Below are 58679 nucleotides of genomic sequence, written 5' to 3'. Positions count from 1 at the left end.
TGCGCGGTCTTGCTCCAGAGAGTTGGGACAGGATATAACTATAGGAAAATAAAGTGTGGGGAGGTACCTGAAAAATAATAAAAGTATTATAATTTTAACAGTTTTACGCAATTAATTCCCTACATACAAGTGAACTTGCTCTTTAAGTATCTTTGGAATCTTTAACTGGAAAAATACTCTCTAGAATTGCCATGTTGTGCAAATGTGTGTGTGTCTCCAAATTACGTCAGTAACGTCACGCGAAAATTCTCGAATACCAGACAAGCCCAACTTATAATTCCCACCTTGTGTTCGAATTGGTGGCCAAAATCAGAAAATAGGCATGTAAATATGGAAATCTGGCATGGCGAAATAGTATGTAGTGTAATTACAGATGTCAATTTCGCATTGTATTGCTTATGGTTTATGTTGTAAATATTGATACGAACACTTAAGACCAATTACTTGGTATATACGTATTTTTTTTCGAAAAGTTTAAATAACTTTTCCACGTAATTGATCTTGAGGACCTCCGGAGTGTATCAATAATGGCTTAAACGTGTGAATCTGAAATGTAATTTGCACGAAATGTCTATGCTATGAGTTCATCGTCAGGTGTAGATACTGATATTACGGAGGTAAGGTAACATACATAGAGATATTTGCTTTAGATTTGTTATTGCATATATCATTATTGAAAATGTAATTGGGCCTTGTACCGATGAAATTTAAACATAACGAGTTAGAGAGGGAATGCAATTATAGCTATATTTTCTTAAAATGTTGCACCGTTATGACAGAAGTTTTGTAGGATGAATCGTTGTATAATAGCTAAAATGGTAGCATGAACATTCGAATTGGTTGTTGTGAATGATTTCTTGTAGATATAACATAAAACGTGAAACGAGATTATAACTTTTAGTGATATTTTGGCGGCGATAAATCCCCAAATAAAAGTCTCAAATCACCTAACCAGCTCCAGTTTACCAACACCATATATTTGATCTATCAATAATTTGCTTTTAATTTGCAATTTAAATGACATGGGGATAGAGTGTGCACAGTATCTTGAAGATTTTTACATTATAATTCTGAGAATTCTTTAGGTGTATAAATATATGAAACATTTTATTAAGCGCGGGGACTATATTTCTATAATACGAAAAAATAACTGGCAAATTATTGGGAGGGCTCGAGCCCCACAGGCTCGTATAAGTTGGCACCACTGACCGTTTGTGTGGTGAACGTACTTGTTAGCATATCGGCTTACAAAGTCAGGAACCACATGTTCGCATCCCGAATAGGCACGGATAGGTTTGTTCTCTCAATAATTCACAAACCATCTTCATCACCGCGATTCACCTAGAGTGCGCGTCTAATCTCCTGCACATGGCCTTGAACGCCTGAACAGCACCAGCGAATCACAGACGTGCGGCGTTGCCTTGTTCCGTGACAAGGCATTTCGCTCAACCACGCTGTCTCTTTTCCGTGTGAGATTTCGACATGGCACCGCTGCAATGCGCTGCTATTGGCTATCGCCATATACAGGAGATTTGACGCGCACTCTAGACAGGAAAAACAATGTAGGGTAAGTAAAAGCAAATAGAGATACTTGTAGACAACTGTTGATTTTTGCTATGAACGTGAATCGTTACAGGAATTATTCATGAGGCTAAATCTTCAAGAACGAGAAGTTCCACACATAAAAATGTCAATGTCGAAGGAGATCGACGAATATTATGAACTAGGAAAGGTTATAGGAAGAGGAAGCTTTGGAGTCGTGCTCCAGGCTCGCGATAAGATAACTGGTGTGTTGAGGGCGATTAAAATAGTCCCCAAAAACAAGGTAAGCAGATTTCAACTTTCGCTTTGCTGCCCTGAAACTTATTTATTTACTGTTAGAAACTTAAAATGGCAGACAAAATTGTTATGTGATTTGATTATATTTCGCTGGCGGAAAGATATTGTCGTTGTTGAAGTGGAGGGATAAAATAGCCCAGTTTGCAACACTGATACTATTTTCTACCGAGATACATGGCACAGGACAAGCAATGTGGCTTCTCTTCTATTCTCTGTTATGTCACTACGCCTCAAGTTCAAGCCACCGTTCCAGGGGTCCCGGGTTCGAATCCCGGCCTGGGCATGGGTGTTTGTGAGTGTCCATTCATCAATTTCATCATATCATCACTCATCCCCATCTTCGCAAATAGCCAACAGTGGCATAAAAGTAGGGTTGCCAGATTTCTAAAATACGAAAACTGGAGATACAGATTAGTTATATTTTATAACATTTTTAAACATTGCAAAATCAATTGCTGTTTAAGCTATTGTTAACACTAGAACACTATCGTGTTCCAATATTACAGTGTAACTAGCGCTAAGTAAATTGTATGTACATGAAGGAATCTATTATTTTAACACAACCTCTACATCATGAAAACAAATTGATTCCTTGTGAACATTATTTTGTTTAGTTTCCTTATATTGGAGTTTTATTCTTCATTTTAAAATGTATAAACATGGTTTTATTTAACATACGATAGAATAAAATTTGAATTCGTTATTTCTTTAGCTAAATACGGGACAAGTGGGCATTTTCCGGGATACGGGGACAACCCCGTATATACGGGACATCTGGCAACCCTGCGAAGTAAACTAAACTAAATAAAAAATCAAGCCACTGTTCTGCCTGGGATGTTGCCAACCAACATGTTCAATTTTATTGGTAAGAGTTGTAAGGAGTGGCATTTTGAGAAGGCATTCAAAAATGGGACAATGCGTTATGCGTGTTGCCTAATTCTAAAGCGGTGATAGAAGCTGCCATTGAAAATTCCTTATTAAAATTCATTATCGCAGTAATTGAGCAGCACACATAACGGCTTGCAGGAAAGCGAGCATTTCAGGATATATGTGTGTCCTTTTTATTGTCGGTGACTGTACATTATTTAATTCTAAACAACTGCTCATAAAGAATTCCGTCTGGCAACAATACCAATGTTTAATTTTTGAATCGGTTACTCCAATTTACGTCCCTCGTTCTCCCCCTCTTCTCATAGCAACTCTAGTTTAATTAAAAATTATTTTTATATAGGCCACGTGTAATTTTGTCAAATTGTCCTATTCTGTTAAAATGGAAAACAAATCATGAATACTGTATGGGTACAGTATGATTCATAATATCGCAACGTTCCGTAGTATCTTTTAATTATTATGTACAACGAACTCCAACTCCCAGTCATTCAACCATCTTTTTCAAATAAGGAAATATTCAGTAACATCAGAGGAATGCAGTGTCAGACAGCACTTAAGCTCTTCCTGGTCATCATCAGCATAAACATGTAAACAGGCGAAATCCAGGAAGAGGCATTTGTTTAGTAAATTGAATTTGAACAAATGTCTGGGAGGCAGGGAGATCGGGATCAGTTCTAATTCAGTCTTTGAGGAGCAAGTTACGATAGAGAGAGAGAGAGAGAGAGAGAGAGAGGGAGGGAGGGGGGAAGGACGATTCTAGGGAGAGCGTACAGTCACAAGCATAACCTCTCACGGCAGATCTTTAGTTGCAGTACAGAGACAGGTATATCTTTTCATTAACCATGCTGATCCAATCTGTAGGGGTTTAAAACTCAAGAGTTGTGTATTGCCATTCAAGTGTGTAAATTAGTACCTCTTGCTCTTTACCAAGGTTGTTCGCACCTTTATGGTGGTGTTTTGTTCATTTCCTGAACCTTGCATTAAGTACAGGAATGTAAATGAACATAGTGATGGACAATTTGCCTCGTATTTTTTATGAATCATACTCATCAACACAGGCTCGTAGCCAGGACTTCATTTCGGGAGGGGCACATCCTTTATCAGCAGCCACCATTTAATGGCGAAATAGTGGGGGTTGGTAAAAGCCCTGAAGATGAATTTCTCAGTGCATTGCAAATTATTATACAAGATATTAAATTATGCTAAGGAGGTACAATTAATTAGCACTTTATACAATTTAAATTGGAAATTTGTAGGATTTCGGGGGGCTTTAGTCCCCTTAGCCCCCCTCTGGCTACGTGCCTGTCAACATATGTCTAGACATCTTACTCTAATGGAAGTCTGTTCTGTATATTTTATACTCATATTTTCATAAAATCAGAAGGATCAGCCACAAACGTTCAATGAACGCTACAGTTCCAAGCAATGAAATTCAATCAAACGTATGATCAAACCGTTCGTAAGAAAACGGTAGAGTGGCAACATTGGACTGGCAACAACAATGTGGGGCTTTCAACCAGGCTTGGCAATTTTTTTTTACGAAATTAATCAACCCTCATTAACAATAAGAACAATTGGACATCAATGATAAAGGTTTTTTACGTTTTAAACAAGAACAAAAAACAGGTTTTAAACAGATAAAGCGATGTCAAGAATACTTATTGTGCAATAAAATTATAATTGTACGTATATATGTGGGGGAGGGGGTCTTGATGGTGGTCTCGCCTCCCCCAAAACTGAAAGTCTGACGAATGTTACATGCATGTAATTTCATTAAATTATTTCTACTACATAAATAATCTACTTCATTTTTACTTCTCATTGTTGCTATATGAAATTGTTATTATATCTACGAGGCTTCATTTCCTGCATATACTGTTATTTCTTCTTCTCCCTAGGCAGGCAGCCTGCGGTATATGCTTTTAGAAAGGGAAGTGAAGATTCTGAAGCTTGTTGAGCATCCGCATATCATTTATCTTGACAAAGTCATAGACAGTCCTAAGGTAAGTCCATTCTCCTTATTTTTACGTCACTTTTCTGCCTTCTTTAGGCTGAATAAATTATTATTGGATGAAGGGAGACTCAGAAACGAACACTCGAACACAGATCAGGGCTTGAACCTACCGAAAGTCCATGGTTCGAACCCTGGCCTGTGCGTTTGTGTGGATTCATCAGTTTCAGCTAATCATCGACGTCGCGATTAGCCTAAAAAGAAAAGTGACGTTAACTTAAGAAAATATATCAGCAAGGATAAAAAAAACTTTCTAAATTCCTTTTCAATTTAAGGTGAATTTACAGTTAGTCATGTCCCAGACATGGGGCCTAACTTTGAGGGGCAGAATGGACCTTGGGGTTTAATCGGGGGGCGAATCTAAAAATTTTCCTTCTCATGAAAATAGTGCCCAGCACATTTTGCTAAACATCTGTTACATTTATGAAATCATTAAAAAAAAAAAAAAACTTATTACTTTGCTCCTCAGATCCTAGGATTAATAAAAACACATTTGACTTGAAAATGTTAATCAATTGATTTTTTTTGAGAGGTGAGTGCCCTCCCTTGCCCCCGCCAAGTTACGCCTATGGTCCCAGAGGTTTTATATTATCCCATTGCGTATCGTGAAAATTTTGTGTATACATCACTGATATCATGCAACTCATTTTCTTCACCATGCTTTTTTGTGGCAAACAAATTTCGGTTGGAAAAATATAAGAATATTGATAAATTTGGGAATAAAGGTCAGTTGAAGAATGAAAATTGCCAAATGTAGCTTTAACATTCTTTGAAACACCATTATGGCTCAACCACGCCGTAGTTTGAATAAAGTTACTACATAAATACAGAGGCTATTATATATTTTTTCACGGGTGTGTTCAATAGCATATTTCACAATCCATTTCCTCCACACATCAATCTCGATATTCATCGATCCAGTCTTCTTAGCGACCATAGAATACACAGCTGCGCGTTCAAGTAGTTCACTCTGTTCGCAACAGATGGCAGACCAAGGCGTCGTGCGAATCGATGGGAGATTTGGTTGTACAGTCAGCGGCAAAGATAAATACGTAGCAGGCAAAACTGTCCACGGCTCTTTTCATTCTGTCTTTTTTTATTCTACATTCTGTATTGTTTTAAGGAATAGAATCCTGTTGATGCGAAGCATATGTCCTCTGTTTATTGACGTTCTTTTTTTTAAAAAATCATTTCATGACCATTAATCAGATTGTGGTAAACATACGGAATGAAAATGGTGATAGCCAATTTGCCTATAACTGCATAGGGTTAAACTCACGATTCGAAATTTACATCAGTGCTAAGGAATTCAAATAGACTTAGGTGAACTTTGAGAATAAGTGGGAAACCATGAAATTTGTCATTACAACCATATTTGTTTAAACGATTTAAAAAAATGCCAATGCATATGAAAGACAGATTTCGGGAAAATTTTAATCTTATTCTAAATACAGAATCAGAAAGGTTGACTTTCAAAAATTCGTCACGTTTTCAGGTCTCTAGCTCATAGTGTTATAAAAGGGCCAAACGGTGAAAATTAGTAAATGTAAGCTTTATTTCTTATTCAAAGTGGCATTTTTTCCCCCCTTGTTAGCGACGACGACAGAGCGAGCGAATCAGTCGAACAGCCCCTCTCGCAAGAAAACGAGACAAACTCAGCAGATAAATGTTCTTTTTCGTCTAAATAAATATTTTTGTATGCTACTTCGGTGTATACTAAATGTAACTCCCCCACACACCCTCTTTCTTTCTGGCGCCGTTAATGGATATTATCCAAGAATTTCGTATAAAGGGAGAATGACACCATCTTTTTCCTACAGTCAGTTATCTTAAGGAAAGCTAAGTAGGCTAATATAATTCCCATGAACCTTCCTTTGGCATGCCACTATGAAAATGATCAAGTTTCAGCCAGAAGTGTTGAGTTTTTGAAACAATATATGCTTTACTGAACCACGTTTGGTCCAACAAGTTAACTTCCCCGCGCTAACGATCGCTCAACGGTTCCTGTGCCAATGGGAAACGAGGAAAATGTCGTCTGCTGTTCAGAGAGGAGCGAATGGAAAACAGAAGTAGCGTTTACACAGATGCTGTTGCCACTTCTTCACTTGATTGAAAGAATAAATAGTTTCACAGTTTTCAAAATTTCAAAATTTTTAAAAAATATAGTTTCATACGTTTACGACTAAAATTTTTCCTGAATTTTTAAAAGCTTTTTCTTGAACGAGGTGTGTAAAAGTTAATACCAAATAGAATAACTATATATTTCAGCGCACGAACTGTATGAAATATAAAAACATAATGAAAAACAGTTCTGGTGAATCAAGCAGAAAGTCTTCGCAAGAATATAATAATAATAATAATAAATTGGGGGAAAATAGTTAATTCGTATTGTTTATAATAGTTATTATTAAATATTAATCACAACCATGATAACAATAATTATTTATATGGCCTGACCCCCCTTGAAAAATTTCTAGCGACGCCCATCCTTAGGCCAAACGCGGTTCAGAGAAGATCATTGGCTAAAAGACTATTTCATTTATGCTCTCAGAAGATATAAAATACTGTACATATCACACTAACATACGGGAATACAGCCAACAATAAACAATGTACACAAATCTAGCAGCATGTAGGATGTAGCACAACATGGCAGTCACATGAGTATCTAAAAAATGTCACTGTACCATTACCATAGGCAATGGGTGTGAAAACTGTTATTGAACCTGAGGAGGATGGATATTTACACAGCAGTTTCTGTGGAAAGTCAAACGTGGATCGAAACTATATCTGACTCAATCTTTTCTTCAGCAGATAATTGTATATATATCCCTGACTCTCCAATGCAATGGACAGAGGCAACTTTCTCAGTTGAGCAGCGACGCTTCGGCCAAAAGTGTCGAACTCGTCCTCGGCCCTCGTTGAACTTCGGCCTCCAGAACTGGCCAGAAACTTCGAACCGGTGGAGGCCACACAGGTCCGCTTCCCCATAGGCTTGTCTTCCGGGCTCTCCTCTGCGGACCTCTTCCCAATTTTTATGAACGTTGACAGATCCTCTACGATTTCTTCTTCGCCATTCGCATTCTCGGCAATGATCATGGCACCTTCCAGTACGTTCACATGTTCGATGATGCATTCGCCTTCTTCTACATCCGATTCCCTCTCGCAGTCCACATCAGCCGCGGCCTAGAAAAGAAAGAATCAGAAGGAACTAGAAACTAGGGAAAGTGTAATTCTTAACATAAACGCCTACTCTAAAGCATAACTTTTAGTTACTTAACTATCGTGTCCTAATGAACAAGAATAGTGTACTGTACAGCCAGTGGCGTGCCCAAGTGGGGGTTGGTGGGGGTCATAACCCCCCCTTTCGGTCCAGTATTTCCAAAAAAATGTAAGAGAAAGGGAGATTAAAATAAAGAGGGGGAGGAAGAGTGAGAATAAATGTAAAAATGTAAGAGGAAGAGAAGAAAAGTAAAAGGGAGAGGGAGGGGACGAGGAAGAATAAAATTTAACAGGGAGGGATAGAATAAAAAGAGGAAAGGAGAGAGAAAATTGACAAAGATGAAAGAGGGAGTGAAAGAAAGATAAACAGAGAGAGAAAGATGAAAAGAAGGAGAAGAAAGAATGAGAGGAACACAAAAGAAAGAAAGAAGGAAATATAGAAACGCAGGCAAAGAAAGATACTAAAACAGAAAAAGCAACTGACAGAGAAATAGTGGAAGAGAAAGATAGAAATAAAAAAGGAACAGTTTATTTATTTATTTATTTGTCTCTTATTTATTTGTGGCGGAGATTAAGGCTCATGCCTTTTCTTACACTGAACCACATACAAAATTTCATAATATAGAACATATTCATAAATTGATTCATATATAAACATTCCAAATAACGATGACACATACACATTTAATGTCAAACCAACAGCGGTAAAAATATGTAATTCAAAGAAATACATAAAACATATATATACATGTACACACACACTCATACATAGGTTTATATACATAACAGGCCACTACAAATATTTATTAAAAATGTACTAACTTGACAAAAAAAATCACTCCATGTAACTTTCTCTTAACCTTCTTTTGAAGATACCTATGGAAATTGATTTTCTCATTTCATGTGAAAGTGCATTCCAGTCCCTAACCACTGATACAGTAAAAGAGTTACTAAAAAATTCAGTTTTGTGAGTTTTAATTGTCAGAAGATTGGAACTTTGGGATCTTGTGTATGATAACTCTGGGTTTCCTTAGGGAAGCAATCTGTCTGTGAGATATAAAGGACTTCCTGTAAAAAGTAACTTATATAGCAACACTAGTTTTCTGTACCTCCGTCTTTCTTTCATTTTAATCCAGCCTAATTTATTATAATATTCAGTTAAGTGGTCATACTTCTTAAAGGTTAAATATATATCTTATGCATGAGTTCTGGGAGAGACGACAATAAAGAACGCAAAAAAAGAAAGTGTGAAGAGTGCGGGTATCATTAACGCAAAAGCAGAAGCCACTTAAGAATATTCTACCCAATCAAAATTCTCCCCGCCGCGGTCGAAATTCTGGATAAATTCCTGTTTCCACGGTTTGCACGCTTCCCCCTTCATTCATAACGTTCTGCAGAAGTTGCAGACTACAATGTCGTTTCCTATCCCAGCTTCATTAGTTTTTGATCTGCATAGGAGTGTTCGTTTCGCCAAGAATCAAGGAAATCACATAACACTCCCGCAGTGAACGTATATCTGGTGACAAAAGACACCTGCTGGCAACCCTGCTCGTAATGCAATCATCTTGAAAACTCATGCAGGCAGGTTCTTATCGCGTGCACTGCAATGCACACGCCAAGACCCCAGCAGGGGATGGAAATAATTGCACTTGAATTTCTCACATACCTACAATAAACGTGTTCTTTAACTGTAATACTAAATGACTTAAAAGATTTACCTTAAAATGCTATTGATTTTCGTTATTAAAACCGTAAATATACAACTTTGTCATATTTTTTTTGAAGGAAGGTGAAAAATTATACCAAGCAGGCACGAATCTAGAAATATATTTCGGGGGATTCCGAACCAAGTGTCTCATATTATTAATAATAATAACTGTTTAAATTAAAATAATTATATTATAATTGTATTAAATTAATTAAATACATAAATTAATATGTATTTTTATTACATGCTAAGGTAAAAAGACGGTATAAGAATAAAGATATAGCACGTATTCATTATCTAGCTAACAAGGAAATTAATGTAAAATAGGATAAAGAACTGAATATTCTTTTACAAAAAAAAAAAGAATGTTAGATCCAGTTGACGAAAAGTAAGGTTCCTGATTAATAGTTTATGCATATTGTAATTAGTAATAATAATAAAAATCTGTGGCTCTAAAGCCAGTAAAGGCCTTGGCCTATCTCCCGACTGACAGTCTCCTTCCCACAATCCTACCTAGAGGTGTGGAGATCTTCTACCGGTAATGGGGTGACGTGGGGTCAGCACGTCGAACCCCCAGCCGAGATTTTTATGACCGGGGTACGCTACTCACTCGTAGCTCTCCAATTTCCTCACGATGGTGGGTTGCCACCGGTCTTATACACAGGCCGAAAACCCAGACTGAACCCACGCGGACTCAAACCCATGCCGTCCAGCGGTAGGAACCCAAAGAACAGCGCCTCAGACCGCACGGCCACGGAGGAGGACTGTAATAAGTGGTAGTATGCATAAATCCTTGGTACTGTCATTCAAATTCCTATGATCCCAATATAATCCTTGTCTTCCAATAAGTTCGGCGGAAATAGTTAACCCTCGACTTAACAACAAATGTTAAGCAAGTATATTTTCATTACTTAATTTTAGTACTTGGCTAGTCTTTCTTGGAGGGGGGTCCGGAACCCCTGGACCCCCTCCTAAATACAGCCTTGGTGCCAGGGTAGAAAGTTGGTGAGGGGGGTGGAAGAAATGGTGCAAACCACCTTGCTCGGATAAAAATGTTATCTTCTGCGAAGCATTACAACCCAGTGTTTATTTCCTCTTACGGGGTACATAAAGTTCAGTAAAATTAATATATACGCACGGGAAGTACATTACGCCGTGCCATAAGGGAACACACGGCATTTCAATGTAAGGCCCAGTGCAATTTCAATCTTACACCGTGGAGGTGGTGTGATCAGCACCACCTTCGGAGCCCCTTTACCTGTGTATCTATTGACTGGAGGCTACATCAGCCCCAGAGCCTAAAAGGTAGTTTTAAGTTTACTTCATGTACGGATAGGCTAATCGGGACTGAACCTTCAGTTTAACGTGGGGTCTGAACCATAGCGTAATGCCTCCACCCGGGACTGGGATAACAAATAGGCTTCGGGGAGGGACCCCCCCCCCCCCTAGGGGCCATGGTCGGAAGAAAATTCCATCCGTCTTAACCAATACGTTATTGTATTATTAACATAACCTAAAGTCAAACAATTATAAATATTAATTATTAAAATAAGAAACACGTCCTGCCTTACTGGTACTTCCCCGTTATTTTCAACAGTTCCTTCATTTCTTCTGCGTCTAGAAATCGACGAAAGTGTAACCACGCAGTTCGTATTCACAGTTAATTCAATTTAAAACTTTGCTGGTAAGAAACGTTTTATTTTAATTAGCCAACAATTTCTCTTGAGGCTAAAAACTCTTTCTGGAACAGCATTGCAATAAGGCATGGCAAACACGAATCACACAACTTTAAAAAAGATTAAAATTTTGTAATTTTGAAAATTGTGGAACTATTTATTCTTTGACTCAAGTGGTAAAATATGAAAAAAAAAAAACATCTTGTCGAGAATTTTTACGATGTGCCTTGAAAGCTCTGGAGTTCCGACATTTCCGACACCGTCATTTGCGACACTAAGGCAAAAACTAGTTTTTTTTTTCCCGTCATAAGCGACACTGCTTGGATTTTCTCCTACGATTTCTAATTTGTTTACCAGAATTAGCGACATTTGCGTACGTGCAGCATCAATAGCGTCTCTGAAGAAAGTATTTCCCGAGGCTCAGATCAGTGGTTGTAATTATCACTTAACCAATGTTTGTGGCGAAAGGTGCAGGAGTTGGGACTGACAAACGATTACAAAACAGATCCAGACGTGTGGCTGTGTATTAGAATGTGTTCAGCTCTGGCTTACCTCCCTGTGGCTGACGTCGATGATGGATGGCTGTGTGTGATGGAAGATGCGCCAAAGCACGACATATTGAGAAAATTTTGGGATTATTTCGTTGAACAGTGGATGAACAACTCTGTTTTCGACATTTCCATGTGGAACTGATCCCAACAGCGGCACAGGACTAACACAGTGTTGCCACAATCTGAGGGCACAATTTCCCTTTCCAAGGGGCAAAATTTCCCTTTTTGAGCCATGTTTTCCCTTCACCTAAACAAATATAATAATAATAATTGTTAGCAGTGGTGGTAGTAGTAAAATTTCCGTTGGTCCATGTTCGTATGAATAAAAAATGTTACACAAATTTTTCACATACATGTAAGCTTCATCGCTTTCTGGTCAGATGTCCCAGGTTTAAATCATGGTCAGGATTCCATTACATCGTTAATTCTAATCGTTACAATTATCCGAAGATGCAGGAAAGCGACGTACAATAACTTAAGAGAAATATAAATATATACAGGCTTATATTCAAGGGAGCAAAAATAATAAAAATGTGAATATGAAACTGGAACTTGACATAAACTGGAATAATGTAAAGTCAGAAGTCTTAAAATTTCCCTAAAATTGTGATATTTTTCATCGAAATTCCCTTTTCCCTTTTGGCTAAAATTTCGCTCCGAATTTCCCTGCAAAAGGGAAATTTCCCTTCATGTGGCAACAATGGACTAACAATGCAGTCGAGGGATGGAACCATACAGTTAATGTATTGACGGAAAAGTCAGGTCCTAACGTGTACCAATTAGTGAAGACTTTAAGATTAGAAGCTGTGTACAACGACTACTTATGTGAGAGGAAGGCCTTGAATCTTAAAGGGAAACGTAGACGACGTCAGTACATTACATTAGATAAGAGAATACAAAGAGCGTTTGCCGACTATGAAATGCATAGAGATCTTAAGCGCTTTTTGAGGAGAATGGCGTACGTTCAGAAATTAGAATGAAAATAGTAAGACGTTGGTTCACTACAAGAGAAACGACGCATTCTACATTTCTACATTGACAAGGGATTGCAGTCTGCTCCTATACTGACAAGGGATCTAAACAATCCGTCATTGACAAAGGATAAATACATCCAGCTTTTAAACACCCAGCTTCCATGATGCCAGTGTAAAGGAAAACTAATAAAGGTTTTAAAAAACACACAAGCTTCCATGATGCTGCCAGTCCTAAGCCTGGATAAAGTGTGACGGGAAGATATTTACACTTTGTGTCGCAGATGACGGTGTCGCAACTGTCATGGAATATATTTTCCATACAGTGTCGCATGTGACGGCAGAAATGCTAGTGTCGCATACGACGGTGTCGCAAAAGTCGTGGATTCGAAAGCTCTCACCCCCTTCCCCTTCAAATTCAGAAGGTTTGTCAAGGTTGTCCATGTACCCCGCATCCTTCTACAGCTAAAAGTAAACGCACTCCATTTTGCAATTAAATAAAACTCTCATCGGCACAGCCAATGCGGCAAGAACTCGGGATATATACTTATAAGAAAAATCTGGAGAATCTCGCCTAAAACGGGATACCTGGCAACCCTGCCACCCACGCAGATTCTTTCAACTAAATTAATTAAAAATATTTATGTAAAAGACGAGAATTTTAGAAATATCGTGAAAATTTTCTCTATTTTGGATTAAAATGTCTGGGGGGGGGGAGAGCGCACTCACCCCCATGGTCGTTCGCAGGATTTTTTTCCAGGGAGGGGCAAGCAAGGTATTTTTACAGCGGGTCAAACAAGGCACATTTTCCCCCATAATAGTGTTGTCCCCTCAAAAAACATTGCTTCAATTTGAATTTATCATGTTCATACAATAATTAACATATTTTTGTGGCTGAAATGAAATTAAATGTGTGAAATATATAATTTTTGGTTGACTTTCATTCTGCAGGGTTGGCCGTAGCTCGCTTCCGGACGTCCATTCTCACCCCCATTGTTATTAGTTATAGACACAAATGAAATCAATCCATCTTTAGTTCCCTTCATTGTATGTTCTTCGAAGAAAACGGAGTAATTTATGAAATTTAGCAAGCAGTCATTATGAGCAAAATGTTGAAGTCTCATTACGAAAAAAAGGTTGTCAGGAGTGGGATTCGAACCCACGCCCGGAAGACCGGACTGCGACCTGAACGCAGCGCCTTGGACCGCTCGGCCATCCTGACATGTTGCACAAGGATATCTTTTCCTGTAGTTCAAACACAGCTGTCGCATGATATGGCACAATGGGATAGGAAGCCACGCTACCCTCGAACAGGGTCATCTTGAGTTAACATAACGCTTGCCTTCCTCATGTTCTGACTAGCCTCTAACCAGGCATCTCTCTCTTCTGTTGCAGAAAAGATTCCTCGTTTTCGAACTGTGCGATGGCGTTCTCGCAGAAGTATTCAAAGAAAGGAAAGTGTTTACCGAAAATGAAGCGAAACACATTATTCACAGCTTGGCCAGCGCCGTTAGTTACTTGCACAAGCATGGTAAGTTTGATGTTTAGTTGAAATAACCTGTTGGATGTGTTGGTAGAGAGGGTATGGTTTCACCGCGAATGGTTTTGACCTTGATGTTAATGTGGAAGCTTCGCACGTATTTTTTAAAATAAATATTATTATTAAATGTTTGTTTTACATTTTGAGTACGGAATGCATAAAAATGAATTTGTGAATGATAAAATAATTAGATTTTTAAACTTGGGCAATGTTAAGAAATGTTGTTTATGTAGAAAACAAATGCGTAACGAGAATACAATTTTCGTACTATCGGTTTCGTTGCATGTTCCTTCATAGGCCATTTTCACCCTTTTCTGGTGAGAAATACCATTTCGGGACTAAATTAAGCCATTCCCACGGCAGCGCCTTGATCAAGTTATATTTGTTTTTCTCTCTCACTCGTTCTCTGTGTGTTTGTGTATGCGCGCGCGTAAAAAAGTAACTTCCTTTCGGCGTTCTTGCAAGAACGAGTATTTAAAATATTACGACCTAATTTCTATTTCATTTGAACAGAGATAAGTTATGACTATAATTATTAAAATATATTTATCAACAAAGCGGATGATTATCGGGACACCTTTTATTTTAAGACGATACGTGAAAATATATCCTCCATTAAAAAAAAATATTACCACCTGTGTTCAAATTTGTTGACCGGCAGAATCCACTATCTCGCCACGGAATAGCCTGGGTTGGGTCTGACAGGTATTTAATTCTGTTTTGCTTGCATATGTCATTCAATCATCAGCTGTTTTCATCGTCGCGATTAACACAAAGAGGCTCACGCAAAATTTTTAAAAAATACAAAATTGTTTTGCACATGACTGGTACTACAAAAACATAGTAACGGAATGAGACTATCTTTAAATATGAAAACGCCAAAAGACGGGGCCCCCTACAGTCCACCATTCATCTCAATTCCCCATTATTCAACCAGAAAAGCGGGTAAATAAATGCTCTTTTAGCCCCTGTATGCATTTTAATGTGGTATTTAGTGGTATATTAAATTAGACTGCTCCCCTTTTGCCTACACACTTTTTTATTCTGGTGGCTAAGCAACAGTTTTATTTTGTGCAGCTACAACAATAGAAATAAGAACATAATATTTCAAGTTTGTACAAGTCTATTTTATGCACAGATAGGCTGAAGGGGTACATTCAAAAGTGGGATCCGAATCAAAGAATTGCTGCCCCAACAGGAATCGAACCCGGAACCCTTGATCACAAGACAATACGTTACTATGCTCTTGTGAGATATATCGCCCAATTACATATTTGCCTTTCTGACGAATTTTGGGGTGGCATAGAGCGCCTTGGTCCTCCCTCCCACTATTCGCTTTAATTCATATTGTTTTAATTTCATAACCGAAAACGTGAAGATACTACAAATGTATCATACATTACAAAAATAATGCAGTGGCATACACCCGATAGCCCCACAGTCCACTCCCACAATAAACAAAAAAACTACATTATACTATATTAGCCCCCTCCCCGTTGTCACTAATTTATTTTGCACTGTCACTGGTCAGGGCTATATCTGCATTTCATCCATTCATCGGACACATTCATTTTATTTTAAAAAAGAAGCCCCCGCCCCCTTTCCTAATGAACGACTACTACTACTACGTAATTGTTGCAAATGTAAAAAAAAACAAGGGCGTCCTCAGAGGGAGTAAGGGGGGCACTTGCCGTCCCCTGGAGATATCTGGAAATGCTTTATATAATTCAAATTTTGAAATTGTAGCCTGAAAACATGGACGAGGGGTGGCTTGAAAGACGGGATGCTTTATGAGAAAATCTTCCATCCCTGTTGGGCGATGACAACAGTGTTTTATCACATTTTTTAGATTTTTGCGTCTCTTACACTGTCTGTGAGGAAGCTTTCAGTATATTCTGACCTTTTAAATTGTTGTTTGTATTTGGCTTATGCAAGTCCCTTTACAAACTTACACTTTTACTTTTTCCCAAGGGGCTTTTTACACCCCTTGTTTTAACTTTTTAAAGTCAGAATTTTAGGTAAGGGGGTATTCAATCGTATCAGCCCACGTTTCTCCCACTTTAAGCACTGCTGCCCTCTCCCCCCCCTCCCCCGCCCTTAGAAAAAATCCTGTAGGTGGTTTTGTAAGAACGATTCCTTATCAGATAATTGGATTGATTTGATGTTTTAAGTCCACTTTATGCACAGAAAGGCTAATTGGGACTGGAGCTACAGTTTAAACTGGGATCCGAACCCGGGACCCCTTGATTACAAGGCAACGACGCTACCACGTCGCCATCTGGGAGGCCCCGTATCAGATAAAACATGGATTGCACTGATAATATAATATGTCATTATTCATCAGTGTGGCTGTTTACAATCAAATATATATACATATATTTAAGACACTTGCAATTTGAAACACACAACCGTACTTACCAATTCGTTGGCTTTGGCCTGCAAGGACTCTGCATATTGTGACGGGTGTTTTCTTTTCATGTGTTCATGCATGTTTGTTGTGTTTCCGAAATATCTGAACACTTTGCTGCACACTTGGCACACAATAGTTGTTTGACCGTCCTCGGCCCCACCAGGCACTTTTAAGAAGTGTTCCCAGACCAACGAACGTCTGTTTCTGTTTGACTGCTGACTCATTTTTGTCTTGCTATTGTTTTCCCGGTGACCAATTACCACAAGTAGCAACTACACTGCAGGTTTCTGAGGCTTCAGACTATTAGATGCATTCAATATTACCGCCTTTCACTCCAAAAAAACAGAATATTATCCAAGATAATCGAAACAATCGAATGATTCACTCGGCACATCTATACCACTTTTCTCATACATTATCGTTACAACATTGATCGTTCGAATAATTCCTACATTGCGCATGCGCTTCTGTTCTGAAGTAGTGTTGCTTACCCTACAAGAAAACAGCTGCGACAAGGCAGAAATAGTAGGTATCGCTTGCTGCGCTCATCGCGCTTGCATACAATGGCGTCTCGGGAGTTGATGGTGCGTCACCCCCTTCCCATTTGGCCCAGCATTCCTAAAATAGAACGTCTTGGGTATATCGACCTTGAGAAGTCACCCCTCTCTTTCACGTAGACCGTAGTACACCCTGAACTTCATTTTGCAGACTAACGAAGATCTAGACTCACAGCCAGTATAATCATCTGAGGAACGGGTAAGTGTTGCCCATGCGTGTTTTTGACTGTCCCATTCATTTAATCTTATCACCAATCATCCTCGTCTTCGCGATTAGCCAAAAGTGGAAGAAGTAAAAATATTTTATTACGTAAACATATAATAAGGGCATTCCACGAAAAGTGGTTCTACATCTACTCTGTATAAATAACAATATGAATAAATCTGAAAATTATTATTATTTTTTAAAATTGGATTAAGGTTTAAATGTTTGTGAATGCATATAATTTGTATATTTCACCAACAAAAAATTATTAGCATCAGTAGCCTATGCTTCACAGAGAAATGAGTCACACTTGACTACATTTTTAAACCGTCACACACGTAACACATTTTTGATAATGCATTCCATGCATTCAGACTGTATATCATACTTGAGGATTTTTTTAATAAAAAAAAATTGTTAGGAGACACCAGAAAGTAACTTCATAATTCTATGAAATAATTTCATTGTGAATATTTTAATACAATCTTATGACTACAACTTTACATTTTGTGTGTGAAATGTCACAAACGTAACGCTGGAATTCCCCGATAACTGATAGTCTTTTAAGTTTGGGGGGTAGAAAGGCATTTGCCCCTTACAATCCTGAGCACACCACTGCTCGCTTATTTCTGTTATTTAACGTCACTTTTCTTCTACTTTTGGCTAATCGCGTCGGTGAGGATGAATGGTAAGTAGATGCAATTGATGAAGGGAAGCTCAGAAAGATCACCTTTGCACAGGTCGGGACTCGAACTAGGGAACTTCGGTGCCGATATCGAAAGCCGATCCCATAACGCGCTCGGACACCAAGCAAATAATAAAACAAACGTAGGGTTCCGGTGTGTGTGTGTGTCTAATGCTGTTTGTTTCAAAATAGGAGCAGACATATTGTCGTATACGGGAGTCAATTTGTAATTTAATATTTGGAATAAATGCGCAAACTTCTGTCATTGACTCTAACTTGTCCAGGAGGATAGTGATTGTTTCTTTTAAGTTCACTTTATGCTCAGATAGGCTAATCGGGACTTTACATTCAATAAAGAATGAGGTGCGAACCAACACACTCTTGTTCACATAAAGCGGTACATACTTATACTATTCAACCCTATAAAATGTGCCATTTATGTGAACAGGAGTGTACTATGTGCCTCCGCCGGGATCGAACCCGGGACCCCTTGATTACAAGGCCACCAAAGGAGTTAGTTATAGTTATGCCTCCGTTAGACCCGATTACTAAAAAAAAAAAAAAAAAAAAAAAAAAACACCTTTACGTTGAAAATCATGTGCAAGCCAGTGAATCACAGTAGGCGATAACTAAAAACAGAAAATCAGAAGTGAATAAAGTGGTTACGAAAATTAAATTTGACGTCCAAGAAATGGAAATCTTGGCTGGTTGTAACTTTCCGCCTTCGTAGGGTGGCAACACTGGTAAGCTGGCAAACGACGCCGTTCGAATGATCTTCCCTCTGGCGGAGCCTCGCCTTCAGCTTGCGTGCTGGGCATTGTTTCCCGAGCTTGTTCCATAAAGCGTATTGCTACAGTTTCGTTCTACACAAGATTGAAATTGTGCAGATGAAGATAACATTCTTGTTGGGATATAGTTGCATCAGAAATGCGAAAAACGGAGGATGTTGAACACGTTCAAATTTTTATTCGATAACGTTCCGTTGATTATGTACCGAATGAAAATTTCGTGATATAATCGATTACGAAGTAAATATCGAACCTCTGCGTGGAAAACGACCTAGCTCGTAGTGCATGAGAACGAATGTGAAAAAAATAAAATTAAAATAAGGTTTGCAAGACAAAAAAGGCGTGCTTTATTTATTTTTTGCTTTCTGCAAGCGCAGGAATTCTTGTAACTGAGATCGAGTGAGCAATTTAACATATACAATATTATTTTTATATCAGTGCCGTTCTGAGAATATGTGCAACTCAACGGCAAAGATAATAGTAGGTAAATTGCCCCTTAGGCGTGCGCACGGGGGGGGGGGCAAGAGGGGGCAGTTGCCCCCTAATATTCTTACATTTAAATTTAGTGTGGAGGAATCATATCATCGTTACTAAAATAAGCATTTTGAAGCATTTTCAAGTTCAATGCAAATACGGAGGGAGAGGGGTGCATTATTTTCTATGTAATGGAACTGTCCAACGTCGTTCTCTAGCAAATTTATTGTTATTAACACTCCCACACATTATATTCGTTAGTTGCGTTGCCTCTATATGTTTGCCGAATAAATTGTCCATACATTGGAAGTCAGCAGCGTTGACTGGGTACCAAAACTGAGTGGTCAAGGACAGTTTAATGTTTTTTGGTAGAAAAGGCATTAAGAGGCCATAGAGTGGGGGCAAAAAGTGGGGATCTACTGCTACCCCCACTTTTGGAAATGAATAAAGTATGTGTAGTTCTTTTGAATCTGCTGTGCGAAACTATGTTTAGCCTATATGTAAATTAGTCTCTGAACCGCAGAGAGGGAAAATATGTGTGTGGGGGGAGGGGCAAAGAACATTGGTGCCACGAAAGTTAGAATCCTTCTAAGACAGTGATTTTCTGCGGATCTGGATACACTTTACGTACGCCTCTGTTCCATACGCAACAATACAATAAAACAGTGGGATGAAATGAGATTTTTTTTCCCCTTCTCAACTTTCATCAAGGCTTTTTTGCCTCCCCCTCCCCTATTCAGAGGGCCTGAATTGCCCATCTCTATTTTTATTATTTTCTATTACACATTCTGGGTTCTTTAAAGGAATGGCATAAGTAATTTACTTGAGAGGGCTCGACTAATGAGCACGTGAGAGGGAACGGGATTGCGTGAAGGGGGAAAGCGACTGCAGCTACCAGTATTTGCAGCGGCGTGTACAGCTTCGCTCTTTTCCCTTCTTTCGCGACGTTGCACAAGTATTTCTCAGCAAATTGTCCATTCCATTACTATTTTCATGAATTTTTCTTTGTTTCTAAGGAATAGTTTTTTAAGTGTTCTGGTGCAGAGGTTGTCAGTATCGTGTAGGGCGTTTTGTTTCAGTTCTTGAAGCTCCCATTGCGTAAAACAAATAGAATGTACTTGGTGATGGACACTTTGCTTGGTAATACTAACGCATCCCACTTTACATATGCACTTAAAGGAGGACATAAGTTGATTTTTTTCCCCCATGAGTGATAGGTAAAGTATCGTTTCCAAATAGTATTAAAATATGTACAAATGCTAGATATAATACACGTGGACGTCCGGAAAGGGGCAAGGGGGTCATATCCCCCACCCCATGAAATATTAATGTTACTCTGAAATTATATATTACTTACACTTATTTTTATTTCAGTCACTTGTGATAATTTTGGAAGGGTGTTGCAGGAACAAGAATAACTTCAAACTGAATGTTTGTTTTTTTTTTAGGGAGAAAGCACTATTATGGGGGGAAATTTGTCTCGTTTGACCTCCCCTGGAAAAACTATACCTGGATTGACCCTCGCTGGGAAAAATCCTACGGGCGTCCATGATAATACATTCTTGCAATTTAATTACTGAACCAATGTAATCCATACATTTTCTAGCAATACATGCTAGTAGATATTACAACCTTATTTTTAGAAAGTCACTTTTTGAGGCTCTGCTGCCTTGATTTGCAAACACACACACACACACACACACACACATACACACACGCATAGATATATCTATAGATTTTAAAACAGAGGCGGCGATTAATGGGGGAGGGGTGGCACTTTTTGCCACTTCCTTTGTCAGGATTGACAACAACTATTTTTTCTGACATTGTAATAATACTAATTGCAATTAATGAGACCTGAAAGTCCCGACAGGCCACTAACGTTTTGTGTATAAACAGATGTATATCATATGGTGCTTAGTTATGAAATATGTACTCCCTTCAACACTTACATGCAAAATATATACACCCTACCTGTTACACATTTTAGAATATACTCCTATCAGAAGACAAATATATAAGTTAAAAGACAAATGAGCAAGAAAGAGTAAATAAGAGGAGTCATTACTCTTGACCTTCCAACAGTGGCGTGCCCTGGATTTTGGTAAGGGTGTAAGTTATATATACTTTTTTTTATTAGCAAGCCCTTATTTTCTGTCTTTCCCCCTTCTTTATGGTCTTTTTAAAAAAATACTAGGCCAAAGGGCAGGGGGAGGGTGTTATTCCCCCCAAAAAAAACACCTTGGGCACGCCGCTACTTTATATTCATGCTATTATGCTCAAATGGTGTCTCTACATCAGAGATATTTTCTGCCAGTCACCCATCAATATCCTCATCAATATCGATATTTGTGCCATAGCCCTACAACACCAAAAAGAGCTGTCTAGAACATTGGGGTGTGCAAGGAGGGGGGTTGGTTGGGGTCATATGCTCCATTTGACCCAATATTCGTAAAAAAATAACGTCAAAATTAGGAAAAATGGCAAAATGAGAGCTGACTGCTAAGAAAAAGTGTAGACCACCAGTTTTGAAAATCTGGGGCATGCCACTAGTTTAGAAGTACGGAAAATATATTAATATTTTTTCGAGCAAAGTAGACACCAGAAGCCTGTCGGGACTGCACAGTCCGAAGTGTTGATTTGCTCATAAAACAACTTTCTGATCATATTTGGCCAATATTATTTTATAACCATATTTATGTGAGCTAAGAATAAGTTATAAAACATTCTGGGGTACTTACAGTTATTTTAATATCTAATTTTCATCAATCTAAGACCACTGCACTTTTATGAGGTCAAGATGAGTGCATTACTGAAATTGCTTACGGCTCCCTTGCATACACTGCCAGCAGCGCCTGCCGTTTGTTGTGAGTTGTAAACACTACACATAACAGGGACACAAATCCCGCCATGTCGGATGTGGGACTTAAAGTCCCGTCAGTCGATAAAGGGTTAACTCCACTTTATGCACGGACTGGACCTACAGTTTAAAGTGGGGTCCGAACCACTATGTGCCTCCACCGGGTATCGAACCCGGGACCGCTTGATTTCAAGGCGACGACGCTACCACTGCGCCATCGGGGAGGCTATATCCACATATTTCTGCTATTAGACACATGCGTGAGTAGGTTAAGCAGGTCAGGTTTAGTGCTGTTAGCATTATACCTCCCAAGTTGCTAAAGCTGTCGCTAGCCGCTCGTCACAGGGAAGCCTGTAGTTCACATATTTTCTGAAGTTTCAGAAATCTTGGCGATAGAGTAAGTGGATATGGGGCAGATCCCTCCTCCCCTCCTCATTCATGACTCGCAACTGGGGAAGTAATATGCAACCGGAACAGCAGGTGAACGTTAACTTATAATTTCCATAAGCGTTCCGTGTTTGCGCCCTTCCTGTCAACTTCGCCGCCATCGCGTTCCGAGATTCTATCTGCGTTCGGGTGTTTCTACCTATAACTACACACAGACATGCGAACCCCCTCCGAGGAGACTCTTCTACCTGTTGCTGTAATGAAAACCCTCCACTGCAGCGTGGGAACAATGCGTTGAATGAAGTCTTAAAGCGCTATGTAGGGATATCTTAGATTAAGGGTCTGTTGAACCACGGTGGAGATTTGAGCACTTTCCTCGTCAAGCCTGCGGGGTAGATTTTGTCACGATTATCTCAAGAAGCAGTTGCCACAAAACTTTCAAATTTTAACCGAGCACTGAGAAATAATATTTCTCGAGAACTATTGTTTGATATTTTGATTTACTGCATCACTTTCCCAGATTTCGCTCTTGGAATTTTGTATATATTCAACTTTTTTACCCAAATCGGATGCTACATTCACATAATTTTAGATTGGTTGATTTAATTTATTTTACTTCGCTTTCCTGCGAGAGATGAGGATGAGTAATGATATGATGAAACTGGTGAAGGGACGCTCACAAAGAGCACCCACGCCGGGATTCGAACACGGGGCCACTGGCGTCGCAGCGCGTTCTGCTAACCATTCCACGGAGAAGGGAATGTTACAGATGACTACCAGAAGAGAGAGTGTAAGCATTTTATGCCTTTACCTCCGTTTAAATTTTCAATCTGCGGGTCCTGTTTGTTTTTGGGGGATGAAAATGATTCCTTCTTAGTTGTATGAACCCGTCTAACGTATGCTTCCTATTGTTGCAGATATTGTCCACCGTGACCTGAAGCTGGAAAACATCCTGGTGACCACTAACCCGCGCGACCCTTCGGATAAGTTGTACATAAAAGTTATCGACTTTGGCTTAGGAATCGTGAAAGGAGGTGTGGGTTATGAAAATATGCTGAGCGATTTCTGCGGAACGCTATCTTACATGGGTGAGTACCTGGTATACTTTTGCTTTACCCGGTTACTCTTGTGATCGCCATCATGGGCGTTTTGAAGGGAGGGGGTTGACCCCCTTCCCTTGGAAATTGGAGTCGTTCATTTCAAATTAGAAAAGTAGTAAAAAAGCTTATTATTTTTAAAGACGACGACCACGGGCGTCGCGACGGGGGCAAGGAAAGAGGGTCGTTGTCCATCATGGAAAATGAATGTCAATTTAATATTATATATTTCCACTTGTGTAGTTTAATTTCAGTTCCAATAATTTTCATTGGAGTGACGATTATACAAGTAAGTAGAACTGGAACAAATCGTCGATCGTCTTGATTCAGGTGTGTAAAAGTTAATGACAAAATGAACTAACTGTGCATATTTAATGTATGGACTGTAAAAATTAAGAAAACAGTTATGTTGTACAGTCATTCTTCTGGTAGATCGAGTATAGTCTTCTCATGTTGAATACGCTACAGATTGTCAACGTCCCCTTGTCTCGGACAATAAGAAGACAATTCAAAATGTTAAGGTTCTTCACTACATTCGTGAAAAGTTGTGTAACTGACGACGTTTATATTACAAAACTAGACAAAAACTATTAGGATATTAATCCCATTTCCCCACCAGTCTCTTCATTTATGATTGTCTTGAACATTTACGAACTTTATTGGGGGCGCCCTTTCCAATAAAGAAAAAACTAAATGCTTTTTTATTCCGAATATTTTTTTTTGTATTGCATTAGGCACTGGCGTATGCAGCAGCATGGACGTCCGCAGGATTTTTTCCAGGGAGGGGCAAGGAAGGGTTTTTTTTTCCAGGGGGCAAACAAGGCACATTTTCTCCAAAAATAGTGTTGTTCCCTAAAAAAATTGCTTAAATTTGAATTTATGATGTTCATGCAATAATTAACACATATTATTGTGGCTAAAATGAAATTATATGTGTGAAATACATAATTTTTGGTTGACTTTCATTTTCCAGGGGGGGAGAGGGGCACGCTAAGGGTACACCCTCCGACATTTTTTTAGAAAATCGAAATATTGAAAGCAATAAAGAACTCAGCGAAAACCTACCACTTTTTTCTTTGAACGACTTATAAATGGAATGCTAAAAATTAGGGGGTGTGCGAGATAGAATTTTTTTGGTCGGGACGGGAAATTTTTTAAATCTCGACATTCGGGACGGGAAAGATTCGCTATTTTACGACAAAGTCTGGATATCTCGAAATCTACACGTCATTTTCACCTTAAGTGATTATTTTTGCATTTCTGGAATAAAAACTAACAAATTACGATAATTTCCAGACACTTACATTCCAGAAAACGTCGAGAATTAACGACTTCTTAAAATGACCATTCGGTATTTCCCGACTGCTCGGAATTCCGAAAAGTCGGGAAGTCATTTCCCGAAGTCGGGATCAGGACAGGAATTTTTTTTCCCGATCCCGGTCCCGACTTTTCGGGATCGCACACCCCTACTAAAATTGGCAATTCGAAATATTTTATTGTGTATGCCGCTCCTCCTCTAGAACGCAGCTATCACCTTTATAAATACGTAGTCCCCTCCGAAAAAATCCTCCGTTCGCTATTAGGAGTATATTAAACATGGACGCCACACAGGAAATACCTTCTCATTTATATCAGTTCACCAGTCAGTTTTTTTTTCTGTTGTAATAATAAATTATTGTTACAATTTCAATCGAAACACAGCATTTTCAAGAAATTTTGAAGTAGTATACTCTTTAGAATTAATTTTTTGAGCACCGTCTCCCTGGAGGCCAGGTGGCGAAATGCTTCTGTGAGAAATATCCGGCGCTGATATTGTTGGCAAGAGCGAAAGCGAATCTCCGAGCAAGCTGAAGTTGTAGCAAGGGAACACCTGGCAAATTGTCCCTGGTGCTGTCCAATGAATGGAGGCCCCACGTGCGAGGATGAAAGGCATTTCCTCCTTCCTTACAGGAAACTCATCCCCCATTCCTTTGTTCCTCAACCCTCCCGACAGATGGCACTGGGAGCCAGGAAGAGGCTAGACAGGCTGTATGTTTTTGCTCACTTTCGAAAAGCAAGACAAGAAACGATGCTCAGCGTGCTTTGGCACAGTGACAAAATGTAGCTAAACTTGAATGTATTTTCACAAAATCAATTGCCCATACAGGCAAGGGCGTTCGCAGGATTTTTCTAGGAGACAAGCAGCCCCCCTCCCAAACAATGTCTCAGTAGAAAGTTATCCTATTCCTGCAATGATCTTTACCAGTCTTACTTGTAATTATGAGTCATGAGTAAAGGGTTTCATCCACAATTTTCCATCTGGGAAGTTCGTATTTAGGAGGATGTAAGAAGTGACTTATCCACACACCCCCAACAACCCCTGCAAAAAATTTTGCTCAACATTCCCCTGAAATTTTTTAAACAAAGGTCCAATTTATGGCCATTTTGGGCCCAAATACTAACTTACACCCCCAGATGGAATTTTGGATGAACCCCTGGTTGTAACTGCAAATTTAGAGTCTAAATGACCATAAATTGGGCCTTTGTGAAAAAAATAGGGGGATGTTGAGGAAATTTTGGGGGGGGGGGTGTTGGCAGGCGCGTCGTCTGATAATGTTCGCATGAGCACGTGAACACTCATGTATATGTCTTAAATTACGTACATATTAAATGCACACACACACATACGTATATTAATTGGATAAATACTGTTTGATGTACGAGTATATACACACAATTTACTCTGACACGACTTCTTTCACATCTGATAACTTTTTTAGATAGTTGGTAACACTGACTCCTACGGGGTTCCACGGAGGGCGTTGAACACAATTGCTGTGTGTGTTGCATAGAGCTGACAGCTAAGGGGCTGTTGGCCACTATACCCCGAAGATGTTCACTTCTCTGTGCGAACACTGCAAGTGACAATACTTCTTACATTCGGCACCAGAGTGCAGCGCAAGGGCGCCGACTTTCCAAAATTTCTGTGGGTGCATATCAATGGCGGTTAGATCTGTAATTATCAAGTATTGTATACTCTAAACAACTTACATGCACAATGATTGCAAGAGGCAATGATATTATCAACACGTTACTAAAAGAAAATACCACATTCATACAAATTAAAATGAAAGAATCTTCATAAATGCAAATAATTTTAATTGTATTGCAGAAAGAACTATACAAGGATTTTGTTGTGAACAGAAACTACAAAATGACTAACTTCATGTACCAAATAATAATAATAATAATAATAATCATGACATGTTAACTTTCAATATAAAACACATTCCTTCTTACGTCATTTGCACTTATGAATTTCTTTATGAACATGCAAAATTGCCAAATCATTCAATCTTTTTTGGGTCATTGTTGACCGCAAAAACGTTTTCATTTCGAACAAATGCATTACACGAATCCCTGGCTGCAGAAGTAGCAGTTGCTGACGGAAGCACTATACTGGAATCAAAAGCGTTTTTACACACACAACAGAACACTTTGTCCAATTCTTTGTCGTAATAAATCCAAGGAAATGTATTTTTCCATCCTTCATGGTATCACCTGCCTGATGATTTCTTGACACTTGTTGCTAATGTACTACATGAACTGGCAGAAGACACATTCTCGGGTTTCTTATTTTTTGACTGAACATGCTTTTCACTATGTTCAGTGTCAGTAATATCCACCTGTGATGACGACGTCAAACATATGACGAATTTATCCATAGCGACTAGCAAACCTACTGTTCGAATTCTAAAGTATGTAAAGAAGCAATACTCAATATTGTGTTTCAGCTTTCCACACGCGTCCCGTGCCACGTTTGGAAATTGCGATACTTTTTGCCCGGCGAAGTAGAAATTTTAACTTCCATCTCAATGTTTTAATTGCTTATTATTTTTTGATAATGGCAAGTGAGTAATATTTATTTTATTTTGTTTTTATCAAACTAAAAATCTTGTGGGTGCGGCGCACCCACACGATTATTTATGTGGGTGCTCGAGCCCCGGAGCACCCAAGTAGTCGGCGCGCATGGCAGTATATACAAGGCATGTCTAGGGGTCTCGAAAAGGTCTGTGCTACATAGTTGCAAACTTTAGCGACAATTCGCTAAACCTGGTGAATTTTAAGGGGGAGAGGGACAATTTCCCCTAGGTCCTTCTTGTATTACTTCAAATATAGCGATGTTTTGGTTTTGGGGGGAAATTGTTGAAAACAAATTGAACTCTTATTCTCATTTTTTCAGTTGAATATGAAGTTACAAGGGAGAGGAGTAAATCTGCATTCAGTACAAAAACATTATTATGAACACTCATATGCGAACCGCATGCGACGCCACTGTGTGTTGGGGAGTGTGGATAAATCACTGCTTGAGTTCCTTATAATAATTAATTAACACAAATTACTATGGCTGAAATGAAATTATATGTGTGAAATACAGTACCTAAAGTAGAAAATGTTAGCTGGCAGGGAGATGTTTGATCGAGCCTTGGGGGGGGGGGGGGGGATGCTCCGAAGCAATGGCATGCTCTGGATTTTTGAAAAGGGGAGTTACGTGTACTTTTTTTTAGTAGTCACCCCCCTTGATGTCCAAAACTTACAATAAATCTCACCCACCCTCTTTCTGGCTCCTAACATTAGCCAGGCATACACCTTATTTGATAGCAAATGATAATAAAAGATAACAGGTGACGGAGGAACAGTGTGCGAGGGAGACCAGCAGTCGGTAGGTAAGCCAAGGCTCTCAAGTGCTGTCGCGCTGTGTGTTATTATGATAATAAAAGATGTCCCTTTTTTGTAAATGTCATAAATTCACCAATGCCTAAAATAACATGAAAAATTTTTCGATATGCAGAAATTTGAAAAACAATCACGTCACATAAAAATTGACTATCACAGTACTCTCGCAAAAGAGGATGTCAAGTGGCATAATCAAGGGGGAATCATCAGGCAAAATGTATGAATCGATTAAATATATTTCATTAATTGAATCGAATTCTTTGTTGCATTAGTATTATGAGCCGATTCACATGTGTTCATAAAACTATTGTCACAAAAAATAGATGTGTGATGTATCCCCCTCAAAATTGAACACAGCAGTAATTTATGATCATTTTAACGCAACATCTCTTTAGTTTTTGTGCAAATCATAGTCTTATTTGTAATGTATGTAATAATTAGTATTAGTTTTTTAAAGTATTATTCTTTATAAGCTGTCTGCAGTGTAACATTTTCTTTGCATATTTTCAGCCCCAGAAGTCATTGAAAATAAACTCTATAGTCAGCAGTGTGATGTGTGGGCTATTGGAGTTATTACATTCCTCCTCCTGTCTGGCCACTATCCTTTTCGAGGCAAAGATGAAGAGAAGACAATTCACTTGATTAGGAGGACAGAACCATCTTTTAGCAGTAAGTAAAGCAAGCAGTGAGTCTTGAGAATTTAGTTTTTCAGTTCAGTTTCGGAGTATTTGTACAACTGCATATTGTCAGCTTTCATCACAGTCTTAAGTGTTCACACAATCACATATCATGCCATTTAGAAAATAGTTTCCTGAGGTTTTGTTAGTTATTTCTTCTTCTGGAGTTTTGTATCTGTTGATCCCTATTCAGCTTAACTTTCATAACATTCTTTTACAATCAAATTATTTTAATTTTTCTGTAACCTACATTCAGAAATTGACCCAGAACATCAACAGTAGAGGAATTTAAAGTAACTAACTACATACATTTTTAAGTAGCTACATCATATTTTATGCATGTATTTGACAGGTTTCATACTGCTAATTTGCCAAAAAGATAAAAAGCACCTGTGTGGATTAACCTCAGCTGTATATCTAAATTCATTGCAAGCCACAAATGTAAGTGTAATTTTAACACTTTTATTGACAAGGAGATGGCAAATAAATTACAGATTTTCACATAAGAAGGCATTTAAAGTGATGTAAATCAGTGCTCCATGTGGCAAAATTTTCGCAAAGCTCTCCCTCCAGTTCTTTCATTGCCATCATGTTAAGTTATAGGAGGATCTTCCCAGCTAGTCCCAAGACTCCACCAAACATCCCTCAGCTAACATTTCCCACTTTAGGCATTGATGTAAATACTTGTGACTTTCCACTCTCCAAATCCAGTATCTGGCCACAAATGTAGCAGAACTACTATTATTCAAGGGTAACTATTACAAAAGTTATCACCAGAAATAGAACATTGGACTAGTGTAAGATATTTTTTTCTTTGCATAAATTATACCAATTAGATTATTTATGAGGGAAATATTCTAATATGATAATTTACCCCTGTTGACTCTCTCCAGGTCACGTGTGGTCAAATGTAAGCCTCGAAGCTAAGGAGTTAATACGGCATATGCTTACAAAGGACCCCGCATTCCGCATGACTGCTGCAGAAATTTCACAGAATCCTTGGGTGGTTGTAAGTACCTGAGCATTCTTAATATTCAAATATTAATTTTAGGGATGGACTGGACTTTGTGTGACTAGTAGTGTTAAAATACCATCTCTCCCATCAAATATCCACACTCATGTAAATTCTGTAAAGTTTGAAAATCACCCACAACAAAAACTCAATTGCACCATATCTGGCAAAAAAAAAAAAAAATGAACATAGATCCTTAGTAGTAGTAGAAGTGGTAGTGGTAGTAGTAAAGAAAAAAGAGAGAGGGTCTCAACCTTCCCAAAACCTCAATCAGCAGAACCCTTTCACTACAGACTTGAAGAGATCCGGATCCGAAACACAACCACATGAGCTCCCTACCATCCTGCTATGACATGAGAGGCTATGCTGTTTGTGGCAGCTGATGGTTTCGAATTGGTCTTCGCAAAATTACAGAAGCCTGTTTGAGTATATCACTCTTTTCAGTGACATGCCCAAGGAGGGTTGGTGGGGGTCATAACCTCCTCTCCCTCTCCTTTGGTCCAGTAAAAGTAAAAGAACATCAAAGGCAGGAATGGATGGCAAAATGAGGGCTGACTACTAAAAATAATATATGTACCCCCCCCCTTTTTCGAAAATCCTGGGCACTATTGTGTCACATTACTTTTTCAGTACTTGTGTTAGTAATGGTTTAGTATTCACTACTTTTATTAGTAACATGTTACTGAAATTAACGTTAGTGAACAAAGTGTATTCAGTAGTGATAATTGGCAAAAAGACACAGGAACATGTGGGTGATACATAAGCCACAATGTAATGGCTGAACTTTCACTTGTTTTTTCCTCTGTTTCATACTTTTGTGTGTTATCAAGTTTTACTCCGGAACCGCTCTATTAACTATTTTAAGGAAATTTGAAATATATGTTCACATTATAGAATTTCTTATTTTTTTGTCTTGTAGGGGGATGAAACTCTAGAAGCATCACTTGAGCATAGCAGTGAAGGCAGTCAAAATGTTTTAGAAATGATGCGGAGTTGGAATTCAGATATTATGGTAACTATGTCATTTGAATTTTACTTTATCAATTACCCTTGCATGTAGAATTAAGCATTCTTGGAATTGCCCATGCTACCATATAATGCAATATACAGTTGAACCTGTGTTATACATATATCAAGGTGAAGAGAAAATATTACGTATAAGTGAGAATTACTTATCACTCAGTTTTAGATACCATGTCATATCATTGTTCAAATACTGTAATTGTATCTATTTTGAGGAACAAGATATATGTAATGCATGTTGTTTCTGTCATAAAGTTGAAAATTAACGAATCTGAAAGTTTGATCCTTAAATACAGGTAAGGAGCGCTTTTTCCAAATCTGCATATCTTTCCTCTTGTTGATGACTGCGTTTTGTCGATTTACTATCCAATTTTAAAAATTTGTCTAAAATAGCATTTCTTTTACTAATGATTGTTCAAAGTGTGGCATACGCGATGCCTAAATCTGCAGCTATTTTAGTTATAGTTTTATGTTGATTAGCGTATAAATGTGGATTCCCATATAAAGTTTACTTTTTGGTCAAGCGTATAACTTTTCCTCTTTCTGTTCTCCATAGCAAACCAGTAGCAACTGAAAATATTCCCTGAAGGAACTGACATTCTGTTTTTATTATGGAACACAGCAAACATCAGCTGTTTCCTATCCTGTTTCGTATTTGAAACTTGCCTTGTGTTTTTGTAACGACAAGAAATGTATACTTCTGTGTCACTGTTGTAGCTTGGTTACGTGCAGTTGAACTGCATTTAATGAAAATTACTACGTACAAATGCAGTTTAATTAAGACATTTTTAAATTATATATATGGAACACAGCAAACATCAGCTGTTTCCTATCCTGTTTCGTATTTGAAACTTGCCTTGTGTTTTTGTAACGACAAGAAATGTATACTTCTGTGTCACTGTTGTAGCTTGGTTACGTGCAGTTGAACTGCATTTAATGAAAATTACTACGTACAAATGCAGTTTAATTAAGACATTTTTAAATTATATTTTTCCGGGACCTACAGTATTTTACATATTAAACAGAATCATGCAGTACTGTGTTACGTATAAAGCAGTCTCAACTGTACTTCTATTTGCACCAGTGTTCCAAAATATCAGTCCAGAGTTGTGGAATAGGTCTTTTTTTTGTCTTGTGCTTGTCTTGATTTTTGACAGCTAGGCAATTACTATGTTTGGCAGGCAGACTGTTTCCAAAGTGATTAATTAATTTCTTACTTAATGCTGTTGTCACTTTACCCATATTCATAACTTGCACTTTGACCTCTCAACATGTGCTCTTCCCTAGCATTTGAACCAAGGTTGTAAGGAACAGCAGAGGTATTCCAGAAACCTATTTGAAAAATCTAGCAATACGGTGGAAAACAGAAAATTCCAGATTGCCATGGAAAATGTGCTTTCTTTGGTAGGTTCAATCAGTGGGACTGAAACAAGAGGTTACACAGGTACATTGTACCACCTCAAATTATTAGAAGGGGGTACCCTAAAGCATGGGCATCGGGAGGTGGGGGGTCGTTCATTTAAAGATACAAGAAAGCCGAAAGTTTGTTACTCTTATTGTTAAGAACAGAAATAAAGTTCATTTAGTTAGTATAGGGTCTACCAATTTGAATGTTAGATCTTTAAAATTAGATAGAATGAAAACCACAAGTGATAATGACATATATATTTTTTTTTATTTTGAAGAGCAAACAATGGCATTGTGTTTTGAACAATATGTCATTCAAATGTCCTCCTCTGCTTCGGTGGGTGGAATGAATTCTCAATGTCCAATTTTCCAGCACGTCTGCACACATTTGAGTGGTTCGTTCGAAGTTCCATTTCAGGTCATGAACTGTGCGTGGCTTAGCAATGCTCCTTGAGAAAATCCAACTATAGAAAGTTGTGTATCTTTTAAGTTAAGCTCTATTAATTTTGTATCAATAAAGAGATTTACAAATGCGTGTAGAGGCAGAGAAATAGGGTTTCCAACTATAAACATTTCTATAGAAGATTCCATAGACCTTAGATTTGACATAACCCCATAGAAAATAATTCAGGGGAGTAAGTTCACATCACCCTTTCTGGACAGAACTCGTCCGGAGATCTTTTCCTGCAATAATTCCATTGTTTGGTTAGCTGTGTGGCAAGTTGCACCATCCTGTTGGAAAGACACATTGTTGACGTCAAGATTTGCCAGTTTAGGCCACAAAAACTGCACCACCTTATTCCTGTATCGCTCCCCATTGACAGTCACATGATTTCCATGTTGGTCCTCAAAAAAATAAGGCTCGATCATGCCATTGGCCCAAAAACCACACCACACAGTCACTTTCTTTAGGCCGGAACCTGATTAGCACATAGCGCTTCAACACCAACGGACCCGGGTTCGAATCCTGCGCGGGCTTGGTTGTTTGTGAATGTCCATTCATCAATTTCATCACTCATCCCCATCTTTGCAAATTTGCCAAGAGGCACAAAACACGAAGTAAAATAAACTAAATCAATCAATCACTTTCTTTGGATGAAGGGGTACGTCGAGAATCACTTGCGGATTTTCATCTGCCCAAATCCTACAGTTTTGTTTGTTCTGTCGGTCGATTATGTTGACCATAAATTCCTCTAAATGCATGAGATGTCTGTCGAACTGAACACGAATTTTGATAATAAATTCGAATAATTTCTATGTGTTGTTGCATTGTGTATCTCTCCATAATAACTTGTCACAGACTACTGCACACAGATGTCACAGTTCCATCTCGTCATTCCAGTCAGTGTTGCCATAACACTCTTTTAAAGTTCTGACGTTCAATTTGGTAGACCCTTTATTTGAACAGAATAATCAAAGTAAAAATGCATTGGATCGAAAACATTGAGTGAAAAATACAGGAACAAAGTTATATTCTACCATTTCATCCAAAGGACAAATGGTTCCACAGTTTTCAAAATTCAAATACATGTAATTGCAGTTGTAGGTGAGAGGTCACACAACAACCTTTATGAAAAAAAAATCCCCTTAACATTTAAAGCCTTTTCTTGAACGAGACATGCAAAAGTTAATACCAAAATGCATTTCAGATACTAACTGCATAAAATGCAAAAGAAATAATGGCAATTACAAAATAGTTGTGCTGGTATTCACTCGTTTGGTGCATCGAGTCTCCCCATTTACATAATAATAATTAATAATGATTATTATTATTTTGAATAAAAATTATTTTTGTTAGTTTATAATATTTATTATTGTATAATAACATTTATAACAGTGCTAATAATACTTATTATTTTTCTACTATTCAACTTTTATCATTTGCCTGACCCCCCTGAAAAAAATTCTGGCGATGCCCATGCCCATGCCCTAAAGCCATCAATTCACATTGTACCCCATAAAAATTTGTCTCACAATTGAAGATACTAGTTACAGTTGGTAGATTTTAATAATACAAAAAGTTTTTGAAAATATTAATTTCAAAAACACACAATTATCATTAGGAAATGTTATTTACATTACAAACAAATTTTGTCATATTTTTACTATAATGGTTTTTGTGCAAAATATTTCAAGACATCTTCATTTCTGAAACATGTGATGCTAGAGAACATATTCTGAGCTCATTTAAATGCTATAGGAATGAAAATTCAAAATGAACCAAGAACATGCTCTCTAGCTTCAATTTGTTCCGAGGTGACACCAAATATAGCAATTTTCAAGATGTGCATAGTCTTTTTCATATCATAGCAAATTTCTTGAAAGGATAGAAATTTTCAAAAAAAAATCTTTGCAGGCACACGCCAAAGATACAATGGCAGCTTGTATGTAATTTGATGAGTGGTTTTTCATTAGGAAAAAAATTAGTAAATATTTGGCTATTCTCTTAACAACTTAAGTGGGTAATTTGCAAGTGCCAAGTCTCTTCCGTAGAGGGTAATTTTAAAAATTACCATACCTCAAATTAGATAGACGAACTAAAAAGTAATTTCTGAAGAATTTTTAGTTGGTTCACTACAATATCGAAAAATTAAAGACTTCATATTGCAAGAAACCATCAGTTGTGGGTTTGAATCCCAGCCTGGGACATATGTGTTCTTTTTGAGTGCCTCTTCATCAATTTCATGATATCATTACTCATCATTAGGGAGACAAATTTATTGTAAATAAAAACTGAGGAGAGCGGTAAATAAAATGTTAGATCAGCGGTATATACCAGCGGTAGATAAAAAATGGCACACATTTTCTCATCATGAGAGGAAACAACATACAAAAGAGCTATAAATTGATAAACTACTTCATTTTTATATACTGTACACATACACAAGTACTTAGATTTCAAGTGTAATTGCCAGTAGCAGCGATTGGGTGGGGCAAGGATAGTTTACTTTTCTTGCTAGACAAGGCTTAGTATTTAGAGGCCATAGTGCAGGGGCAAAGAAAGTGGGGACCCTGAACCCCCCCCCCCCCTCCCCGAATCGCCGCCACTGGTAATTGCACTGAAAAGAAAAGAAAAATTTCACTTAACCACAGTTCTAAGTCTCGCTGTGCATATATATTTTTTTACTCACTCTTCCACATTAACCTGTGAGTGGAAGAAATATAATTGCGATTCGTAAGAAAGCTGCAAGTGGTAGGAAACTTTAGGCAAACGTTTCGTTACAAATCGACAGTTTGCGCACACAACCTCAATTGCCGGTTTTTGCGTGTTTTCTACTTAATATTTCGCGAAAAAGCGTTCATTTCATGGAAAAGCACACATTTCGCATTACTTCGTGAATAAAACTCCTGCATATTTCATCATTGGGGGTGTAGTTACGTGCAGAATGTTCAAAATTGCATCTTTTTTTCACATTTCGCAATTTCGCGCATTGCGAAATCATCATTATCAACCAAAAGTGGCAGAAAAGTGGCCTAAAATAACATAATTCAATTAATCAATCAAGAAAATTCTCATGTGGCTCCTAAATTGGCACACACCTTTGCTTCAAGCACAGATTATATTCTATATTATATACAAGGGTAAGATAAACAGCTAGCTGAGTGCCAACGTGGAGCAGTGTCTTCATCTGGATGTGATTATGGCAAGTTAAACAAACAAGCTGGAGCTTCTGAAGAGTGACATCTCATGGTGCAAATGCGAAATAACTCAATATTGAAAGAAACAGGAGAGATTAGCCAAAGAATGTCGAGGACAGATATACCCGTCGAACCCAGTGCAGATAACAAGTGTGCATGATGGATATATCCACCATACCCACTTAAAGGGTTAAGTAATGTTTTATATCTGCAATCCAATGAAGAAATATGTTTAGAGATGTACATGAATTTTTGATTTAATAATCATGAGAATAATATGAAGTGACAGAAATCGTAAAATCAAATTGCTAAAATTATCAATATGCTCATCACCAAATTATTATCAAATCTTTGATGAAACCAGATATGTTCCATATATCAGCAGTGTTGGAGGTAAGGTGGGTGTGAGGCATGGTATCCCCTGCAGCAAGCAAAATTTTTGCAAAGCAACCCCCTCCCCCTCTAGCACCCTCCTTGTCACCATGTTGACAATGCATTATAGGAAAATCCCCTAATCAAACCCAAGTCTCAACCAAAAATCCCCCAGCTAACATTTTCCACTTCAAGCTGTGTATACTGGTAATTGTTCTGCTTTAATTCAATATATTCATATGTAAGGGTTGCCCAAATGAAAGTGAGACTCTTGTATTAGCATAATTATTAAAATGCACAGAGCTTTGCATTTGCACCGGTAAATGGTTTGTATGTCAGGATGCGAACTGTTATCATCGGAAATTGTTAGCATGCTGTGTGAAGATGCTGATGCAAGTTGACCATGTGCTGTCGTAATATGAATTTGTCCAAAAAAACACTCAGCAAGCCATTATTCAATTTTTGATGGCAGAAGATAGTCAGTGGCGGCGAGTGGGTTCCAAAACCGGGGGGTGGAGGTGGAGGGGGTGGCAAGGTGCCAAAACTAGGGGGGGGGGGGAAGACAGTATATTTAACTTTGTACAGAGGCTGATTCATTTATATTGAGCCGAATTCAATGTGCCACTGTACCGTGCATGCACAATGCATCGCCGTGAGATTGCCCCAAAGCAAGCAACAGTATCTCGGTAGTCACACAGTAGAGCAGTGTGGTCAAGCATAGTCTGATGCCGCCAAAACTGAACACATTCTGGGAGGGGTACATTGTTGCCCTTTACGACGGTAAGTTCACGGCGTCGCGCACCGTAGAAATGTGTAAAGTGCATAATTTTTGTGTAGGTCGTGCCACTGTGATTCGTATTATATGGAAATATGTGGCACACAGTCCTGGGCCCACCACACCTACGCGAGCAGCTAGAAACCAGCCTCCCGTGAAGAGGACCCTGCCGCTATTGCATGTTCATCGTATGGCAACCTCCAAAAATCACCCCACACAGCGTGCAATGGCCAGCAAATGCCGCACATCGCAGGCGACAATAAACCGCGCCATTCACAGGTATTTACGCCTCAAGGTCATTCACAAGAGCAGTGTGCACGCCCTGAAACCGTGTCATGTGGCTGAGCGAAAAAGGAACTGCAGGAGGCTGTATGAACGTCATCTAGCGGGTGATCGGTGGAAGTGGAACAGGAAACTGGAATTTCTGCAATTCCATTCTCTGACATACCTGTCAAGAGTCCAGATGCCAGTCCAATGGACTATTGTGCTTTCGGACTCCTCAAGCGGCACCTGTCCCATCGTCGAGTCCGCACCATCTCCGGCCTGTGGAAAGACTGTAATGAGGAGTGGGATGCAATACCCATGGTCCAGCTGCAACGCAGTCTCCTGCAATGGAAACTCTGATGCCGGGCAATAGTCAATAGTGGTGGCCTGCAGATCGAACACAACCGGTGGTGGAAACACTGCATTTCCTAGGTAGGTGGCACATTCGAATTCGGCTCAATATAAATGAATCAACCTCTGTATATTATAAGATTTAGTATAGTGTGGGGGCAAAAGTGGCAAAAAGTGGGGGGTCAAATGCCCCCCCCCCCCTAATTGCCGCCACTGCTTAGCTATAGTACGTTAATACTGAACGTTGATTTTTTGTTTTCTCTAGCCTGATGTATCAGAAAAAGATTCTATGAATGAAACAGCGGAAGGTCCAGTCGCCAAAGATTTAATATATATAAATCCAGAAGAAGAGCCACATAATTCACAACTGGATGTGAAAACTGAAGTGAAGAGGAAGTTCAGTAAGAAGGCTGACGTGATGGACAAACCTGCTCATCACAGCTCTAAGTCTAAATCGTGCTCAAGCAAATCGAGATCTTCTGCAGAGACAGCATTGGCTGCAAAGAAACTCAAGGATAAACTATTTTCCCGTCCTAACAAATTAAAAGGTATGAAAGATAATGTTTCACAATATTAATCTTCACTTTAATTAATTGATTAGCTGCTAGTGTAAAAAAAAAGAAGAAGATAGTAGTGCATATATATTTTAATTTGATTGGTACAGGGTCAATAAATTTAGTATTATGTTGAGTTTTAGGCAATGCATATTGATACACTTATTTTTCACCCTTTGTACATACACACGATTACAAGCTTTTTCATCTTCATTAAGAATGCTGAAAGGTAAAAAACTTGTGTCATAGTGTAAGTTGAATTGTATTTATTTATTTAATTGAAACACAGCAGGTGCTACCCCCCCTGACCCCCCCCCCCCACCTTGTTCCCTGCTGAGACTTCTTGAACCATCTGCACGTGTGTCAACTTGGTTAGGCCAGCTCTTGGAGGGCTCAAACCCTTGTCTCTCGAGGGTACGAAAAAGCAGTCACAGTCGTCAACTTGGCCGATTGCGAGATTCGAATCTCCTTGTCTGTAAACTATTAATGTATTAATTTAAGAATACTTTGACGAGACATGCGTTTCTTCTGAGGGTAGTGCCATGGCACGGTGGCTCTCCCCTTTGAGCTGCCGCTGTCCTTACCTATTAAATGCTGAGGCTGTAAAGGGGCAGTCAGCACACACAAGGCCAAACACAGGACATGATGACTCTACAGAGGATGATTACACTGGCCGTGGATCCAGGCGCCAGAGCCTAGTTGGCCTGTTACCGGTTACCAGGGTGTATTATGGGGAAGTAGTCAACCTTCCAAAAATATAACAACATACAGTGGGAAAGTGTTGCCATCTCATAACTTCAAGATTATTTTGCATATTGCATGCTTTAATTTATGTAACTTTTCTGCCTTTTGATGCCATGATGAGGTTGGTTATGATGAACTTGATGAAGTGGTACTCAACAAAACAATGTGTGTCAAGATCAGGACTTAACCTGAACCACAGATGTCGCTAGCTTCAAATTGTTGGCACGAGGGGAGGGGGGGAGTCATTGGCATATTTTTTTTGATTTGTGGGAGACAAAACAAAACATCTTTGAGTTAAAATTAGTAATGATAACAATTTAGGTTATCAGCTTTATTTTCATGATCATTATTAAAAATAATGACAAAGTGACTATCATTATTGAATTTTTTATTCTTTTGTTATTTAAGGTTGTTTAATATGGTCTTGCATATTCTTTTTTTTTTTTCAACTCATGATCTCAACAACATAAATTCCCGTCACAGGCATTGTTAGCATTGTCTGACTTAAGGGCATGCGATACAATTTCCATGGAAGTCTTCCCAAGCCCAACTTAGCTCTCTTGGAGCCAGATCTGGGTCTTTTGTGCACTCTAGCCGGACCCTGTGGCTGAGTGGTTAGCACATCGTGCTGCGATGCCAAGCATCCTGGGTTCGAATCCCGCTCGGGCTTGGTTGTATGCAAATGTCCATTCATCACTCATCCCCATCTTCGCAAATTAGCCAAGAGGCACAAAACGCGAAGTAAAATAAAACTAAATCAATCAATCTTTCGTGCACTCATTCGGCTGTGAACTGGGATGCCCCCCCCCCCCCCCCCCCCGTGCCCCGCTATGATGCCATCTCTGGTTCCGACCCACATAGACCACCTTTCGTCATAATTATACATTTTGCACGTGACGTGATATTGTTATATTGGCTGCGTCGCCCCACTCTCTCTTATCTCCCCAGCTACTTCTTTATAGCGCAATGTTAGACGTGAAATTGACATAATATTGTCGTCAGGGAATCCTTTACTTTCGATTTCATACCACCATCGGTGGATTATTGAGATGGGCAATGCCGCCAGATCTAGATGTTGAAAACTAAGAATAAATTGTCATCAATTTAGAGTTAACAATAATAGCAGTGCCCCACCCCTTTGACAACTAACATTACCCTAGAAGGCACTTTATCCAGCCATCGTAAATCTAGCTCCATGAGAGTCAGTTTTAACTCCATTTAAGGTGAAATTTAGTTCTTTTATGCCCATCAGGTTTGGCAACACTGCCAGGAGGCAAGGAAAAAATGTAGGGATGTGACGAAGCTGAAAATTTACCGATGCCGATGTACTCAACGATAATTTTTGGAACCGATACCGATGCTGATAGTTAACCGATTCCGATACATAAGATTATTAAACAGAAATGGGATGTTATTTTCAGCATGACAAAAATAAATTTGTTATGTACATTTCTATTGCATATCATATGTATATACATATATATTCTCAAGAGATGCGAATGTACATTTGCATCTACAGAATGTTATGTGAACCTTTAAGAAGAACATGGATTCTCAAGAGATTAAACATTAGTACACAAGCAGTTCTTTGAAATGCAAAATGAATTCCTGTTCTGCCAGATTCAACTTCAGAAACGCGAGATTTGGAAGCACTTCAGGAAGTAACCTACTTCTTCTCTTATCTCAAATCTGTTCAGCAACACTGAACACTGAATCACTGAATACTGATGCAGCAGGTATGCCCAAGTATTTTCTCAGGACTTGCTTCAGGTTTGAATATTCATTTTTGAATTCAAATACAACAGCAGATCCTGGTTCAGCAATGTACTGTTTTATTTCCGATTTATAGTTAGGTTGATCCTCTGAATGAGTTTGCAATAATTTTATTACAAAAACTCTACAATAATGACAAATCATAACCAAATTTTCAATAAATCTTACAAAACTAGAATATAAAACTTATTAGAAGGTAAAAATCTCTAGTATAATCTGTACCGGTTTAAATATCGGATTTTTGCCGATTCCGATACTGATGCCGATGTGTCAATTTCGGCCGATTTTCATACATCTGTAATCGGCTTCGGCACATCCCTAAAAAAAAGCATTGATCATATGGGAGTATCATTTGATTCATTCTCTTGTGAATATAAAACTTCCGATGGTATAGAAAGAGATGTCAACGGGAAAAGGGCAGTTTGAAGATGAATTTCACCAGCGGAAAAGTCGAAACTTCCATTTGATTAGCCGTAACTTGATGTTGAAGTTGATTCCCCATAAGGAATACATGGGATTCTGAAAATTATTATTCATCATATGTTTCAAACATCGTGTCCAGCTTAATAATCAACATAACAAAATGTTTGCACTTGCAACATGGAGAGAGTAATTCATACTCTTGGATACACCCAGGGTTTGTTTTAGTAGCAGCGCCCATTCGGGCGATACTGAAATAAATGCACAATTGGTGCGTAATTGTATCTCCTCGCCTTAATAACTATAATAGCTATAATGTTTTGTCTCTTTAGGGTTTCCTAAACCCCATGACTGAAACTGAGAATAGTCTGGTTGATATTAAGCATATATTCATCTTTTTTTAAAAAAAATTAAAACAAAAACTCAAATATTTGAAACTGCTAACACTATGTGCTTGGTAGCTATGTTTCCATGGTGAAATCAAATGCTACTACTGTAAACTGATCTACTACATGTAAATATTCTTTCTTAACAGCAAAATCGCTTTTAAAGTTGAGACAGAATAGTTCGCTTCAATTTATTAAGTCAGACAGGAACATATGTATCTCCGCTAACAATGCCTGTGACTCAGAATCTTTATTGTTGAGATCATGCTGCTAAATCAATGAGGCAGTAAATTTTGTAACACACAACTGTAGTCACAAGTACATGAGAAATACATATGATAGTGTAATCAAGAATTCAACTACTCCAATGTAAACCTGAAATGTGATCACTGTTGCTTCACTGGCTTAGTGTAAACGTGCTGCAGTTGGCAACAGTGTAGTAACCAAAATCCTGTTGCTGTGGCGTACGAGGAATACTTTCATTGTCATTAGCACTATTAGTGTCACTCACGGTAATAGTAGCAGCCTTCTTTACCGAATCACTGATGTCAAATAGCTTCACCCATTCATCTAGAGACAAAGCCACAAATGCTACAATGCCAGTGGGCGAGGGTCAAAGAGGGAAGATGGTTGACCTTGAAGCTCGCATTTTCATGTCACGCAGTATAGTAACCTTCACGTCTTAAAGACATACTTTATCACATTCTTCACACATATCATTGCTTTTCATTAGACCCCTTTCCATCAATCCATTTAATTTTCAACATAAACAAAAATACAGAACAAAACTGTAGTGCAAACAATCCATCCAGGGCCAAGACGTGTCAAAGGGCTTTTTTTGAGATGATTCCAGGTTAGATAATCATGTTTCATCATTGCTGTTTTCATGATTTTTGAGACAGGAGTCTGTTACTATTGCGTTCAAGTACTTCCCAAAATATCCTCACGCTGCGAAGTTTTAGAGCTCCCATTGGGAATCAAATTTCAGGATCACTTGCCACAAAGATACAAATGCTAACTATTAGGCTACACCGGAGTTCTAATTTTGAATATTTCCTTTATATTCGCATTTCCTAAAGCTGCTGTCTTTCTTCATCTGCCCTCCACAATATCCATGTCAAACTAATTTATCAGTTTTGGGTGACTTTTAAACAACCTTTTGTGAACTAATTATTAGTTTTCACGATTAACAGGCTGAAGACTTGTGTACACAGGAGATGGCGAGTTGGCAGATAGTCAGAAAATGGTTGCACACTTGAAAGTCATAAAATCCCGAACTACAACTGTCTGTGAAGATTTGGCACACACAGGAGATGTACTACGTAGAATTTTCAGTAAAACATTTTCAGGCTCCACCACGACTCGAACCTGCATGCTGTGCAATTGCTCTACCACTGAGCCAGCCTGGCTTCATCTGATATTTTGCTGTCACTATTTTACATGCCAGAGACCCGGGCTCGAAAATTCTACGTAGTACAACTGTCCGGTTATACACTCGATAGCAACTGGTGGCAGCATTCTTCTTTACCTTGCAATATTATTTGGACATTATCCATTGTCTAGTGCTTCAAACTAAATCTATTCTAACAATATGTTTTGATAGAGCACCTCTTCTCTCGTCTTCAGGTGAATACATTTCTTTTTGCCAGTGGTAGGAGTCGAACATACGACAGACCAGTGATTTTACTTCAAATCCAGTGCTCTAACCAACTACTCCATAGTGCCCCCTGAAATTCTGTACTAATTTTTGCTTCACTCATGCTACTATTTGAGGAGGGAGACCCTGTTTAATTTAATTCTATACTGGGATAACATACAAGGTCTTGAGCAGTGGCGGTCCCTCCATGGAACAGAGGCTGTTCCCACCTACTTATCACCCTTTTGAGCTATTTAAATTATATTAACATAATAAGAACACTTCTTTCTCCCGAAATCAACGTTTCCAAAAGTAACGCTGAAGAAAATCTTTTATCGTGGCTGGACGTTTGTTTACGTCACCTACCCCATCGCATAGACAGTCTCATCATTTTCACCCTCTACTGTCTGACACCGAGTATTTCCTACCACGCACGAAGGTAAATGATCCCCACGGTCCCACCATGGAAGCTGAACTCCCTAGCTGTTTCATCCGAGACATATAGCGGATTCAACTTTCTTCGAGTTTTTGCTATGTGCTGAGGTTTAATCATGTCATAGTGATACTTTTGAGTGTAGTAAGTCTATAATTTCCTAATCTCATTATGAACTTGCGTCTGACATTCATAACGAACTGGAAAAATCTTCTACAGTCTAAGCGTCTGCTAAATGCCTTGGCTAAATGCTGTGAAATAGCTTCCGAGGGAACAGCTGACATCCCCTGTTCCACCAGCCAAGGGCGCCGACTTTCCAAAATTTCTGTGGGTGCATATCAATGGCGGTTAGATCTTTAATTATCAAGTATTGTATACTTTAAACAACTTACATGCACAATGATTGCAAGAGGCAATGATATTATCAACACGTTACTAAAAGAAAATACCACATTCATACAAATTAAAATGAAAAAATCTTCGTAAATGCAAATAATTTTAATTGTATTGCAGAAAGAACTATGCAAGGATTTTGTTGTGAACAGAAACTATAAAATGACTAACTTTATGTATCAAATAATAATAATAATAATCATGACATGTTAACTTTCAATATAAAACACATTCCTTCTTACGTCATTTGCAGTTCTGAATTTGTTTGCAATTTTGGTAATGTCAATATACTTCCATTGTTATTGTGGAGACTGCCTTTGACTTGACCAGAAACAGGCAAGGAAGGTAGAATGTGTTGCTTGGTTACCTTTGCACAAACACATTTGAAACAATTATGTTTTAGACGTTAGAAATTTTAACTGTCATCTCAATGTTTTAATTGCTTATTATTTTTTGATAATGGCAAGTGAGAAATATTTATTTTATTTTGTTTTTATCAAAGTGAAAATCTTGTGGGTGCGGCGCACCCACAAGATTATTTATGTGGGTGCTCGAGCCCCGGAGCACCCACGTAGTCGGCGCGCATGCCACCAGCCGCAAGACCAAAGTTTCAAGGCTCGCAGCGGCATGACAAGAAAGCGAATGTTGCAAGTGTTGTATGATCGACAGGCTGAGGATGCAAGCCTTTAGTTCATTGAACTTTGCGGAAAATACAACAAACCAACACCTATCCTAACTGAATTAAAAACTAAAACGAAATCATACACAAGGCATTTTCAAACGAGTTACTACAAAACTCTGTAAAATGATTAACTGGATATTCATCCAGTGGCAAATTACATTGTTGTCCTTGTTTGTTCCTGAGAAGGAAGTTTGGAACAGTTCAGGTTTTGTCACGTTAACAACTTCTACAAATCTAACGGACGTCATGAAAAAAACTCAGCCATCTGTGTGCCATTATTGCATTGAGGACGTTTGAATTACAAGAATACTCAACTCTATGAAAAAAAGTCAACTCAATCTACGAATAAAGAGATGAAACAGGTTCCGACAAAACATTTTTTTTCTTCGATCACTCATAAATTGCTACTATTAAATTTTTCTTTGTTGCGCATCAACAATTTTATTTTTAATGTTTTCTTTATATTATATAACATTTGCTTTAAAATTATTATTGTCATATAATTTTAACGTGCCTCATGTGTGTCACTTCTGACAATTTGTAATATATGTATCTTATATTTATTTGGTTCATTTCAATAATGGTTGAATTTTGCTTGATCTACTGTATTATATTAAGACACCCATGGGGGGAGGCAATTTCAGGTGACCTGTTCCCCTGCCTAATTTAGCACCGCACGCCACTGGCCTTGAGCCATTGCCATGAAGACTGCGTTCATAGCAATGGCACAAGACCCTATAAGGCATCCCAGTGCAGAATTCAAGCAAATATGGTCCGCTCTCTTGAAAAATTAAAGTAATGTTACGTGGAGAAAAAATTAATACAGCATTTCAGAGGAGTAGCTGGCTAGCGTACCAGATTTGTACTAATATCACAAGTCTGTTATAGTTTGATTTCCACCACCGGCAAAAATAAATTTGTCCAACTGAAGATGAGAAAAGTGTTTCTCTCTGAAAATAGTGTGTTAGAATAAATGAGAATAAAGCACTAGACAATGGATAAGGTCCAATCAACATTGCATGCTAATGTAGAACCATTATCACTAACATTCAGAAAGTAATTAGAATTATCCTTTGCTTGGTACTTTGGGTCAGGAATATGCACCAACAATGACTTATTTAGTTAAAGTGCTTTGTTAAAATGCATGGCTTCTATCATACAACTAATGCTTATTGGCTGTACAATGTAATTTGAACGCATGGTTGAGGTCCCTATTGGATAATAAAATGATCGCTCCAGAGTTGTTGCCCTCCACAACTAATTTTTCAACCCAGTGTTCAGCGTTCTATCCCAAATATAGGTGTGTTTGCATGGACTCAAGAGAATTCCATTTAGACCATTGACCAATCCTTTCAAGGAATCACTGTCTGTCAATTTGCAACCTCCTGTGTATATATGGCTTAAGGTGTAAATAAGTAATCCTGTAAAATTTCCTTTCTTTGCAGATCCCCAGAAAATTTGAAACAACATATTGACGAACGTAACATCGGAAGGAGTGAAGCAGCATTAAAGTTGAACCAAAACGTTCACAGGTAGCTCTCTACCTTGAGTAATAGTTTTCAGTTTCAAGTGGCTGTGTGGTTGGACTGTAAAGTAGAAGCTGGTGTATATATTGTGGAATTGCCTTAGGGATGTAATGTTGAGAGACATTTAGACCAAATACATTTTATTTCAGAATGCCTTACTTCATTTATTGATTTTTTCCATTTGTTACGTACACTAGCATCAGCAAACCGCACTTCAAACCAAAATACATTGACAATGTAGGGGAGAGGTGGGAAGACACCTAAGCAAAAAATGGTTACTAATAGAAAGTAAAGTATTTTTTTATTTATTGATTTTTCTATACAAGGTGGCGTAAAAGTCATCACCTGATTTTCTTAGCCTATAGCTTGGGTTTTAAATTAAACAAAGTAGGTTTTTTGTGTTAAACTTTTATTGATACTTGTAAGTTTTATGTCCCCATTTTTTAAATATAACATCCAATAAATTACCACCATTCGAATTGATGCAAATCTGGGCTGTTTTTATTGCGTTTTTCATGGTGTTGGAAATCTGTGCAGAAATGTTACCATAGTAGGTCCTGGCCCTCAAGGGCTGTTACACCATGGGCTATCTTCTGCTCTGATTGAGACTGGTCCAGTTGCACAGAACATTTTACGAATTTGCCATTTGCTTTTTGCCTGAATCTTTTTATTCTTGATAAGAGCTTCAGGTTGCTATTTCTCCTCCTTTGTCAGGGTGCTCTGCTCTTGTTGCTGGCATCTGGCACAGGCGACACTGGCATTGAGTTTACTTACAATGTGATATACAACTTGTACGAAATTTTCATATAAAGCAGTGAAATGTCCATTCTTCTTATCTGTGTGGTATAAACTCTTCAACGCAAAAATAAAATGCAAAAAGGGAACCTGTCAGGCGTACTGAGGTACACCAATCGCCTTCTGTATTGGTTTCATAGTAACCTTTTGGAATGAGATATGCACTATTTCCAAGTTGTTTTTATTTACAGATCTTCTGTATTCTGGATCATGACTCATCATCAAGGCGAGAGAAGAGTGTGTTCTTTCTCACAAATACAGAAGGTTGATCAGACCCAATATAGATACACCAAATTTGTTCACATGTATGTTATGTATGTCTACTTTTCATTCCCTTTCAGGCAGAATTATATTGTGCATCAATAATTCTTGGGCTGAATCTTATGTGCAGAAATATTTGGTGTTGCTATCCAATTATGTACACCAGGGATCAGGAGTTGCTACAGTTCTGGTACCAATATACATGGATCCTCAGAAAGTATGCAAACTAAAAGAGTTTTCTCTCCCTATTCTTTCATCCTTATTCCATTTGACTTCTGCCTCTGAGTTGAAGGTCGGCCTCACATAGCTTCAGCCTCTGACCTCCAGCTCAGCCTCCGGTCTCAGCCTCCTAACTCCATCTCAGCCTCCGGCCTTATACAGCCTCAGCCTCCGAACTCCATCTCGGCCTCCGGCCTCACAGAGCTTCAGCCTACAAACTCCATCTCAGCCTCCGGGCCTCACACGGCCTCAGCCTCCAACATCCAACTCTGCCTCCGGCCTCACAGGGCCTCAGCCTACAAGCTCAAGGTCAGCCTCCTACCTCACATGGCCTCAGCCTTCTAACTTCAACTTGGCCTCGGACTCACACAACCTCAGCCTCTGAGCTCCATCTTGGCCTCCAGCCCCACATGACCTCAGCCTCCAATCTCCAGCCTCACAGTGCCTCAGCCTCTGAACTCCCTCTCAGCCTCCATCCTTACACGGCCTCAGACTCTGAGCTCCATCTCGGCCTTACACAGCCTCAGACTCTGAGCTCCATCTCGGCCTTACACAGCCTCAGCCTTGCAAGGCTTGTGGAGGTCGAGGCTGAGGCTGTACCTCATGAGGCTCGGCCTCCCGAGGCTGGACATCTCTGCTAAACTGAGAAGAAGTTGGCCAATTTCTTCTACAGATCATGGGAAATCCTGTGTGTGTTAATAGAAGGGGCTAATGATTACACAATATTAATAATCATGTTAGATTTAACAAAGAATTTTACGAGGTATGTTTTCACTTTCTTCAGAACATAAGCACTTCAGTAATAGTCTGCTGTGCTCGCGTTTCCTAACAGAGGTGGTGGACAGGAGCATACTTTCCTTTCCAGGAGGCATGAGACAACGACTGTACAATTTCTGGATGTGGTTTCTAGATAGTCCAGAAGTTACGGACTTCCTTTAGAGAATACCCTCGAAATAACACCTGACAAAAGTAAAACAGAGAAAAAGGAACAGACTGCACCCTACGCAACAGAGATGCAGATCGGATTCTGCTATCATGTAGTGAGAGCTGTTCATTTGATTTGCTTGCGAGGCCCAACCTCCAGCCTCACATGGCCTCAGCCTCCGAACTCCATCTTGGCCTCACACGGCCTCAGCCTCCAACCTCACACGGCAACAGCTGCCAAGCTCAGCTTGGTCATAGGTGTTCCTCTTTGAGCATCCCTTCATCAGCTTCATCTAATTATCATTCATCCTCGGTATGACAATCAGCTAAACAAGCTGAAAAACAATCCATAAGGAACAAGAGGAAGACAACAAGCAGATGTAGAATCACATAAAGCAGTACCGATGGCTAGAAACTGCAAAGGATAGGTGGTGTGAACCAATATAAAGCAACAACAACAACAGAAAAACCATATCAAATGAGAAAAACACTCAAGAAATGTGTCAATGGTGTTTGGGCATTGCACAATAATACAATTCTTAATTTGTTTGTTATTCAAGTCCATTTTTGTACTCAATGCACTAAAACTGGGCCTGAAAGATCTCAAAAACTGAGGAAAATTTGGGAATTCACCATTCTGCTTTCAAAGCATAGACTTAAGTACCCAAATCCCATTAAACAGTGCTTTTTTTTAGGACATACATTTCAAAAACAAATATAACATTAATTACAAAAAATATATGAAGGAAACAATGGAAAATTGTGCATAAAATTGTATCCCATTTGTTTATGAGTGTGTGTGTTGATGAAGACATCTTCCTGGAATATACAAAAATTCTCAGAAGTATGAGAGTTAGAAAGAATATGGTACATGGTTGTAATAATGAGGTAATTATATATTGATAGTCAAAATATTTGTTTTAGAAAGTAGTGGAGCATAGGAGCAACCAGTTTTCTGGTAGTTTCTCCAACTAGGCGAAGTGTAGGGCTGCTGTTAAGGGTGTGCATCTCGTACCACCAAACAGGGCTTCATGATTCAATGTACTATGTCTAGGAAACGTAAATTTGTCAGGATTCTAAAAGGCTGAAAAGTGGACCAAAAAGGATATTTAATAATAATAATAATCCTTTGCACAACAGCCCTGAAGGTCCTTGGCTTACCTTCCGACTTCCGGTCTCCCTCCCACGCTTTGCTTTGTCACCTGTAAGCGTGGAGATTTGCAACCAGTATTGGAATAGTCGGGGGGTCAGCCCGACGTATCCCCAGCCGTTATAGTAGGTTTCCGGGACCGGATTACGCTTACTCATTTGAAGCTCTCCAATTTCCTCACGATGGTGGGTTGCCACCGGCCCTATACGTAAGACGAATAAATTCCGACCACAGCCGGATTCGAACCTATGCCGTCCCACAGCGAATGATCTCACGATGAGTGAAGGCCTTAACCCGCTCAGCTACGGAGGAGGACAAAAAAAAGGATATTTAGAAAAATGAAAAGTGCTTTCGAAATAAATACTACCTTTAAATACTGTTCAACAATGCACAACTCGTGGATATAGTCTGTAGTTCAGTTCAAGGCCTCGCATTCCCTAATAGGCATAGCCCTGGGCCAGTGATGTATCCACATAGGCCTACTATATTGATTGATTGGTTTGTTTTATTTTACTTCGCTTTTTTTTTCGACTTTTGGGGACGAGTGATGATATGATGAAATTCATGAATGGATACTCACAAACATCCATGCCCAGGCCAGGATTCGAACCCAGGACCCCTGCCGTCGTAGCACGATGTGCCAACCACTCCACCACAGAGGCCGGCATACCTCCTCCCTCCATTTGGTGGAAAATTTGGATAAACCTCTGAAGCTGCTTCTGTCCTGAAAGCACCAAGTACATGGTCCATTATCTCACAACTTCAGGTCATGGGTTTGTTCAAGGGCATCGTTCTTTGGAATTAAATCTCCATCACCATAGTAATGTATAATAACAAATACAAATAACTTTGCAGCTCTTTTGGGAGTTAGAACCCCTTGGAGCATTGGTTTATGCAAAATTTTCCATCTGGGAGGAACGAACTTACGTTTGTTATTTAGGGGGTGCAAGGGTAAATTTAGAGCCAAAATGAAAATAAATTGGGGCTTTGTGAAAAAAATAAAATTAGGAGGGCGTTAGGGATGTGTGGAACCCCTCTAGTATCCAGGGGTGCGGATAAGAGTTATTTATAGCTTGGAACCTACTCTCCTCATCGGTCCAGATTTTTTCTAAATAAAAAAAAGTACATTGGATACGCGAAAACAAAGCAGTGGCATGCTCAACAAAGTAGTGGCATGCTCATGAGATTGTGGGGGATTCTCTCGTCTTTGGCCCAGAATTTAAAAAAAAACAGAATACTAAGTGCGTAAAAGAAGGCAACTGACTAGACTGACTAAAAAGGAAAATCCAACTCCCGTTACAAAAATCTTAGGCACTCGGTGCTAAAAACGGATCAGCAGTTCAGCACCTTTCTACAAGCTCAGGGTGCCCATCAGTAAAGTCCACTCATCTTTATAGGAAACCAGCAGCATTTAATTATAGAGCGAAAAAGGTGTCACTTTTCACGCTGGCTCGGAGAAATTCTGGAGAAGAATGGAGAAATTCCCAGAGTTAGACGAAACTTACAATTTTCAACAACAGAACAGCTTCTTGAAATCGTGCACGATTCAAGATAAGGTCACGCAATCCTGGTTGAGAGGCATTTCCCCCACGTGAGATGCATGGAAAGGCACGAGGGGACGGGGTTAGCGATTGAAAATGAATGAAATTCGTGATGAGTTATCATGCCATCTTGAATTGGACAATAACGCAAACTGCTAACATGGCCTTTGCTGTAAAAGATAACATGGACTTGCAAATTGCGATACCGATTGAGGTTTGTTCTTCTTTTTAATTAGTGGTAATTGCCGAGCAGTTTTGATGGTGGACTCGATAGAACGAACACGGACATGCCACGCCATCTCAAAGAGGCACGCTGAAGTAACGTGAGGGCCGAGGACGAATCATTCGATTTCAACACATGCCACCAGATGGTGCGCTTGTATACTTTCAGAGAAGACCGCGGATGCATTCCATGTCCGTGATCTGTTATAACCAGAGCCTAGATTTTTAAACAATTACATATTTTTTGCATTCCAGCGAATTTAATAGCGTACGATCTAAAACATACACAAATTACACTAATAGGTTAATCGATTCTACATATTTCTAATGATAAATATATATATTTTGCTGTTTTCCTAATCAAAGATAATGTATTTGTACCCAGGCGGCAGGCGTGTATCCAGATAGGAAGCTCAGGGGGCTCGAGCTTTTCCAGAAATGTTCGTTCTACATTAGAGGCCGTGGCCCCCCCCTGGAAAATGAAAGTCAACCAAAAAATATGTATTTCACACATATAATTTCATTTTAGCCACAATAATATGTGTTAATTATTGCATGAACACCGTAAATTCAAATTTAAGCAATGTTTTTTAGGGAACAACACTATTTTGGGGGAAAATTTGTCTTCGTTGCCCCCCCCTGGAAAAAAAATACCTTCCTTGCCCCTCCCTGGAAAAAATCCTGCGGACGTCCATGGTTGGGAACAAACGAAACAGTTTTCTTCGTGTCTTATATTTATTTCGCGATCCGACTGTGTTCGAGAATACTTCCTTTGTTTCGTGAATATATGTGACATATCTGATGAAGATTCTGTGGAGAGATCATTTTCCACGATGAAGAGGTCAAAAACATTCTCAGAGAACTGGATGAACAGTAAGGGAGTTGGCTAATTGTTTGCCTTTACAGATATTGCACGTTATAATATCAGAGGTGCAACCAAGAATTTTTGTCTTGGGTGGGGGAAGTACCAGGATAAACATACCAATAATAATAATAATTATTATTATAATATTATTATTAGTAGTAGTAGTAGTATTATCAAAGACGTTATTATCCTCGTAAACCTACAACGGCTGGGGATACGTCGGGCTGACCCCCCGACTATTCCAATATTGGTCTAAGATCTCCACGCTATAACAGGTGACGGAGGAACAGTGTGGGAGGGAGACCAGCAGTCGGTAGGTAAGCCAAGGCCCTCCAAGGGCTGTAGCGCTGTGGGTTATAAATTACGCAAAAAAGGGGCAGAAGTCGGTGCTAAAGCATCTGTGTTCGAAGAAACTGTTTGAATTATTTTTTCAACACTTACATTTTCACATTAATAATGGAAAACAAGCAGAAACTATTTTTGAAAGACAGAAAATGCTTGATAAATGCATTTCGAATATATATATTTTTACATTAATATGTATAACTTTCATGCACGATAGAAGTGACGGTGATTGGGGGGACGAGGGGGGCAACTGCTAAACCTTATCTACAAAGGGAAATATACTGTCTTTGCCACCCCCCCCCCCCCTGCTTTGGCACCTGATTGGAACCCAATCGCCGCCACTGCACGATAGTATACGTTTTACACATGTGCAACATAGAGCGACGTAAAAAAAGAAAATACATATGCAACGTGCCAATACTAAATTATGTACGTATTCAAAGTTTTCTAATACATATATTATTTAAATACATTACACAATCAATTCATCTACCTCATAATAAACCAACAGCAAAATTATACAAATGTTCATGCTCCCTTTCCTCAAGACAATTATTCATGCATTTAAGACAAAATCAATTATTTTTACTCCTCTCTCTCTCTCTCTCTCTCTGGTAATTTACAATGCATTACAGAAAACAATCATACATTGCGAGCAAAGCGAGCAAGAAAATGTTTAGATCCATTTTTTTCCTTGCACACTGAAATCAATGTTCATTTAATAGGGCGCAAATACTTCCACGGGGCGCCATGGCATTCTCTCTTTTCCAACTTTTTTATTTTCATCGTTCGGCACCCAGGGCCGACTCCCGCCGCCCCCTAGCTACGGTCCTGAACTTCATAAGAGTAAGAAGAGGAGGCAATGCGAGCGAAGCTGGCAAGAAAATTTTACGAAAAGTATTTTACATAAAATTTGAAATTGGGGGCGGTAATTGCCCCCTGCAGGTACCCTTGACCGTCAATGTTTGTCCTCCCTTGCCACCCTAGAACTAATTTCCGCCCAAGGTTGGGGAGTGGGCAGTGCCGCAACCCCCTCCCTGTGGTTGCGCCACTGTATAATATCGTGGTAGGCCTATAGGTTGTATAGCACGCTTCATAAATATAACTATTTATTCCTTGTCCAAAAATTGATTGTCCCCCAGCAGACACTTTCTCTCATTCAACGTCCCACAGACAATCTACAGTTGGGAGGTTTGTGGCGAAAAATGAATGGGAGGGAAGATGAGGAGGGAATAGGGAATATTTTCTGGGCCTAGTGTGACATTAAGTACACATTATTTACCATTATTTAACACATTAGGGCTAAAAGAGCATTTATTCATAGGCAACCGTAGATTTTTTCCGATCTATAACTTTAAAAAGCTATAAAAGTTATTCCACGTGAAAATAAGTTTTTCCATAGGTAAGACAACGTAAATTGGAGCGTGCGTGGTAAATTAATTGAAAGTAAAACTTAAAATTACAACACTAGTATCCTCCAGAAAATCACAGGCTTTCACGTGACGAAATGTAACCGATCCCCTTCAATATTTCTGTACAATGTACAGGTCTCACCTATATAAATTTCACCTTATATCTTGGTAATTATCAATTTATTGTTGTCTGTCTATTCAAGGAATGTTTTCATGAAGAGTATAAAGCAAATAGGCCTGAATCAGTAAGTGGTTTTCGAAAGTGAGCAAGCTGGGAATTTTACATTTATCCTATGAAATTGAAGTGCGTATTTCTTTTAACTGTTAAGCTACGTATCTGTTTCCCATGGCTGTGACGCAGTTTTGCGAACGTTTCTTATGTTTTGGATTCAGGAACGATACAGAAAAAGAAGAAGTTGTTCACTAATAATGACTCAATCTTCTTTGTATTCTGCACATAACAAGAAACATATTCATATGACTTAGCAATTATAAACAATTTTAAAAACAGGAATGGAATCTACTGAAGATAATTTGAAGCAAACAGATGAGATAGAAGTTTCAAGCAATGATGATTCTTTGGAAACAGGATGTTTAACGTTCAAGAAGATAGACTTGGATGCCCCTGAATTTGAGCCTCACCGAGTGTTCATGAACAATGTAGACAGTTATCACGGACACCTTCTGGCCCGTTTCATTGCAAAGCAAGTTGTCGGTGGAACGAAATCAAAAGAAAATGACGAAGAAGAAGAGCAAGATGAGGAAGATAAAAAAGTGAAGTCGTGGATGAGAAAAAAGACAGAAGAGGAGGAACATTATGAAGTGGTTGGAACTATGGTTGACCTGATGCGTTGCGAACCTCCAAAAGAGGTTTCTGAAATCTACGACAGTAGGTACAAGACGGACATGTGGTTGAGAATATGGAACTGCGGCTTTGTAATCTATGACATCACCAGTGATCCTAAGCAGGTTGATGAGGCAATGTGGGCGATAACTAGATTGGATAAAGAATTCAAAGGACTTCAGCAAGAGTTGCCGCAGGCGTTTGCAAAGTTAAAGGAGGTAAGATGTTTCATTCTTATATCGACAGTTATGACCTGGGGAAAGACAAGGCCGGTGGACCCTGACGATCTGGAAGCTCCTTTCACTGAAGCGGACTTTCGCAAAAGGAAACCTCACCCAGACTTCAAACGTCATTGTGATCTCGAAAAGGAAGTAATTCAAATCGCAAAGCGCCACAAGAGGTATCTCAAAGCTCTTGTGATATGTTGCGGACTTGTGTACGGCGTTGAAGAAGGTGTTTTGCATTTCTTGTTCAAAATGGCTTGGAAAAACGAACCAGAACTCCCAATTTTTGCTTCAGGCAAACAAAAGATTTCACTGCTGCACATAGATGATTTGTGTAACATTGTGTTGAACGTCATGGTGAAGTTTCCTGAAAATAAAAAGTTTATACTTGCAGTGGGACCAGAGCCTGAAAAATTAAAGTCTATTGTAAAAGCTATAGGTAAAACATTGTCAACTGGCAAGGTTAAAAATGTAAATAAGGAAGAAGCTCTCAAGCTGAAAGGTGTGACGGAAATGGACTACGAGATGCTCACTGTCAGTTTGAATATAGAACCTTCATACATCGTAGAGGAAATGGGTATCGAGTGGCGATACGCAACTGGTTTTGTTGAAAACATCAACAGCATCGTTCAAGAGTTTTTGCAGGTAATGCGGTTCAAAACGTATAAGGCTCTTATTTACGGGCCACCCTTAATAGGGAAGACACTACTTGCAAAGCGTTTGTGTGAGCATTACAACATAACCTACCTACATGTCAGAGATGTTGTGGACGATATACTTCAAACTCTAAAAGATAAATTTACCAAAAAGAAAGTGCCCGAAGAAGCGTTGGAGGAGGAAGTAAAGGAAGAAGAGGAAGATGAAGACGAGGAGGAGGAGGAAGAAGAAGAAGAAGATGATGCAGAAGAAGCAAAGGAGTTGTACAATGAAGCAAAGCAAGAAATAGCCAGCAATAATGGGAAACTGAATGATGACCTTTTACTAAGATTTTTGAAGATGAAAATATCAGAAAGTAAGTGTCAGAATCAAGGCTTTGTATTGGATGGTTTTCCCAAATCGAGAGCATACGCCGAACTCTTGTTTCGACCGGAAGACGAAGATGAGGAACGAAAAGGAGTGAACTTTAGTAAGAAAGCAATGCCAGCGTTTATATTCAAGCTCGAAGCATCCGATGACTTCTTGTGCACAAGGGCATTGATGTTGCCGCTGGAGAAACTTGAAAACGGACGTTATTCGGAAGATGAAATGGAACGACGACTGGAGAAGATCAGAAAAGTGGAGAGCGATGAGGAAAGCAGCTTGTTCGAATACTTTGATGTATATGACGTTCCCTGGATTCAAATCAACACGGAAGACGATGACAGTCCCGACATGGACAAGACATTCAACATTATGGTAGAGAAAATGGGTATTCCGGATAATTATGATCCTTCGCCCGAAGAGCTGATGGAGATACTAAGAAGAGAACTCGCAGCAATAGAAGCCAAAGAACTTGAGACTCAGAAAAGACCAAACGGAGAGTTGAAGGAAAGAATGAAGAAGATTAGACGAGAAAAATTGAAATGTCACGAACAATTGGCACGGACAATGAAAGACAAAGAAATGCACGAGTTTGTCTTGAGGCAGAAACGCCACGAGGCTTATCTGAAGGAAAGTCTGAACCCAACATTACGTACCGGTCTGGAGTTTTTGTTTAAAGTTCAACCTCACGAACCTTTGGACTACTTGGCTGGTTACCTCTTCAAGAATAATCCGAATGATCCTCGTATTGAGCCTGATATAGACCCTGAAAATATGGACTTCGTAAACCTCACAAGGGCTCGTGCTGTAGAAGGCACTGAAGAATTTCACGAATTTTTGATGGACATAATTGCTGAGAAAGAACGTAAGGCTAAAGAGAAGGAAATAGAACGGAGTGGCACATCAGAAAACACCAGTGAATCGTGATGACATTCTTAAAAGCAACAGATCAGGCGGCAAGCAACTTTTCTTGGATATTTATGTTTTATTTATGAACATCAAAAATCAACGTTTTAAAAGACAAATTGTAAGAATGAATAATAATTTCAATATAATTAGAGTTATATTTTGAAAATTAAGATTTTAAAAAATAAATTAAATACACAGTTGGAGAACATTTATTATAAGATTAATTCAAACGAAATTGTATAAATAGACGAGACCAGATCATTCGAGACCTCTGTAATATCGAGATGGAACCGAGACTTAATATCCGAGGTTTTGGAATGATATTGAAAAATGTAACTAACAGAGGAGGTTATCTAAGTGTCCCCCTCCGATTTCCATTTAACTTGGCAGGTGTATAGAGGGGCCCAAAAGAAGAAATACGTGTTCTTGTGTTTCAGCTAAAAAACTGTTTTAGGGGGCAACCCCCCCCCCCTCAAATGTCAAGATGAGGAGAAATTGAAGTGGGGATCTGACCCCGAAACCACGTAAATATGGCATAGGAAGAAACAGGGGGCATAGGGCCCCTCTATACACCTGCCAAATTTCGTGGAAATCGGAGGGGGACACAGGGCTCAAATGCCCACTTCAATTTGTCCTCATTTTGACATTTGAGGGGAGGTTGCCCCCTAAAAGCGTTTTTTAGCCGAAACAAAAAAACACGTATTTCTTCCTTTGGGCCCCTTTATACACCTGCCAAGTTTCATGGAAATCGGAGGGGGACACAGGGGTCACATTCTCACTTCAATTTGTCCTCATCTTGACATTTGAGGGTGGTTTTGCTAACTAAAAAAGATTTTTAGCTGAAACAAAAAAACACGTATTTCTTCCTTTGGGCCCCTCTATACACCTGCAAAGTTTCATGGAAATTGGAGGGGAACACTTAGATAACCTCCCTTGTAAGCCAAATTTACTTTACTATAGACTTGTTCATACGTAAGAAGGGGGGTATTTATATGATTATTTATAGATAAATAATATATTTAATATAATATAAGGTCATATAAGGCAAGTATAGCGCCCAAAACGCGTGTAAAATGATAGGGAGGCCTCCAATGACCTCTTGAAGTGGAAGAAGCCGAGTACACCCCCCGCGCAGAAAACCGGAGATTTCCATCCCATACATAGGCACAGAATAGAAAATGCTCGGAAAGAAATTTATCTCATGATTACATTATGTAACTATTTTTCTCTAAAAAAAAATAATAATATAAGTTTAATAATTCTCTATGTATGTCCAGAAATATGTGGTGTGGT

At 38.9% G+C, this 58679-nt stretch overlaps 3 protein-coding genes and 1 non-coding gene across 4 annotated transcripts; 2 read left to right on the top strand and 2 right to left on the bottom strand.

Moving 5' to 3' along the window:
- Positions 1 to 329: 329 nt before the first annotated feature.
- LOC145990151 (serine/threonine-protein kinase 33-like) lies at positions 330 to 46806 on the top strand. Its single transcript, XM_083125818.1, has 10 exons — positions 330 to 617; positions 1637 to 1825; positions 4629 to 4733; positions 14265 to 14400; positions 23693 to 23863; positions 29099 to 29257; positions 30159 to 30274; positions 31197 to 31289; positions 38374 to 38656; positions 46575 to 46806. Exons 1-10 carry the CDS (start codon positions 579 to 581, stop codon positions 46589 to 46591), a joined length of 1308 nt encoding a protein of 435 aa, XP_082981944.1. The 5' UTR covers positions 330 to 578; the 3' UTR covers positions 46592 to 46806.
- Positions 7204 to 17214, bottom strand: LOC145990152 (uncharacterized). The gene is made up of 2 exons (XM_083125819.1): positions 16828 to 17214; positions 7204 to 7927 (listed from the first exon to the last, which is right to left on the bottom strand). Exons 1-2 carry the CDS (start codon positions 17041 to 17043, stop codon positions 7526 to 7528), a joined length of 618 nt encoding a protein of 205 aa, XP_082981945.1. The 5' UTR covers positions 17044 to 17214; the 3' UTR covers positions 7204 to 7525.
- Positions 14008 to 14091, bottom strand: TRNAL-CAG (transfer RNA leucine (anticodon CAG)). The gene has a single exon. It is a non-coding gene; the product is annotated as a tRNA-Leu (tRNA).
- Positions 46807 to 54689: 7883 nt separating the features above from the next.
- On the top strand, positions 54690 to 57563 carry LOC145990150 (adenylate kinase 7-like). The gene has a single exon (XM_083125816.1). The coding sequence runs from the start codon at positions 54903 to 54905 to the stop codon at positions 57402 to 57404; it is 2502 nt and encodes an 833-aa protein (XP_082981942.1). The 5' UTR covers positions 54690 to 54902; the 3' UTR covers positions 57405 to 57563.
- Positions 57564 to 58679: the final 1116 nt, after the last annotated feature.

The sequence above is a fragment of the Lepisma saccharinum genome, chromosome 7 (genome assembly GCF_977018435.1).
Source record: "Lepisma saccharinum chromosome 7, izLepSacc3.1, whole genome shotgun sequence".
Classification (NCBI taxonomy): domain Eukaryota; kingdom Metazoa; phylum Arthropoda; class Insecta; order Zygentoma; family Lepismatidae; genus Lepisma; species Lepisma saccharinum.
The sequence above is the reverse complement of the archived record's forward strand: the minus strand, read 5'-3'. Positions and strand labels throughout refer to the sequence as shown.

Bases quoted from the DNA above. Each gene is read 5' to 3' on its own strand.
- LOC145990151 (XM_083125818.1), top strand. From the start codon at position 579: ATGAGTTCATCGTCAGGTGTAGATACTGATATTACGGAG. The intron at 618-1,636 runs GTAAGGTAACAT...GAATCGTTACAG, and splicing joins TAGATACTGATATTACGGAG to GAATTATTCATGAGGCTAAA. The intron at 4,734-14,264 runs GTAAGTCCATTC...CTTCTGTTGCAG, and splicing joins AAGTCATAGACAGTCCTAAG to AAAAGATTCCTCGTTTTCGA.
- LOC145990152 (XM_083125819.1), bottom strand. From the start codon at position 17,043: ATGAGTCAGCAGTCAAACAGAAACAGACGTTCGTTGGTCTGGGAACAC. The intron at 7,928-16,827 runs GTAAGTACGGTT...TTTCTTTTCTAG, and splicing joins AGGCCAAAGCCAACGAATTG to GCCGCGGCTGATGTGGACTG.
- LOC145990150 (XM_083125816.1), top strand. From the start codon at position 54,903: ATGGAATCTACTGAAGATAATTTGAAGCAAACAGATGAGATAGAAGTT.